At 42.2% G+C, this 72,089-nt stretch overlaps 1 protein-coding gene across 2 annotated transcripts; it reads right to left on the bottom strand.

Annotated features, from left to right (window-relative positions):
- Positions 1–42,676: 42,676 nt before the first annotated feature.
- On the bottom strand, positions 42,677–62,163 carry FGFR4 (fibroblast growth factor receptor 4). Of its 2 annotated transcripts, none has more exons than XM_073620482.1 (18): positions 61,783–62,163; positions 57,611–57,768; positions 55,539–55,790; positions 54,922–55,014; positions 54,264–54,430; positions 54,016–54,139; positions 52,198–52,388; positions 51,930–52,068; positions 50,129–50,322; positions 48,639–48,784; positions 48,432–48,553; positions 48,207–48,317; positions 47,896–48,086; positions 46,146–46,268; positions 45,943–46,013; positions 44,140–44,277; positions 43,850–43,955; positions 42,677–43,688 (listed from the first exon to the last, which is right to left on the bottom strand). In XM_073620482.1, exons 2-18 carry the CDS (start codon positions 57,705–57,707, stop codon positions 43,527–43,529), a joined length of 2,427 nt encoding a protein of 808 aa, XP_073476583.1. In that variant the 5' UTR covers positions 57,708–57,768; positions 61,783–62,163; the 3' UTR covers positions 42,677–43,526. The 2 variants fall into 2 exon arrangements, with proteins under 2 accessions (XP_073476583.1, XP_073476582.1); XM_073620481.1 differs by lacking the exon at positions 61,783–62,163 and adding an exon at positions 58,792–58,998.
- Between the last annotated feature and the right edge of the window lie 9,926 nt (positions 62,164–72,089).

The raw sequence follows: 72,089 nt of genomic DNA, 5'->3' as shown, positions 1-72,089 counted from the left end.
GAACAGGATCCAAGGGACAATTGGTTAGGTGGGCATCTGAGAAAAGTTTTGTAACCTCTTCAGTAGTAGCCAATTCAAAAGAGGAGAGTGTTGAATGTGCTGCTAGGCAAGGTATGTTGGGTGGGGAAGATGTACGCACAGTGGAGGTGTCCTCGCGAATTGCATCGATCTTGTCTTTGAAGTGATTGGCAATCTCTTGGGCAGTGAGTGAGTTAGTGGGTAGAGGGGGTGGGGGACGAAGCAGAGAGTTAAAGGCTGAGAAGAGCCGACAGGGACTGGATGACAAGGAATTAATAGGAGAGACAAAGTATGCTTGTTTGGCAGAATGGAGGCAGGAATTGTATTTTAGAAGGGCAGATTTATAAAGGGTGAAGTCTTGCAGGCATTTGGTTTTACGCCACAGTTGTTCAAGAGCACGGCAATGTCTCTTGAGATTTCTAGTGTTGTCAGTTTGCCAGGGTTGTAATGCAGAGATGGGAGAATACAAGGTCAAGGGTATTACCATTGGAGTGAGTGGAAGTATGTGTCCATTGGGTTAGGTCAAAAGATGAGGTTAAGTCAAGAAGTTTAGCTGTAGTTGGGCTGTTAAGACACAAACTAGTAAATAGAAGGCACTGAAAGACAGTAAGAACTCACAAAACACGCACTGAAGAACAGATACGAACTGAAAAGCACGAGGCTAAAAAGCGCAAATCGTCTCTCACCAAACTTCTATTAACACGAGATTAGCAGAAGGAGCCCAAAGGGTGGCGCACTGGCTATTGAAATTCCTTTTTATAGTGATGTCGTACATGTTGTACGTCACCGCGTTCTTGGTGGTCGGAATTTCCAACAACATTTGTGTGACCGTGTGTATGCCAGACAAGTTTGAGCCAACATCCGTCGGAAATAAATCCACGGTTTTGTTGTTGGAATGTCCGATCGTGTGAACGTGGCATAAGAACTGTATAGCACCAAGTAAATTCAAAGGATCAAAGGACCACAATCTAAAATTAACAATATCCCCTCTGTTTAACATTCAAGGTCGTTTAGGTGTAAAAAACCCAATTGTATGGTGTGTGTATTTATAAAACATGGTCAGAAAGAATTTAAGGATTCTAATGGAAAGTATTTTCAGATAAATTCATTTATTACATGTGGTACACAATATGTGGTTTATGGATTGAGATGTTCTTGTGGTTTATGCTATATGGGTCGCACCACAGGAGCCACTTCAGCACATACCACAATGAGAGTACCAGTGGTTTGGAGCTATTTGGAATAGAAGCCATTTCAATGCAGCTACCTGAAGGTAAGAGGTTTTCGCAATTTTGTCATAGAGAAACATTTTGGATATTCACCTTGAACTCTGAGTCCAGGGGGACTCAATGAGGAGTTGGAGGTTAGTATCATTTTCTAATTACAGTTACATCTCCCCCTTCTCCCTACCTTCTGTATTCTTTCATGCTAATGAAGTTGTAGTTTGCTCCATTCTATTGTATTGTAGGCAGATTGGTTCATTTTTGACACCAAGCATATTAGTCAGTGCAATTTTGCACTGGCACATACAATAATATCACAATATAAGATGACATCACTGACATCTATGTGTTTCTGTATATATGCATCCTATTTGAATTGTATGTGGCAAAAAAATAAATGGCCTGCAGCCTCAACATAGTTACATAGAACAGTTGCCTAAATGTATGCCCTTATTGATATCCAATGATTTATTATCGTTGGTTCATTGGGGCTCACAAGAAATTACAAGGGGTCACAGTAATGGTGGGATGCCTTAAGGATCTAGTGACACCAGGGGAGTGGCTGGTTGCCTGCACCTTATCCAAGGTCCACAAAGGAAAGGTGCGAGTGCAGCTCATCAACCTGGGGACCTCCCCGATCCCACTTTCTAATCATGCCACATAGCAGACCTCTATGTGGTGCCCTGTCAGTGTATCTTGGAGGCCCAACCAGGGGTGGAAGCCATCTGCGCCCCACTACAGGCAGCCATGACCTTGTTGAATGAATCACAAAACAAGTTACTGCTGGAACAGCTGGCCATTCCCTTAAGGGACTATCCTCTACCTCAACAGCGACTACTTCCCCAACTGCTGGAGAAGCACCTATTGGTCTTTGCTACCAGCCAGAAGACTACAGCTGCACAGAGGCCTTCGACCACCCGATTCATAAGAGGGACGCCCCACCCATCTGGGAGCGGTATCGCCATATTTCCCCAGCCCTATGCCAAGAGGTCAAGGACTTAATTTGCAACATGCTATAGAGCGGGGTATTTCAGTAAAGCTGTAGTCCATGGGCTGCCCCCGTGGTCCTGGTGCAAAAGAAGGACGAAAGTCTGCGATTCTGTGTGGACTTCCGCAAGCTAAATGCCTTTACCCACCAGGATGCCTACCCGTTACCTAGGATGGAGGAGTTGTTTATGGCCCTGGCAGAGTCTACTTAAGACCCTGGGTCCTGGGCATAGCGCACACACTTCATCTCCTGTCTGTCAAGGACAGTGCTTAGCATTAGGGAAAAGTTCCAGAGGAGTAGGGAAAGTGTAGAGAAATGCCATCCTACCTGGAAGGCTCCCCATTTAGGTATGGACCAGCCAGGCTGCATTTCACTCCTCGAGACAGATGCAGTCAGTACACCTGAGACCTTCTGTTACTGACACATTGCTGATACATCTTGTAAGTGCTCCTGGTCGGGTCACTTTCCTGTCGGGCTTGTTGTGTATTGCCGAACTTCAATTACAACATATTCCTGTTACTCTGCACCTGGACTCTGAGTGTTTTCTTCCACCGTACCATGGTGTACCTCCGCACAAATGTAACATAGGGGGAGGTGTTCTGTAAATCTCAGAGATAGCAGAGAGCCACATCATTTATAACAGTGCAACACAGGAAGTTATTGGCTTACAACATTTCTGGCAGAATTAACAGGAATTTACTTTTGCACTTATCAAACAGATATAACAACACTTTCAATGGTAATTTTGGTGGACCAAAAGAAGCAAATAAGAGAAGTTAATTTTTAGGGTTTACAAAATCTATACCTAAAGTGCAGACATGTTATATAGCATAGTCCACTGGAAAGCTCACTTTGTGTATTATTAAAGTGATTGTAAAGTCTCTTTTTTTTTCCCTATAAAAATAACAAACATGTCATACTTACCTTCTCTGATGCAGTGGATTTGCACAGAGCCTGGATCCTCCTCTTCTCGGGTCCCGCTTCTGTGATCCTGGCCCCTCCCTCTTCAGTGCCCTCATAGCAAGCAGCTTGCTATGGGGGCACTCAAGCCGACCTGCAGCTCCGTGTCGCCATTCAGAATGGCTAGCTGACTTTGATTGGCAGCAGCGGGAGCCAATGGCGCCGCTGCTGTGTCTCAGCCAATCAGGAAGTAGAATCTCGGACAGCTGAGACACTCGTGCACATCGCTGGACAGTGAGGGACCTCAGGTAAGTATTAGGGGGGCTGCTGCACGCAGAAGGCTTTTTATCTTAATGCAAAGAATTTTACCTGTGCACATCTATGAAAAGACGTATTTAAGTCTTTTCACAGATGTGCACATGGGCATACAGGAAGATTAAAGCTGTTTGAATGACCTCTTCTCTGAGCTAAAAGTTAAAAATGAAGATAAAAATAATTTTGGTTCCTAAAGGTCACTTTAGGAACACATTCTGATTCAAGGTTACCCTTTAATGTTGACTTGATAAATCCCTGCACCTATATAGAAGTATTAGACTAAAAAAAATACACAACTATTTATTTACACACAAAGGGCTAATTGATAAAGCAATTTTTATTTTATTATTATTTCTTTTATTTATTCTTCGCCGCTGGAAGTGAGGAAAATGTTAGTGTTATCAAATGTATCCCAAATGGACATCCACTATTTATACCATTCAGCCCTTTTTCCACCTACATATTAATGATCTCCCAGTGTGTTCACCTTAGCGGGCCTTCATACCATTAGCCGGGTCACAGTGAAAGTAGGAGCATTACTGGTATCAGTGTGGCCTGGCGGTCATGAAGACGCACTCAGTAAGATATGTCACCAGCCCTGGGGAATTTCTGCAAGCGGATCTGACATCTGGCATGTCCAGCATAAACAAAAACATACTACTAGGCAGATGGTGTGTGACTGACCTGTGTTTTGGGTTTGACATCAAATCAACTTTAGAAACACTTAAAAATCACATGTGGACATTTAAACACTGGGAATCAGTTAAATTAGATTCACATAAAGCATATAAATTGATAAAAAGGCAATATGATCTTCAAAGTTTACAGAAGTCATTCATTGTGTCATTTATAGGGTAACGGAAAGCATGACAAATGTCCTCCTTGTTAGATCTGGTAATGCAGAGTTACATCAACAGTAATCTTTACTTGCCCCAGAAAAGGAAACCAAGCATTTGCCATGTTTTCTAAACTATTATTGACTAATTTTCCCATAGAGTGGAAGATCAGTGGGTGGTGAGATATCCTAGAAGGGTGATCTTCTTCCCAGCATGGCCAGTGAATGGGTGGGATGTATTCTCATACCACTTTAGTTATAGAATAAAGAACAGTAGGAGGTTGTTTGGAAAATGTATGATTTACTGAGCAGCATTTGTTACAACAATCTAGATGACCATAGATGGTGCGATTTTCTTTGCCAACAGGAAACAAAATAGCTTGATTCCCCCATCAATCCCACCCCAGAGCTATTGTGGTCTCCTGGCCAGAAGAACACTTAATGATTATTGCTAGTGGCTATAGCCGCTGGCAATGATCGCATGAAAAATCTGACAGGCTGATTTTACCCAAGTTGATCGATCGATCAACTTGGGTATAATTGGCCTGCCCATACGTGGTTTGAACCTTGCTAAACCGACCAAGATTCTAACGGTCTATGCCTGTCTTAACACCCATCACAACATTTGCAGCTTTCAGGACATGTGTATGTAGTGCTGGTAGATTTTTAATCCAGGGCTGTTTTTTCCACTGGGCACGCTGGGCAGTTGCCCGGGGGCCCCACTTGTCTGGAGGGCCCCATTCAGGGCCGATCCTCAGTGCTGCAATCTGCTGCTTTAGTTGACTGACTGCACTGGTTGCTCACTTGCTAGAATCTCCAGCCGCTCAGCATGTAGCTAGCAACCAGTGACGTCAGCTCCAGCATTCATAGCGCCCCGCGACCACCCCAGCTGCTAGTGAACAAGCTCCGCCCACCTCTGCCATGTTCTTCAGACAGCGTGGAGAGGGAGTGGAGCAGAAAGATGGCCCTTGATAGCTGGCGCTGCCTTGCTGCTGTGAGTGACACACTGTACTGCACCAGGCCGGCGGCCTCAAGTAAGTCGACTTAAGTAAGTTCAAGTTGTGCATCAAACACAGCCACTGTCTGTGCCCCTCAACAGCTGCCACTGTGCCCATCAAACACAGCCACTATGCCCATCAAACACAGCCACTGTGCCCATCAAAGCTGCCACTGTGCCCATTAAACGCAGCCACTGTGCCTATTAAATGCAGCCACTGTGCCCATTAAACGCAGCCACTTTTTTGACAGACGTTGAGGACAACATCTATTGTAGTGGGGGGAGTATGTAGCGCTGGTAGATTTTTAATCTACCGCTGATAGGTAAAGCTTGTGGGTTACTTGTTAGAGGAAGTTAGATATGCCTCTGTTACAGCTTGGCTGAGTTGCGTGTAGCTGCACACTGTGCCGGTGGGTGTCGTTGTCACCATGGGCTGGTGTTGGAAAGGCAACGTGTTGAAGCGTATGAGTGCTCCTCTGTCCCGGAGACAACTCGGTGGAGGTGGTCCTCCGAGTTGAATTCTGGGAGAGGGTATTTATGGGACAGACGCCATGTTTAGGGGTTCGTTTTCAGCCACCTGCTGGCCCTCCTGGCCGACAGGTATGCGTTAAGAGTACCACCTCATGGTCCTTCGTTCCGGAGGCCCACATCGCTGAGGCATGTGGGTGGGCCCAGAAGCCTGTCTTGGGCCTACCACAGCAGCAGAGGAATGGTCCTGAGCTGTCTATCCTGAGTGAAGAAGCTGGACAACCGAGGAGATCCCAGGGGAGGACCCGTCATGGAAGGATCACGCAGAGTGCTGGTCTGGAGAGGGGCCTGGTGACTCGGTTGGAGGAAGTATCCTGAAGTAATCTTGCTGCATAGTACTGCTGGGTTGGCTTAAAGGTTCAAGTGCTGTGTCTGACATTCATCGCAAACCAATACATACTGTGGCAGAGGATCGTACGGGTTTTATTCCAAACAAGTCTGTGGCAGAGACTTTTGTTCGTGCTACGTACTGGCTACTAGGCAAGTGAGAGAGGCCTATCCAGGCGGGCAAAGATTGAATTCCACAAGGGGGGTGCATTCAACTACAAGTGTTCAATTCCAAAGAATGTTCTAAAGAATACTAAGGAAAGGTATTTGAGCTTCCCTGCAACTTTCCTTCTGCCTCTTTCCTGCTACTTCCTTTATTACTTGTTCATTAAAGCATTGAAAAATATACTCAAGTGTTTGGTGCCTACATCGTCCAGAGGTAAACTCAACAGGATCCTAGACCCGGTGTCGGTGAAACAGAGGTATCGAGAGTGAAGGTAACAGCCCGCTTTAAACCAGCAGCTCCACCGTGAGTTAGTGCTACATGTAATAGAAATGTAGAACAAAGCTATAGCTAAACTCCTGTGGGTCTTGATGTAAACGTACACAAATGTAATAATAATAGAATAATAATAGAAATACAGAATGATGAAATACAGCCTGGTAGACTGTGACTGAGAAACATAAAAACTTCTACTAATTAACACACAATGTTAATGACCGCTCCAATAATGCGATGAAAGAAAAATATTTCTGAAAAAAAATAATCATAGATTTCCTATCAGGCACCCCTAATCATGGGTCCAGTAGCACTTAATACTCTTGCTACCCTTGTATGTAATGTGCACATGAAATGTGTTCTCTGCTTCTCTAGTTGCAGTGGCTGAGTGTGCCAGAGCAGCCACTGGGGGGCACACTTGTAGTGCCCAGCCCGTGCTGCAAATGGCAGGAATGGAGGGACAGCGGTTTCTGCTGAGGCCCCCCTCCCAATTGCTGCATATGCAATGGCAAGCAGCAGTGGCATTTGAAAATAAGGAGAGCTCTGGTGTGTATTATTCAAGGGATCTGGAATTGCAAAGTTTTTTTTTTTGTTTGTGAAATATTGCTAAAGGTGAACTTACACTTTAAATTGTACTTTTAAAGCAACCCATTCACTTTAAAATAGAGATGAAAGGCAAAACATTTGTGTATAACTATATATATATATATATATATATATATATATATATATATATATATATATATATATATATATATATAAAAAACTGTTTTTATAATAGTTAAATAGTTTTTCAGCCTTTTTATAAGTGATCACATTCCCTCTGTTTTCAGCTGCATAAGAGCAGCTGGGGGGAGGAGAAGCAGCCCAGTGAATGGCTGTTTGGGGGGGAGAGTGTCAGGACAAGTCTGTTAATTGAAGAAGAGCAGGCTCAATTCTCAGCATAGCTGAAGAACTGACCATGGTGTGTACTCCTGCTTAGTGTGGTCAGTTTTTTTTAGGAAGCAGAGGGTCTGGTAGGAACATCAGGGATATCACACAAGGGAAGCAATACCTTTTTCATAGAAATACATGATACAGCAGTCGCATATCTGGAATTTTAAATGTTGGGTTTACATACAGTTGTGCTCATAAGTTTACAGAATTTATGATTTCTTGGCCATTTTTCAGAGAATATGAATGATGACACAAATATTTTTTTCACTCATGGTTAGTGTTTGGCTGAAGCCATTTATTATCAATCAACTGTGTTTACTCTTTTTAAATCATAATGACAACAGAAACTACCAAAATGACCCTGATCAAAAGTTTACATACCCTGGTGATTTTGGCCTGATAACATGCACACAAGTTGACACAAAGGGGTTTGAATGGCTATTAAAGATAACCATCCTCACCAGTGATCTGTTTGCTTGTAAAAGGTCAGTGAATTTCTGGACTCCTGACAGACCCTTGCATCTTCCACCAGTGCTGCACAGACGTTTCTGGATTCTGGGTCATGGGGAAAACAAAAGAATTGTCAAAGGAAAAGGTAGTTGAACTGTATAAAACATGAAAGGGATATAAAAAGATATCGGAATTGAGAATGCCAATCAGCAGTGTTCAAACTCTTGTAAACTCTTGGAGGGGATGATAAGGGACTATATACAAGATTTTAGTAATAAGAATGATATCATTAGCAGTAATCAGCATGGATTCATGAAGAATCGTTCTTGCCAAACCAATCTATTAACCTTCTATGAGGAGGTGAGTTGCCATCTAGATAAAGGAAGGCCCGTAGACGTGGTGTATCTGGATTTTGCAAAAGCATTTGACACAGTTCCCCATAAACGTTTACTGTACAAAATAAGGTGCGTTGGCATGGACCATAGGGTGAGTACATGGATTGAAAACTGGCTACAAGGGCGAGTTCAGAGGGTGGTGATAAATGGGGAGTACTCAGAATGGTCAGGGGTGGGTAGTGGGGTCCCCCAGGGTTCTGTGCTGGGACCAATCCTATTTAATTTGTTCATAAATGACCTGGAGGATGGGATAAACAGTTCCATCTCTGTATTTGCAGACGATACTAAGCTAAGCAGGGCAATAACTTCTCCGCAGGATGTGGAAATCTTGCAAAAAGACCTGAACAAATTAATGGGGTGGGCGACTACATGGCAAATGAGGTTCAATGTAGAAAAATGTAAAATAATGCATTTGGGTGTCAAAAATATGAATGCAATCTATACACTGGGGGGAGAACCTCTGGGGGAATCTAGGATGGAAAAGGACTTGGGGGTCCTAGTGGATGATAGGCTCAGCAACGGCATGCAATGCCAAGCTGCTGCTAATAAAGCAAACAGAATATTGGCATGCATTAAAAGGGGGATCAACTGCAGAGATAAAACGATAATTCTCCCGCTCTACAAGACTCTGGTCCGCCCGCACCTGGAGTATGCTGTCCAGTTCTGGGCACCAGTCCTCAGGAGGGACGTACTGGAAATGGAGCGAGTACAAAGAAGGGCAACAAAGCTAATAAAGGGTCTGGAGGATCTTAGTTATGAGGAAAGGTTGCGAGCACTGAACTTATTCTCTCTGGAGAAGAGACGCTTGAGAGGGGATATGATTTCAATTTACAAATACTGTACTGGTGACCCCACAATAGGGATAAAACTTTTTCGCAGAAGAGAGTTTAATAAGACTCGTGGCCACTCATTGCAATTAGAGGAAAAGAGGTTTAACCTTAAACTACGTAGAGGGTTCTTTACTGTAAGAGCGGCAAGGATGTGGAATTCCCTTCCACAGGCGGTGGTCTCAGCGGGGAGCATTGATAGCTTCAAGAAACTATTAGATAATCACCTGAATGACCGCAATATACAGGGATATGTAATGTAATACTGACACATAATCACACACATAGGTTGGACTTGATGGACTTGTGTCTTTTTTCAACCTCACCTACTATGTAACTATGTAACTATGTAACTCTAATCAAAAAGTGGAAAATTAGGGGTTCTGTCATAACCAAACCACAGTCAGGTAGACCAACTAAAATTTCAGCCACAACTGCCAGGAAAATTGTTCAGGATGCAAAGAAAAACCCACAAATAACTTCAGGTGAAATACAGGACTCTCTGAAAACATGTGGTGTGGCTGTTTCAAGATGCACAATAAGCAGGCACTTGAAGAAGGATGGGCTGCATGGTCAAGTCACCAGATGAAAAAGCCATTACTACGCAAATGCCACAAAGTATCCCGCTTACAATACACCAAACAGCACAGAGACAAGCCTCAAACCTGGCACAAAGTCATTTGGAGTGATGAGACCAAAATTGAGCTTTTAGGTCTCATCACTCTCAGAAGAGCCTCATCCACAGATACCACAAAAGACTTTAAGCTGTCATTGATGTTAAAGGGGTCAATACAAGGAGAACTGGGGTATGTAAACTTTTGATCAGGGTCATTTTGGTAGTTTCTGTTGTCATTATGATTTAAAAAGAGTAAACACAGTTGATTGATAATAAATGGCTTCAGCTAAACACTAACCATGAGTGAAAGAAAAGTTTTTGTGTTATCATTCATATTCTCTGAAAAATGGCCAAAAAATGTTTAAATTCTACCAGGGTATGTAAACTTAATGAGTACAACTGTATTCTTTAAAGTTTGAAAATGAAAGATATATGCAGACTAGTTGCCATGCACAGCTTCTCCAGATTCTGGGTGCACCAGTTTTGAAAAAAAAATCCCCTTATTGTATTTAACATTGTTGTTTGCCTTTTGTCCTAAATTAAGCTTATCAGCTATATAAGCCAAAGAGGTTTATCAGTGACAGTGGTTGTATTCTTCTGGGGGATTACTGGGCAGGAAGTCATGTGTTGTCATTGTAATACATCCCCTTCGCTCACACACACAAACACACATGCCATGCTTTCATATATTACAAAAATATATTTTGATGAAACACACAATTTTAATCCAAAAAGGCATAATGGCAGAAATGGAGGAAGTCTAAGCAGGTAAACAGTATAGCATTGCATTTCACAGAAGTAAGAAAAAAAACAGATACAGAATGGACATGGTGCATGTGAATCTATAGTGATGTGCCATTTTTTGAAGACCTGTGTAAATATTTTTAAATCCACTTCAAATAAGCAAAATCTCTGGTGATTATGTAAATTTTAATTATACCAATGAAAGTATTTTCCTATTTTGATTACAAACCCACTTTAACTACTTCCAGTCCGGGCCTTTTCTGGGACTTTTTGTTTACATGTAACAATCAGTATTTTTTGCTAGAAAATTACTTAGAATCCCCAAACATTATATGTCTTTAAAGCAGAGGCCCTAGAGAATAAATAGGTGTTTTTTGCAATTTTTTATGTCACACGGTATTTGTGCAGCGGTTTTTCAAATGCAATTTTTTTGGGGGGGAAAATGCACTTTTTTGAATTTTGATGCAATAAAACACAAAACATAAGCCAATTCTTTTAGTAAAATATAGAAGATGACGATACACCGAGTAAAAAGATACCAAACACGTCACGCTTTAATATTGCCCCTGCCCGTGCAACAGTGACAAGCAACGTAAATTTTACTATCCATAGGCAACGTTTTAAAAACCTTTACTAGAATCACTGCTCATGATCTGATGTTCGCAGTGATAACTCACATGTGTGGGACGATCGCTGTTTGCGTGCGTGCAGGACCAAAGTGTAGGTTCGTCTTTGCGTGCAAGCATGGGAGGACGGAGGCACTTTACAGTTTTTTGCTTTAATTATTAATTTTATTTTTACACTGTTGATTTAATCTAATTTCTTTTTTTTTAACGCTTTATTGATTTCACAAGGAATGTAAACATCCTTGTGATAGCAATAAGCATATGACAGGTCCTCTTTATGGAGAGATCTGGGGTCTATGAGACCCCTCCTCTGCATTTAAAAGCATTCAAAACACCAACATCTGTGTTTCTGAATGTTTCCGAGTAAACCTAAAGTAATGTAATTTCATCGCTTCCGGGTTACTATTACGAGTAGTACAACTATTATGATCCTGGCTCTGCTCAGTTGTCTGGCTGGTTGCTTGGGTCTCCTGGTAGGATAGGAAAGCCCAAGAAAGCCATGGAAGGCAGCAGGAGTAGGCGGGGAGATTTTTCTTTGGCAGAGACCCTAGAGAATAAAATCGCTATTGTTGCAATTCTTTTATGTCACACAGTATTTGTGCAGCAGTTTTGCAATTTTTTGGGGAAAAAATACACTTTAATGAATGGGGGTTATTTACGAAAGGCAAATCCACTTTGCACTGCAAGTACACTTGGAAGTGCAGTCGCTCTAAATCTAAGGGGTAGATCTGAAATGAGGGGAAGCTCTGCTGATTTTATCATCCAATCATGTGCAAGCTAAAATGCAGTTTTTTATCTTCCTTGTATGTCTCCCTCGGATCTACAGCGACTTTACTTCCAAGTGCACTTTCAAGTGCACTTGCAGTGCAAAGTGGATTTTCCTTTAGTAAATATACCCTATTTTTTTTTTGTAAAATGTGACAGATGATGTTACACCGAGTAAGCAAATACCTAACATGTCACACTTTAAAGTTGCGCACACTTGTGGAATAGTGACAAGCTACGGAATTTAAAAATCTCCATAGGCGACACTTTTAAACACCTTTTTACAGGTTACCTGTTTACAGTTACAGAGGAGGTCTAGTGCTAGAATTATTCCTCTCACGCTAACATTTGTGGTGATACCTCACATGTGTGGTGCGAATACTGTTTACTTCTGCACGCGAGCGCGGAGGGATAGGGGTGCTGTAAAAAAAAAAAAAAAAAGTAATATTATTTATTTTACTTTTTATTTTTACACTGTCCCTTTTCATTTTCTTTTTTATTTATCATTATTATTCCTTTTACAAGGAATGTAAACATCCCTTGTAATAGAAATAAGGATGACAGGCCCTCTTTATGGGGACCCCAGATCTCTCCTTTACCTTTTAAAAGCAAAAGATAAAAAAAAACAAAACGTTTTTGATCTTTTGCATGACGTCAATCCGATCCTCCAAGGCCGTAGCGGCGATCAAAGAGGATCTACTCTTTGATTGTCTCTGTGACTAGCCGGTCGCACCGTCGGATCTTTTCTTGGGCAAACCAGAGGAAACTGTTAGCCTGAAAAACACCATCGAGCGGCGGAAGGGGGAGGCTCATGAGCCGCTCGGAACGCTTTCATGAGAAAGCCAGCAGTGGTACATAATTGTGAAGTAGAAGGAAGGAAAATGATAAATGGTTTTCAACATTTTTTAACAATAAATATCTGAAAAGTGTGGTGTGCATTTGTATTCAGCCCCCCTAAGTCAATACATTGTATAACCACCTTTAGCTGCAATTACAGCTGCAAGTCTTTTTGGGGATGTCTCTACCAACTTTGCACATCTAGAGGGTGAATTTTTTTGCCCATTCTTCTTTGCAAAATAGCTCAAGCTCTGTCAGATTGGACAAATGAATATGCTTTGATCTAAACCATTCCATTGTAGCTCTGGTTGTATGTTTAGGGTCGTTGTCCTGCTGGAAGGTGAACCTCAGCCCCAGTCCCAAGACATTTGCAGACTCTAATGCCGCGTACACACGAGCGGACTTTCCGTCAGAGTAAACTCTGACGGTCATTCCAACGGAGTTCCGCTGAAACGGACATGCCTACACACGATCACACCAAAGTCCGATCGTTTAGAACACGATGACGTATGATGGGACTAGAAAAAGGAAGTTCAATAGCCAGTAGCCAATAGCTGCCCTTGCGTCGTTTTTGGTCCGTCGAACTAGCATACAGACGTACGGTTTTCTCGATAGAAATTGAGTCCATCGGAAAGATCGGAAAGATTTGAAACATGTTCTATTTCTAGGTCCGTCAGAATTTTTGAAAGAAAAGGTCCAAAGAAGCCCACACACGATCGGAATGTCCGACGGAATGATTCCGTCGGACCTTTTCTGCCGGAAAGTCCGGTCGTGTGTACGCGGCATTACAGGTTTTCTTCTAAGATTGCCCTGTCTTTGGCTCCATCCATCTTCCCATCAACTGTGACCAGCTTTCCTGTCCCTGCTGAAAAGAAGCATCCCCACAACATGATGCTCCCACTACCATGTTTCACAATGGGGATGGTGAGTTCAGGGTAATGTGCAGTGTTAGTTTTCTGCCACACATAGCGTTTTGCTTTTAGGCCAAAAGTTCAATTTTGGTCTCATCCGATCAGAGCACCTTCTTCCACAAGTTTGCTGTGTTCCTCACATGGCTTCTCGCAAACTGAAAACGGGAATTCTTATGGCTTTCTTTCACCAATGACTTTCTTCTTACCACTCTTCCATAAAGGCCAGATTTGTGGAGTGCACTAATAGTTGTCCTGTGAACAGATTCTATCACCTGAGTTATGGATCTCTGCAGCGCCTCCAGAGTTGCCATGGGCCTCTTGGCTGCTTTTCTGATTTAATGATCTCATTGCCTGGCCTGTCAGTTTAGGTAGACCACCATGTCTTGGTAGGTTTGCAGCTGTTCCATACTCTTTTCATTTTTGGATGATGGATTGAACAGTGCTCCGTGAGATGTTCAAAGCTTGGGATATTTTTTTATAACCTAACCCTGCTTTAAACTTCTCCACAACTTTATCCCTGACCTCTTTGGCCTTCATGATGCTGTTTGTTCACTAAGGCCCCTTTCACACTGGGACGGTTTGCAGGCGTTATTGTGCTAAAAATAGCGCCTGCAAACCAACCTAAAACTGCCGCCCCCCGAGGGCTTTCACACTGAAGCGGTGCGCTAGCAGGAGAGAAAAAAAACTCCTGCAAACAGCATCTTTGGAACGGTGAAGGAGCGGTGTATTCACCGCTCCTTCACCGCTCCTGCCCATTGAAATCAATGGGGCAACGCGGCGATACCGCCGCTGCAGCGGCACTATGCGAGCGGTTTTAACCCTTTTTCGGCCGCCAGCGGGGGTTAAAACCGCACCACTAGCGGCCGAATACCGCCGCAAAAACGACGGTAAAGCGGCGCTAAAATTATCGCCGTTTTACCGCCGACGCCCCCACCGCCCCAGTGTGAAAGGGGCCTTAGGTTCTGTAACAAACCTCTGAGGGCTTCACAGAACAGATGTATTTATACTGAGATTAAATTACACACAGGTGAACTTTATTTACTAATTAGGTGACTTCTGAAGGCAATTGATTCCACTAGATTTTAGTTAGGGGTATCAGAGTAAAGGGGCTAAATACAAATGCATGCCACACTTTTCAAATTTTGAAAAACATTCATAATTTTTCCTCCACTTCACAATTACAGTGTCTAACAAAAAGTGTCTAACAAAAGTGAATATATTTATTATATCTTTTCATGTGACAACGCTGAAGAAATGACACTTTGCTACAATGTAAAGTAGTGAGTGTACAGCTTGTATAACAATGTCAATTTTCTGTCCCCTCAAAATAACTCAACACACAGCCATTAATGTCTAAACTACTGTCAACAAAAGTGAGTACACCCTTAACTGAAAATGTCCAAATTGGGCCCAATTAGCTATTTTCCCACCCCGGTGCCATGTGACTCATTTGTGCTACAAGGTCTCAGGTGTGAATGGGTAGCAGGTGTGTTAAATATGGTGTTATCGCTCTCACTCTCTCATACTGGTCACTGGAAGTTCAACCTTATGGCAAAGAACTCTTTGAGGGTCTGAAAAAAAGAATTGTTGCTCTACATAAAGATGGCCTAGGCTATAAGAAGATTGCCAAGGCCCTGAAACTGAGCTGCAGCACAGTGGCCAAGACCATACAGTGGTTTAACAGGACAGGTTACACTCAGAACAGGCCTTGCCATGGTCAATCAAAGAAGTTGAGTGCATGTGCTCAAAATCATATCCAGAGGTTATCTTTGGGAAATGGACCTATGAGTGTTGCCAGCATTGCTGCAGAGGTTGAAGGGGTGGGGGGTCAGCCTGTCAGTGCTCAGACCATACGCCGCATGCTGCATCAAGTTGGTCTGCATGGCTTTCATCCCAGAAGGAAGCCTCTTCTAAAGATGATGCACAAGAAAGCCCCACAAACAGTTTTCTGAAGACAAGCAGACTAAGGACACAGATTACTGGAACCATGTCCTGTGGTCTGATGAGACCAAGATAAACGTATTTGGTTCAGATGGTGTCAAGCGTGTGTGGCGGCAACCAGGTGAGGAGTACAAAGACAAGTGTGTCTTGCCTACAGTCAAGCATGGTGGTGGGAGTGTCATGGTCTGGGGCTGCATGAGTGCTGCCGGCGCTGGGGAGCTACAGTTCATTGAGGGAACCATGAATGCCAACATGTACTGTGACATACTGAAGCAGAGCATGATCCCCTCCCTTCGGAGACTGGGCCGCAGGGCAGTATTCTAACAAAACAAACCCAAACACACCTCCAAGACGACCACTGTCTTGCTGAAGAACCTGAGGGTAAAGGTGATGGACTGGCCAAGCATGTCTCCAGACCTAAACCCTATTGAGCATCTGTGAGGCATCCTCAAACGGATGGTGGAGGAGTGCAAGGTCTCTAACATCCACTAGCTCTGTGATGTCGTCATGGAAGAGTGGAAGAGGACTCGAGTGGCAACCTGTGAGCTCCATGCCCAAGAGGGTTAAGGCAGTCCTTGAAAATAATGGTGGCCACGCAAAGTATTGAAACTTTGGGCCTAATTTGGACATTTTCACTTGGGGGTGTACTCACTTCTGTTTGCAGCGGTTTAGACATTAATGGCTGTGTGTTGAGTTATTTTGAGGGGACAGCAAATTTACACTGTTATACAAGCTGTACACTCACTACTTTACATTGTAGCAAAGTGTAATTTCTTTAGTGTTGTCACATGAAAAGATATAATAAAATATTTACAAAAATGTGAGGGGTATACTCATTTTGGTGAGATACTGCATGTGCCACTTTGTGTTGGTCTATCAGATACAACCAAAAAAGTAAATGTATTTTATTGGGATGTTAACAAGAGGTATGAATACTTTTTCAAGGCACAGTAGCACTAGCATGATTGCTGGAGTGACTGAGGAGTAACACTTGGAGTAACAGGCCCAGTAAACTGGTAGTAATGTCTGGAGCATTCTAGCGGGGTGCTGTCCCCCTGTCAGAACACAAAAGAACAGCTGGTGAGATCGATGTACTAACACCGGATAGTTAATACAGCGGCTCTTCCTGAGCTGTCAGTTTTTTTTTACGTTCAGCCCTGCTGGATTGAACTAAAATAAACTACTAGTGTGTACAAGGCTTTAAACACAGGCAAGGCCTATATTACTGGGGTGGCATCTGCAGGAGGGGTGGCTGACTGGCAACATGGCAGTTAAGAAGGCTGAGCAGGTCCTATAGAGTAGATTTTGAGACCGATAGAAGATGAAGCATACAGGGGTTATAACCATCCCTTACTCTATCCAAAATGAAAAAAAGTTTTGCCCATAGTTCTACTTTAAGTCTCCACTCCATCCCTGAGCAGCAAGGGACCACCTGCTGGGTGGAGTAGAACTACTGCCAAGGTGTTCCAACATGTATTGAATAAGTATGGAATCTGCCATTGCCGACTCTTTCCAAAAATTATAGTTTCCTGGTTGTCTTGCTAAATCAATAGTTTGAGTATTTTCTCGGTTGGTGACCTGCTGGCTGTTCTGACTTTACTCTGACTCTCCTGATTTGTGTCTTTATTTCAGGTTCGCAACCATAGGACTTATGCCGCGTACACACGGTCGGACTTTTCGACCGGACTTGTCCGACGGACGCCGATGAACCAAATCCGGCGGACAATTCGATTGTGTGTGGGCTTCACCGGACCTTCAGTGGACTTTTCCAGTCACAAATCTGACGGACATTAGATTTGGAACATGCTTCAAATCTTTACGTCGTAACTCCGCCGGACCCAGAAATCCGCTCGTCTGTATGCTAGTCCGACGGACAAAAACCCACGCTAGGGCAGCTATTGGCTACTGGCTATCAACTTCCTTATTTTAGTCCGGTGTACGTCATCACGTACGAATCCGTCGGACTTTGGTGTGATCGTGTGTAGGCAAGTACGGTCGTTAGAAAGTCTGTTGAAAGTCCGTTGGAAGTCTGTCGAAAGTCTGTCGGACGGGCTTTCGGACTTTTGTAGCTGAAAAGTACGACCGTGTGTACGCGGCATTAGAGACAACGACAACTTTTCAGGAGACCAGGAATGACAGTCTCTGTATTTCTCCCAGGTACAGGAACTTCGGTATAACAGGAAAAATATTTTCAGACTACCAGCATATGCATTGATCTCCCCCTGCTCTGCTTTAAAAGCAGTTGTATGACCTGTACAGTGCACTCATGTCCCCTTTTTCATGTAGGATGAGACGCAGAGAATCATGGTGACTCCTCATCTTCTTTCAGGGTCAAACACTGCCGGTTGGCTATTCTACAGTCCATGAAAATGATGGCAGAGTTTGACCACCAGACTGCAGACAAACTTGCTGCAGAGAAGACAAATCTGGTAAAAAGGAGAAATGGTGTTGGGCATATATTACATGGATGCAGTGGTGGCCCCTCAGTTAGGGGCCCCCCTATCCATGTGCTCGGCCCCCTGATCTACACACAGGGCTCCGGACTATGGATTCCAATGGGGGGGGGGGTTGAAGCACGGGATTAGAGCCAGAGGCTCTAAGAGGCTTCAAAAAAGGGTGGGCTCAGGGCGCAGAGCACTGTGCCCGATCCCACCCAGTTGTGTGACGATAGCGAATATTCGCTATTTTCACACTAAATCTCCTCCCCGCCAATCAGGAAGCGGGTTGTGAGACCCGTTTCCCAATTGGCCAAAATGTCAGGCAATCCTATTGGATGCCTAGCGTCTAGGAGGAGAGAGGAGATGCATGGCAGCTTGCACAGCGGAAGCCGCTATGCTCAAGGAGAGCACAGCGGAGCCACAGCCCGGCGCCCTCCACCTAGATGGGGTCCGCCGTGCTCAAGGACACCGGAGCCACTACCCGGAACCCTCCACCTAGATGGGGTAAGAGCCGGACTGACTGGCAGACAGTGGGCGGGGGGGGTTGTGCCGCCGCTGCCAACTGCCCGGGGGTTGGTTGTTTTCCGCCCCTCCCAAAAAGAAAACACCAGCTGCCAGTGCACTGATGTGATAGAGGCTGAATTGTGGTAGGGGTGTGAATGAATTGTGACACTATGCTATGTTACTGAGAATGCAGAGCTCTATCCACAAGATGGCAGCATCCAACACCTTCACTTTGCCATAGCCCTAATATAAGTACTCAGAGCATTCTGGGCATTATAGGCTGGAAGCAAGACTTTCCACACAGTAGAGCAGTGTTTCTCAACCTTTTTTCTGTCAGGGCACCCTTTAAAATGATGTACAATCTCGAGCCACCTCATTCTAAAATGTTAAAAACTAAACTAATAGTTTTACATAAGGCATCAATATTCACAGATGTAGGGCACCCAACGTTAGAGGTAATTTATTCTTCCAAAGCAGATACAGCTTTGCCTTCTGGTACTGACTAGTGTTCCAGTGTTTCTCTTCTTTTTCACTCAGCTAATGTGTGACCCCAGTGCTAAAGGAAAGGGGAATGTTGTTCAAGTGCCCGACATCCACCTTATCAACCAATGACGTCATTGGTTGTTAGGACTCCGTTGGCTGGAAGGTTGTAATGATGCACAATGAAAGCCTGTGTGTGGCTTTGTGTAATTAAAAGGCACACTTGATCCATCTATTGGCTTGTATACAATTTTTGGGCAATTTTTAGGCATTTTGCCAAGGCACCCCTGAAGAAACCTGAAGGAACTCCAGGGTGCCTGGGCACCCTGATTGAAAAAGGCTGCAGTAGAGGTGAAGTCAAACTACAAAACCCAGAAGCAACCACCAAGCAGGACACTATAAAAAAAAAAAAGCCCAGGAAGACACGAGAGGAGTTGAAGAAAGACATTTCTCAGCAGGAAAGAGTGTGTATGTGACTGTGCTGACCCGTGCTTTTGCAGACCAGGCCAGGTTAAGCAGAGTTGACAAAGTTGCTGGGAGAACTGAAGAGGAGACCATTGGGCTGAACGTTAAGATGTGAGGACTGTTATGAGGAGGCCCTTCAGCTGCATTAGTACATGTGTTCAACCCGCCATAGCCGCAAATCTAGTTAAGGGGGGGCCCCCTCAACCTATGACAGCTAACACTTCTCTGGATCACCGCAGTGGAACTGAGTGAGAGGGACATTGACTCATACGTTATTGCTACAAGTTACAGCTAATTCTTGTTGCCATTCAAGCCTGCCGGCACTTTAAACACTTCTTGACACTGACCTTTATCAGAGATAAACACTGCTGCCATCTATTGCCACAAGCTGCAGCCCTTTTGCTGCTGCGGTCACTGCTTTCAGGTTGTTGAACTGTATCACCACTTTGCTCTCTGCTTGGCAGATTTTTCTCTTCAGCTGCATTTATTTTGGCCTAGGCACCTTAAAGGGGGCGCTTCTACTGACTAAGTTCAACTTTTATTTATGGAACTTTCTCATCGCCTTTATATCTTAAAGTAAACTGTCCCAATATTTTCACTTCATAAAGTGAACAGCCTTGGTTGGCTCCACACCTTAAAGTGACGACACACTGTCTTGCTTGCCAACATAAAGGGCCCCAACTAGGCCGGCAGAAGTCTGAATCATAGGACTATTTTGTCACCAAGGATAGGTATGTTTGCAGCACTGGTGTGCAGTGTTCCACATTAACAGATTCTCAGGCTTAAACCTAGACTCTCTCGACTAGCTAGTGAGCTAGCCTTCTCGTCAGAGAGCTATTGTTTACGCTTTCGGTCCTGCAGGACATAATATGCCACACTTTAAAGGGTATCTGAGCTAACTGCACTGTATTGTCATTGTGTTGGCTCATGGAGGGAGATTTACTGAAGCTGGTGCGCTCAGAATCTGGTGCAGCTGTGCATGGTAGCCAATCAGCTTCTAATTGTAGCTTGTTCAATTAAGCTTTGGCAATAAAACCTGGAAACTGATTGGAGTTGCACCAGATTGTGTGTTCAACTGTTAACCTCTAAACTACTTTATTGCCTTACCATTTTGTTTCTATCAATAAAACCTGTTCATTTTATTACAGCTGGTGTGTATCGTTCTTGTGTGACTGCTGGGAGGCCCCGGTGAAGATATTCTGGTGGTTTCAGCAGGGTTGAGACTCCGTCTATGGCCAGGAAAAAAGTGGAGGACCCAAGTCTATCAGCGGCTCCTTTGGGAGTAGTGCTACAGAATCATTAAATTGCACAGCAAGATCCTGTGGTTTCCATTATGACTGGAATATAGCTTTGAAAACAGCGCTGGCAACTACAACCATTTCAGAAAGCTTGCTTTCTTTTTTATGGTCATCTTGAGAACAATCCCCTGGAAATTTCTAGTACCTTTTCCTAGAACGTAAAACAGCTAATGCCTATGACAAGAGAAATGTTTTTCACTCACTTTGTAGGTGCCCATATTTGGACCCATCGCTGGGCACAACAGCCTGTTTACAGGTAATTTCTGACAAGCAAAGTATGAAAATGGTTTATGCATATTTGTGTTTATAAAAATGTATTTTTGTCCTATACAGCATTCCCAGAGTGCCCCCCCCCCCTTCCCTTTTTTCCAATAAAGGACATATTGGTAGTTTCACATGTTTAAAATGCAACATGATGCTCCTACAGGAACTGTGTGGTTACTGGCTCATAATATTGCTGCATCTCCTTAACCCTGTAAGTCCTGCTTCTGCTACATGGAGCTTTTGCAATATAGGCTACCAAAGCTGCATACTGTTTCAATTTTCAGGGATCGTTTTCACTTTTCAGTTTTCATTCTTAGAATTTTTTTGTCCCTTGAAATATCCGGGTATTTTAATTTTAGACCAGCTTTATCATAAAAACAGTCAGTCAGCGCTAGGTTCATGGTGCTGGGAGTGAGGTAGCGGTGATATGCTGGACAGGTGGAGAGGGCAAGGGCTCTGCTTATCCCTCCTAAATGCACAAGAACAGTGGGGGTGTATAATACATTGAGAGAGTTTATTAAAGTTCAGTCGTCTGTTCAAGTGCGCTTCTGGAAGAATGGTCAAACATTCCCATAGACACACTCCTAAACCTTGTGGACAGTCTTACCAGAAGAGTTGAAGCTGTTATAGCTGCAAAGGGTGGGCCAACTCAATATTGAACCCTACGGACTAAGACTGGGATGTCATTAAAGTTCATGTGCGTGTATAGGCAGGCATCCCAATACTTCTGGTAATATAGTGTATGTAATGGAAGTGTTTTTTTTTTTTTCATTGAATTATTGCTCTGAGGGTAATATGAGTGTATGAGACTCTTACAATTTGACACAGCAATCAAAGCATATTTTATAGGTACAGTGAGGCTCAGGTTTTGTTTAACCATGCCCCTCCAGCCCCTCTCTCATTGTGATGTGCACAGCAAACCACATTATTGCTCTCCTTGGGTGCCCAATGTCTTTTAGAATTCTAGCAACACCCCTGAGGCTGGGGGCAGGTGACCAGGCTGTAATTCTTAAAACAACACTAAACGAGATCCTTATTCTCCAAAAATAATCTATACACATCCACTATCTAATGACCCTGAATCTGCTTCCTTGTAACGTTCTCCATGGGTTCCCCGAAACTCACCTTTTCCCCCTCACTTCTATTTATTTGGAAAGTACAGTGCATGTTAGTTGTGGTCATGTGTACTGCTCTATGCACTCTACAGATGCTATAGCCCTTAGTCCATCTTGGGTGTGCGCAGGAGAGCGTGGCTACGTTCCTACATAAAGTGTATTCACCCTCTAACAGGAAGTTGGAACACAGTAGTAAGAAAATTGAGATTTGAAGGAGGCGGAGAGCAATAGAAAGTACTTTTTTTTTTTTTTTTTTTAGCTAAGAATACATACATAGGATTGCTTTTCATTTTATTATTGTCATGTTAACTGTAGTATATAAAAATTGAGTAACTAACGCAATTGTACACCCTGGCAGATTTGTGTAAATATCATATCTGGACTGACAAAACTACAAATTCTTTGGCAGGTAAAATCCCTCCCATAACTTTATATTTAAACTGTGGCTTTAGTTTGCTGGAGATCAGTTGTTTTTTTTTTTAAATTACTTATTTAGAATTTAGTGAGCATGCATTAATTGGGTCTCTAGTGTTCTGTAAATGACAAATTTAAATATTCTCATTGAATATTGAAGTGTCCCTAGGAATAATTTTCAAATAGTTACAGCTAGTGATGGGGTTAGCATAAACAATGAAAATAATAATGTTGCGCTTTGAGGCTTTGGCTCTGTAAAGACAGCAAAAGTCTCCTCTTCAGATGTGTCAGTCATTCCTTGTGCTAGGACCATAATAGGTATCGTAAACTCATGGCTAAATAAGACCATGAAAACTGAGCTTACCAGAATGATAGTTAGCTCTGCTCTTTCTTAATCCCTGTTTTAAAACAAGTGTCTGATTAGGGTATAGTCAGGGAGTTGTTGTATCTTAGTGTCTCCCGCTTGTTATGACAACTGATTGCAGGCCAGGACTCCATTACTGCAGCTTGTCATGCAATGGGTAGTTTGTGCCTGGTAAAGAAGTATAGAAATCCAGTCTTTCAGTTATTCCTATACTCTTTAAAATGAACATGAATTGGGATAAGAAAATTAAAAATGTATGTAGTATCAGAATGTGAATTTGGTGTTTTATTTTCTTGTTGCGAGGTGGTCAACTGACTGGACACAGGGGGGCACATAATGGTCAGTTTATGTATTGCTATAGGAAACAGTTAAGCCCACCAAAAATTATCTTTTTTTTTATCACAAATAAAAACAGATTCCTCCATACACACAATTGACATGTAGGTTACATAGTAGGTGAGGTTGAAAAAAGACAAAAGTCCATCAAGTCCAGACTATGTGTGTGATTATATGTCAGTATTACATTGTATATCCCTGTATGTTGCGGTCGTTCAGGTGCTTATCTAATAGTTTTTTTTAAATATTGATGCCCCCCGCTGAGACCACAGCCTGTGGAAGAGAATTCCACATCCTTGCTGCTCTTACAGTAAAGAACCCTCTACGTAGTTTAAGGTTAATCTTCTTTTCTTCTAATTTTAATGAGTGGCCGTGTTTCTTGTTAAACTCCCTTCCACAAAAACGTTTTATCTATCTAATGTCCTCCAGACCCTTTAGTAACTTTCTTGTCCTTCTCTGTACTCACTCCATTTCCAGTACATCCTTCCTGAGAACTGGTGCCCAGAACTGGACAGCATACTCCTAGGTGCGGCCGGACCAGAGTCTTGTAGAGTGGGAGAATTATCGCTTTATCCCTGGAGTTAATCCCTTTTTAAATACATGCGAATATTCTGTTTGCTTTGTTAGCAGCAGCTTGGCATTGCATGCCATTGCTGAGCCTATCATCTACTAGGACCCCCAGGTTCTTTTCAATCCTAGATTCCCCCAGAGGTTCTCCCCCCAGTGTATAGATTGCATTCATATTTTTGCCACCCAAATGCATTATTTTACATTTTTCTACATTAAACCTCATTTGCCATGTAGTTGCCCACTCCATTAATTTGTTCAGATCTTCTTGCAAGGTTTCAACATCCTGCAGAGAAGTTATTGCCCTGCTTAGCTTAGTATCATCTGCAAAGACAGAGATTTAACTGTTTACCCCATCCTCCAGGTCGTTTATGAACAAATTAAATAGGATTGGTCCCAGCACAGAACCTTGTGGGACCCCACTACCCACCCCTGACCATTCTGAGTATTTCCCATTTATCACTACCCTCTGAACTTGCCCTTGTAGCCAGTTTTCAATCCATGTATTCACCCTATGGTCCATGCCAGCGCACCTTATTCTGTACAGTAAAAGTGTAAGGAAGTGCAGTTAGCTAGTCTGCCACTAGGTGGCTCTGTCCCAAAACAGTGTGTGAGCGGGGATTACTGTGCCCAAGTCCGAGTCCTGGATTGAGCTCTTGCTAGTGCCCCCAGAGATGGCTGAGGCCAACTTTCACACTGATACAGAGTTAAGGCAGTACTCTAATTTAAAAGTGAGGTTTCTCTGCGAGAACACAGTTAACTCTTGGTAATCTATGGATGCACGAGTTTTACCCGGGTATGGAGACCCTAAAACGCTGCCCAGGCTGTCCAAGTTACAGCGTATAGTCATCAAGAAAGTGGCTGAAGATTATGGCTACTTGTATCCGTATGTAGAGGCTCAATTAGAGGAAGAGATTCAGGAAAAGAAAGCACAGTGGGTGGATGTGGCTGTGCGGAGCTTTCTCAGAATCCCTCTGCATTTGGATTTCAAAAAGTTGTCACCAAGATGTGCTGAAAGGTATACTTTGGTTCTACAAACATGGGACTATGGTCATTAAATCAATCCAGATTGTGTAATTACCCGTAGGCCTGAAAAGAAAGACATTCGGCATTATATCACCACTGTTAATGCGAGAGGGGAAACCCTACGGTTACCGGATCCCAGGTATTACTGGTGTAGCGCTGACATTTTTGCTATGTAATGTTAACTAATAGACAGTGTTATAAATGGGTATTTGGCACCATCTAGTGGCCAAAACGTGAAATGGACTTCATTTGATTTTTATTTCAAGGACATGGAGAAATGTTACAGGAAGTGACTGCTTGTTGACGTTATATAAGAACTGACCTACCCACAATGCCAAGTGACCTACCCAGGAGCACCCAAGGACTAAACTGCATGCTGGGTAGGTTATAAAAGGGCCCGTGCGACCATCTTCTGGACACATGGCCTGCCTTCAAGGATCTGTGAGGAGGTGTTCCCCAGAGTTGCGGCCTACATTGTGCGGGTTGGAACAGCAGCCTTTTTTCCTGCCTTACATCATAGCATTCTGGAGCAGCAGTGTGATCATTCCAGAGACCCTTGAAGGAGGTAACCGAGGACTCCCGGTCGTCTGTGAAACGGAGCAGCGTGACGGCGTGGCCGTAGCAAATAGATTGAGATCTGGTAGAGCGGAGGCATCCACCTGTCTGGACCCAGTGTGGTGAGAGGGCTGTTGCCCATAGTTTCTTAACGCACTTTTATACACCTAGACTTTTAACACAGTGTTGCTGCGACCTGTAGTTCCACAGAGAAGATCTTATTCAAAAGGAATGAGTTTAAACAGGCCTCAAGCCTACCCTTCACTGCACTACTAACACTGTGTTACTAAAAGCCAAATTGCATCGGAGGCAGTTGGTACAACACAAATAGGTAGCAGAAGACCGAAAAGACTGCATCTCTAATTGCAAGGCCTTGCATCCTATTAATGATAAAAGGGACTGCATTATAAAAGTAGGGGGAGCTCCCTAGGAATTGTGTTGTGCTTTATTGAATAACATTGTCTTCTTCTGGTTACCAGAGCATGCTGGAAGTGGGAAGGTGCCCAGAGTTAAGGTGTTTTCACTCTGGGCATTAGTCCCACTTGGAGATGCACTTCCAGGGGTCATCTAGGACAACCCTATGATTGTTGTGAATACCTATTGGGCTGTTGCATTACGTTTGTGTGACAGTGCAAATACTGTAGATACTATTTTATACCAGTTCCAGCAAAAATACGTTCCTGGTTAAGTAAAATTGGTGTGGAGTGTTGTTCCTTTTTTAGCAGGTGGAACTTTGGATACCCAGGTAATAACAAAGGTATACTTTTGTTATATTGCACATTGTGGGGTTATCCTGTACTATTAGCTTCACACTAATGCCCCATACACAGGGTCGGATTTTCCGACGGAAAATGTGTGATAGGACCTTGTTGTCGGAAATTCCGACTGTGTGTAGGCTCCATCACACATTTTCCATCGGATTTTCCGACACACAAAGTTTGAGAGCAGGATATAAAATTTTCTGACAACAAAATCCGTTGTCAGAAATTCCGATCGTGTGTACACAAATCCGACGGACAAAGTGCCACGCATGCTCAGAATAAATAAAGAGATGAAAGCTATTGGCCACTGCCCCGTTTATAGTCCCGACGTACGTGTTTTACGTCACCGCGTTTAGAACGATCGGATTTTCCGACAGCTTTGTGTGACCGTGTGTATGCAAGACAAGTTTGAGCCAACATCCGTCGGAAAAAATCCTAGGATTTTGTTGTCGGAATGTCCGAACAAAGTCCGACCGTGTGTACGGGGCATAACACTGCACCACAGCTGTGTCAAGGAGACTGAGCCAAGTTATAGGGGGTGTGAGAGCAGAGCACAGGCCCAAACAAAACCAGCAGCTCCTTCGGGGGTAAGTGGTACACTGTTAAATACTATTGAACTGTGTCAATTTACCAAAATCACTGTGGATTACAAATGTGTGCTTTGTGGAGTCAGGATGCTTTAATGAAAGCTACTCCGCCTTCAAGAGAAAGTTGCCGTGGGGACAATCCTGTTTGGCTGTACTGCTGGACTGTGTTCTGCTGGCAGTAGCCAGGATTGCCCACTTGAGTCATACTGGCCTGTGTTCTGCAATCGCCAGTGTGCCTCCCTCTGAAAAGTGACACGCTGATTTGCAGCTGAGAGACTTCAACATGTCCTGCTCTTCATTAATGAGAAACTATTCTCAGCCCCGGCTGTGTGTGGACAGACTGACATTTCAAACACAACGGAGACTATTGAGGGATATTGCCTTCGGGAAGTACAGTCCCTTGCACCATGGCATGGCCTATTGCTATTTGATTACAGCCATGCCTTTTGTCCCCGGTGTTATCCCTGCGAAGAAGGGAAACTGCTGGAAATGTTATTGACACGTGATTGCACCCTGAGTGAAAGCTTGATGGACTTTGGGGCTCCAAGGACACTGGGGTATTAGTTAGATCGGTAGGATAAGCTGTGGCAAAAAGGGCAAGTTCTCACCTTAAACTGGATAATAGACTAAACGAACAAAAAAAATACTATACACACAAGGACTGTTCGCTGGATATATTGGCCACCAGATGGCGTTAGTGCCAGCCTGAGTGAGCTCTTGTTCACATTATGCAAATATTTTGATAGGAATTGCTAGAGTAAGTTTATTTCTAGGATTGTTATGGAAAAGGGGTGGCACCCATTTTCATCAGTACAGATGTTTAGAGATAGTCACTGTTATTATACATGTAAAGTAAGATATGCTATATTGTGCATTTGCACTGTTTTGCTGCTCTCGACTGAGAGTAATTAACATTTAATCAACAGTCACTCATGTATATATTGCACTGTGTTTATTGTAGGAATAGGATGGGTGGGGAAACAGGAAAGGATTAGTGATAACAACAATACACGTGGCGTACCACATGAAATAATCATGCATAACATTTACATGAGCAAGTGGCAGTTCACACAGGGACAAATAAATAACAGACATTATATACAGTTTTACATATGGCGTACTACCCGAACAGTTAAAGGAAAAGTATGCAAACATTAACCCAATATCCTAACTATCTATCCCTCTAATATATATACACAAAGAATATGAACAAAAGGTTAGTGTGGTTATCCAAGTGGAAGTCACTGTCTCTCCTTGTCCAAGGAAGACGCAATGGGTGCAGGAACACCTGAAAGAAAGAAACACAGACAGCAAAGAAATGCATCCTTTTCCTCTGATAACAGTACAATATTTACATAGGTGAATTTTGAGTGAACATTAGTTACCCTCAGCCAAAAGCAGCATAATAGTGTAAATATACCCTATAATATGTCTAAATTACACACATATGAGTGAAAGTGGGCCCCATTCCAGTCCAGGACAAAGTGTTTGAAAACAGTTCAGAGATCCCGTCAGAGGGGATGTTTGAAGCAGAAATGGTGGAGCATTCTTCAGCCGGGAGATAGATGCGCGTGGAGCTGGCTTTAACTGGCACAGCCGTGTTGTCTCCCTTAATGGCCACAGGTATCACCTCCCCCCCTAGCACACCGCTTTCACCCCTCACAGGCTTACCCGACTCTGGTACCCTTTTCCTCTGTGACTCCGACATCAAAGCGAGCAGGTGGGCCCGACCACGGCCTCGAGGAGCGACTGAAGAGCTGGGTCCTGGGGCAGCCATTGAGACAGGAATAGTAGCTTCCCGCACGACTCGGGTGATGGTAGGTGGGCTCTTGATATCACTCCCAGCCAGTATAGCGACATGCTTGTCCTACTCCGCTTGCACTATCTGCGGAGGTTGGGCTGGTGAGACTACCTCGAGCAGGGGTTCCCCGCAGTGTCCACAGACGATCCAAGGCCTCAGATGTGTGGCCAAACTAGAACACTTCATGCAGATCAGTCCCAAAGCCTCGTAGCCTCCAGCCGTGTAAAGGACAAGACTACCCTTCGGACTCCGGGGTCAGTCAGAACTGTTTTTGACTCGCTCAGACCAAAATCATCACCCGGAGCATACATCTTCCAATCCACCATCGCACTTCCAAACTGCGCCATCTTCTCCAACCCACAACCAGGCACACATGGCAGCACATCCTTATCCTCTGCAGAGAGTGGGGGCTCCTCCCCCTGCAGACAGATTGGTGTAGATACTTTCTAGAAACTCTAGTGCCCACCCTTTTCCTTCTGGGGCACAGCAAATCTGTAATGGAGTCCATTTTAACCCTAGAAGCGCTGGTCGGGAAGTGCCAAATAACCAGGCTGGTACTCTCCCATGAGCAATGAGACTTGCTGGTTCTTCCCCACATTGTCGGAATGCATAATAACACAGTCTATAAGAAGTAAAGATGTTACTTGCCACTTTCCCACAGAGCCAGACAAAATCCCGATGTAGCTGTAGCCGGTTGCTATGGGCGACTTCTGCAAAGATAAAGCCTTGGCCCCGAGTTGGGTGCCAAATGTAGAAAAGTCCCGGGGCCCCTGAAGCCCAATGGTGACCTCCAGAGTTAGAGACAGCTGACATGCTTCTGTGTAGAGTGGGTAACAAGGCATAGTGGGTCTAATTCAAGGTAGATTGATGGTCGTCAGACACTTCTTGAATGCAAAGAGATTTATTGTTTCTTAAACAGAATTGGGGCAGAGAGGGTTAGGGCCAGGACACCCTTTAGTAGATACAATGTTAATTGGCAGACTCTGAGATTTCTATAGGCAGACGGCCATGCATGGAAAGGTAGCCAGATGTCCCCGGGATAGGCCCAAGGCTTATGGCCTAGCAACCCAGGCATTACAAAACACGTCCACCCAGACAGCCGTCCAGGTGGCACAGAACCCCCGATCACCTGACTCCACCCAAATAAATAGGCTCTCCCAGCAGGCCAAGGGACCCAAGAAAATCCCTGCCCATTGGCTGAGACACCCTATTCATTCCTAATCTGTCCTTGCAATGCCCTTGTCTTATTTAATGCCACCAGATACCTGGCCATCTAGTGGCAGAAGAGAGAAATGCAGCAATTCCAGAATTAGGGTGAAATCAATTGACCTCCTATAAATTGGCCAAGGCAACTATCACTGGGCAAATAAATTTAATAGCAACCCTGCCTAAACATCAGGGTTCTACATGCAATGAACACAGCAGAAAACACACTTAACCCAGAAAGATAACTAACACAGGCTATTTGACACCAACAGTCAGCTAATCAGAAGCCCCCTTACATAGGTGAATAGAGGAATCCTCCCCAGACATTGTATTCTGACAGCAGGGACTCTCCACTGTCAGAATACACTGACCGGTGTCTGCATTTCATTGGCTGTAGCCGCTGATCGAGAAAAATTTTCTAACAAGCCCATTCAACAGAAGTCAATTGTTAGATCAACATCTTCTTGCTGAACTGACCGAATTTTGATCTATCTATGGCCAGCTTTAGAGGCTGTGGACATATTACAGTAGAAAGTCAGAGACTGTGGACATGTCACCTGGGAATGCCATCAACAACCGTGATCACAATCCCTTTACAGATCAATGTTTTAACAATTGTTTTTCCAACAGCCCCCTTAAAATGACTTTTACTACATTTGACATTTAAAGCGGAGTTCCACCCACATTTCCATCTTTGCACTATGCGCTTCATAGCAGCAAGTTAAACATCATAGGCCATTATGGGTTAATAGTTTTTTTTCCTCTTTACCCCGCCACGGCGAGGTACGTCCAGGGCTGGACTGGGACAAAAATTTGGCCCTGGACTTCACCCAGACTGGCCCACTTTGACAGGTCTCTCCCATGCCGGCTTGCCACCCAAGCCCCCCCCCCCCCCCCCACTAGCTATTAGCCATTCTACATTATTTCTCTTATAGGCAGTATCAGTGGGGAAGCTAGACATTATTTCACCTGGGGCAAAGAATCAGTTTGGCGCCCCCCCCCCCATGGAACAAGATTAGGCAGGAAAGTGAGGCCGCCCTCCTTCCAGATCGTATGATGAGCTTCTAAGTGTTGACTCCTGAGCATCATGTCTGTATTCAGGCGCGCTGCATAACTAGCCAGGGAGAGGAGGTGAGCACTGCGGCGGGGGGACAGAGGACTGGAGGGAGGCAGCGGTCCACTGTCACTGAAATCGGCCCACTGAGCCATCGGCCCACCGGGAAACTCCCTGTAGTCCCAATGGCCAGTACATGCCTGGGTACGTCATTTCCGCATCTGAATCGGCCCATCCTCCATCTCCCCCGTCTGCCTTCTGGGAGCTGTGTGTGTCTCCAGAAGACGACGGGGCCATTCAGAAAGTCCAGCACGACTGAAGGCTTCACTGCCGGTTTCCCTTAGTTGCAATAGCAGCGCCTGCACCCAAGTCAATGGCCCAATCGGCTTCGGGGAGGCCGACATCGCGGGATACCTGGACAGGTAAGTGTCCTTATATTAAAAGTCAGCAGCTACATTATTTGTAGCTGCTGACTTTTCCATTTTTTTTTTTTAGAGGCAGGAACTCCGCTACATTTAAAAATGCATAGAAGAAAAAGACGGGAATAGAAATTATGAAAAAGCATAAAAAAATTTTTAAAATATCAATAGACAGTTTAGTATAATGAAAACATTTTGTTCACTGGTCTGGAAAGCTTTGCAGCTGCCAGATCACTTGTACATTTAGCAGGGAACCAAGGATTAGTATAAAAACAAACTCTCAATGTCACCCTGTGATTGCTTTGACGTACAGTATATATGTCATTGGCCAAGAGTGCGTACAGTCATGACGTATGAATGCATGAAGCCAGGGAAGGACAAGTTGTATAGAGTATCAAGACTTTAGAAAACAAAGTAGCATTGGAGTCTAGTGAATTACACATTGTGCCTAAAACTCTTAACAAAACAAGCAAAGTAACTTTCTTACTGGAGCTAGTTTCAAGCTCTATACTTAGACCCCTTTCAAACTGAGGCGCTTTACAGGCACTATAGCATGAAAAATAGCGCCTGCTAAGCACCTCTCCTCTCACTCCAGTGTGAAAGCCCGAGTGCTTTCACACTGGAGCGGTGCGCTGGCAGGATGCTCAAAAAAGTCCTGCAAGCAGCATCTTTGAGGCGCTTTGGGAAGAGTGTATACACCGCTCCTATAGCGCCTCTGCCCATTGAAATCAATGGGCAGCGCGGCTTTGCAGGCACTTTTAACCCTTTTTCGGCCGCTAGCGGGGGTTAAAGCGACCCACTAGTGGCCGAAAAGCGCTGCTAAAATGACGGTAAAGCGCCACTAAAAATAGCGGCGCTTTACCGCTGACGCCCCGGGCGGCTCACTGTGAAAGTGCCCATATATGTACAATGTTTAAGATCAATTTTTTTTTTCCTTAATCATTTTTGTTGACCCAAATATAAAAAAATTCCAACATATCCAATCAGTTTTCACACATGATCCTCACATTTCTATAAATACATTTAATTTTATGTCAGTCCACACACATTTAAGAATTCAATACAATGTTGCATATATTGTACAGTAAAATTGCTTGCTACCACCTATAGACTGATTACTATCCATATTTATTGAGCATTAGGTGCTGGTAATGTAAGGTCATTACAGAATACCGTATATTTTTTGCATTATTTCTAAAATTGTGTTTAATCTCAGCTCTCCTGCCCTTGTATTTATTTTGCAATTTTCCATTTAGTATGGAGCCTTAACAACCAACAGACCAGTCAGACCAAATGAGTTTTAAAGTACTTTCAAGTATCTTCTAGATGTAATTGTACAATATACAGTGGGTATAGAAAAGAATCACCTTCCTTTTAAAATAATCACATGTTGTTGCTTTGCAGCCTGAAATGAAGACAGACACAGTTTTTGTTTTATCCAGCTGAATTTACTCAGTTACAACTTATAACATCCAAGTGAAAGATATAACACCAACATTTCAGAAAAAAAAACAAAAAAATAAAAAAAACAGAATCACCCCCTTGTCAGTATTTTGTTGAAACACTTTTTGCTTTAATTACGGCCTTTAGTCTGTTGGGATATGTCTCTACTAATGTTGCACAACGGCGTGTCTCCCAATACATACCAGGACCTTTGGGTCTGGTGTGGATTTTGAGGGGAAACCCACACCAATTTTTTCTTTTTTTTAAATGCTGTGGGTCCCCCCAAAATCCATACCAGACCCTTACCTGTGCTTGCAGGCCAGCAGGTCAGGAAAGGGAGGGGACATGATTTAGGACAAGGGCCTCTTCCCAACATCCCTGGCTGGGGGGTAGTGGGTAGTGTTTTTACTACATTTTTACACATTTCTGATGAATGGGTAGGGGTACTACCCCATACTCATTCACATGTGGGGGCAGGATCTGGGGGCTTCCAGATTACGAATAAGCCCCCCCCCCCCCGCAGAACACCAGCCAGAGTTGATGGAGAAAAGGGTCTCTTCCCCACAACATGGGAACAAGGTGCTTTTGTGGGGGGGGGGGGGGACGTGGCCTGGCATGGTTCAGGAGGGGGGGGGGGGCTCACTCTTCTCCTCCCTTTCCTGACCTGCATGATCGGATAAGGGTCTGGCATGAATTTTGGGACCCCACACCAAAAAAAAAATAATAATAAATTGGCGTGGGTTTCCCCTCAAAATCCATACCAGACCTGAAGGACCTGATAAGGATTGGGGGGGAGCATACATTTTTTTGCTGATTTTTTTATTGCTGGCAATTCTTGTTTTTACATTCATCTGTCAGCGGGGAAGCCCGCTGATAGCTGATGACTAATCGGTTAAGGGCACGACGGCCGGCTTCCCGGTCCGCTTCTTAACAACCAGCTATACACAGTTTGTTAAAGGGAAAAAAAAAAACAAAATGCAAAACGTATGTTTAAAAATGCAATACATGCCTGAAAATCGCAATCTCATATATACTTTTTTTAGGAGAGCCCAGTTTGTTTTTCCACTAGTAAGATGTACCTATTTTTTTTTCATCAATGATTTAACTAAAAACACTGATTACTGTTATATATATATATATGATTTATTAAAATGTATCAGTCGCATCTTCTCCCAGGTGTCCACATAACACTGTGTAAAAAGGTGTATTTACAGGCCCAAAAACACACCACTCAGCGCCAGGGATCTTAGCAGCTCAAAAGCAGTAATCCATAAATAGCATATAATAAAGCATATATGGGTATAGTAAAACACTGATATGTTTAAAAGAGTCCCAAATAGGACTGTCAAGAAAAGCAGCCGTTTAAAAAAACAGAAAAATTATCATAAATAGTGGTATAACATAATCAACAAAATGATCACTATATCACACTAAAACAGCGCTAATGTTGAGCTAAACGGATAATGTGGCCAACTTCACATGCAAAAAAAGTCATTAAAGAGAGAAGAGCAGTAAGCAAAATGGTTCAGAAAGTGTCCATAGGTGATCAGAGTATAGAGGTTCAGCGTGCACCTTCCACCGATCCTTCCACTTCCACCCTGTGCGAACACATTCCCCTCAGGGGGTTAAACTCACCAAAAGCTTAATAAATATAAGCATCCAAGAGAGTAGACATCCAAGCCACCAGCCACTGTCAGCAACGCTCCAGAGAGATCCAAGATGGTCAAGGCTCATAAATCACCAAACAACAAAAGAGAAGCGCACATAGCGTAATCCCGTTTATTAAGATAAAAAGCCCTTCACATCACACAAAGACCCCCCTTCAAACATTATACGTACATTGTAAAGCAGTCAAAAAAGCACATCAGAGGAAGCATTTAGACACAGCACTTCACCATCATCAGCTCCAGCCGGTTCCGCTTTCCAAGCAGCAATCACTCACTTCCTGGTTGTGGCACAGACTGTGGTGGAGCGCAAACGTCACTTCCGGCGTCGTGTAGGCCACGCCCTGACGCGTTTCGTCATATCCTGACTTCAACAGAGGGCGTGCCTACACGACTGACGGACCTGACTATAATGTCCCGCCCCAACCACCCCGTACAATCAGGCAGTCGTTCGGCGTGACGACAGGTGCAAGTCGTCCGCCGAAAACCACACTGACGGCTTCTCTACAGGGGAGGGGGAAGGCATATAGTCGCTCTGCACATCAGCTCGCATAAGCGAGTCTGCACACTCACAGGCTAAACAGCGCAAGTCAGTGAATATCCAACATATAAAATCAGCCATTATACATTACAGTATTAATTTTAAAAAAAGAAACACAGAGGGGAAGTAAATAAGATACTAGCACATGCAGTCAGCATATACACTGAACCCATCATCTTTAACCCGCCGACATTCATAAACATGCAGCAACAGTCACTCACATAAGCGCTGCACGTTACCACAGCAGGTCAGGCGGTCAGTGTAGAGTGCTCACTGCATGTCAGCTCAGCAGAATAAAAATAGAAATAGAACAATTGGCAGATGCAAAACATATGCCTAATATAGTCCAATGAATCATTACATATAACATTAAATGTAAATGATGGATGATCAAAAACATATAATAAAAACAATCAATTATTATAGTGGGTTAAAAAGACCAAGACTGGGTAGTTCATATGTAAAAAAAGGGGGGACCCCTTTAGATAAATTAAAACCTACGATGTCTAAAACGACATAAACTAATGAAGATACTAAATGAGATATATATAATAAAAAGTAGGGCTAAAAGTTTACATTATATAGAATACAGAGCAAGGCTGTGAGCCTCAACTATGCGCTATCCTCAATTATATATAACATAGGATAGAGGATCAAAATCGATATTCCCCAAGCACTATACATTGTGCACAAGTGACAACTGTATAAAACATAGGATATAGAGGCAAAAAAAAAAAAAAAGGCTGTCATCGACTATATATAGCATAGGGTATAACAGCAAAATCAATATTCACCAAACACTATATAATGTGCGCAAGTGACAGCTGTATGCATCTTAGGATATAGAGGCACAAATAAGGCTATCCACAACACCTGACCACCTCTACACCAAAATAAACAGTCAGGAATCGCTTATAAAACAGTTAATATCCAACTCCACGTTCAACCCTTTTGGCGATAATGTGTCCGCCAAGAAGATCCACTGGGTCTCTCTCTTAGACAATTCGCGGACCAAATTTGAACCCCTCCAGTTTGGTTTTAAATGGTCAATGCCCCAGAATCTGAGGCCAAAGGGGTCTTGGTTATGTTTCAATTTGAAATGGAGCGAGACACTATGGTCTTTAAAACCAATTTTTATGTTGGTTATGTGCTCTGCGATCCTGATTCTTAAAAGCCTCTTAGTGCGGCCTATATACATGAGCCCACATGGACATTGGAGGGCATAGACAACATGGGAGGTGTTGCACGTAATGAGCTCTTTGATGGTAAACTCCTTATTATTAGAGGTGGATGTGAAACTCTCCAATGCTCTTAGTGGTCTTTCAACATCCTTACAAGCCCGACACCTCCTACAACTATAAAAACCATTCTTATTCCAAAAAGACAGGGGCCTGGCCGGAGGGTCCAGTACCTTTCGTACTATTTTGTCTGAGAAACTCTGGGCTCTCCTATATATAAACTGAGGCCTAGAGGGCAGGACTGATTGTAGCGCCCTGTCCATGCACAGCACATGCCAGTGGGCGGAAAAAATGCGTCCACATAACACTGCCTGCCCTTTTTTTATTAGCCTCGGTTCACACCAGAGGCGGCACGACTTGCAGGTCGCCTCACCGAGGCGACCTGCACACGACTGCCCGGGCGACTTGCAAAATGACTTCTGTATAGAAGTCTATGCAAGTCGCCCCAAGTCGCCCCCAAAGTGGTACAGGAACCTTTTTCTAAGTCGGAGCGACTTGCGTCGCTCCCCTTAGAACGGTTCCATAGCACAGAATGGGAGGCAACTTGTCAGGCGACTAGGTCGCCTGACAAGTTGTCCCTGTGTGAACCGAGCCTTAGAGGTATTTATACAATACTAGCAATTTATGTAGCAGTTTTCTCCCAAGGAACTTAAAATTTAAAGGTTCAGTTTGGAAAGGAGCCATTCAACCTACAAGCATATCTATGGTGTTTAGGAGGAGTACCCAAAGGAAGCCCGCACAAGTGCAGGGAGAATATACAAACCCCATGCAAATAGTGGCCTGATTGAGACTCAGACTAGGGACCCCAGTGCTTCAAGATAGAAGTGTTAAATGCTAAGCCACAGTGATCTACATTATACCGTTCCCTGCATTGTTTGATTTGGCTAAAAAAAACATGTGATGCCACCCAGTTGTCCTAAGAATACATCAATACATCATGCCAAGCTGTGGCAAATGGAACTTCTTATATAGTGGGGGTTGCGCATCTAATTAAACTTCTGTTTAGGGTTAATTTAGATAGGCTTGTGTTTTCTTAGTCCAATTGTATTGTCACTCAAATAAAAGGTGCCACAGACTAATAGAGAGCTCCCTGCTGAAAATAAAAAGGTCAAAAGGTGGAACATTTGCATCAGTGTGGTGGTATTGTAATTCAATAAAAACTAGTTTTGAGAGAAAAAAAAAAAAAAAACTCTGACTTTACATAGATCAAATCTAGATTAGTGCTAAGGACAATTCAGACGTTAGGGTCATAATCCTCCCATAGTTTTCTGTAATTAAGGAAAGTACAGTCTTAATGGTTGTTCTGTAATTAAGCAAACAGTAATGAATTAGGGTTTAGGTCGTAGAAATAAGACAATTGTCTACTTTTTGGTCTTATTGGGCTATAACCATTATGACAATTTTATTGCTACCGTCTGCCCAAGATTTAGCTTTGAACAGTTTCAGATCGTATTCATTCAATGAGGTTTCAAAAAGTGACCGATGGGCACATTTTGACTGCACACCCATACACAATTTTACATCTATGGCTAGCCTCAGCCTATCCAAGCACTTTATGCAACATACAAGGCAGGTCCATCTTCCTGAGGAATGCATTTTAACCACTTCAATACCAGGTACTTATACACCTTCCTGCCCAGGCCAATTTTCAGCTTTCAGCGCTGTTGCAATTTGGATGACAATTGCGCGGTCATGCTATGCTGTACCCAAACTAATTTTTTATCATCGTGTTCCCACAAATAGAGCTTTCTTTTGGTGGCATTTGATCACCTCTGCGATTTTTATTTTTTGCACAACAAATAAAAAACAACTGAAAATTTTGAAAAAAATAAAGTTTTTCTTCGTTTCTGTTAAAAAATGTGTAAATAAGTACGTTTTCTCCTTCAATGACGGGCACTGATATGGCTGCACTGACAGGCACTGATAAAGTGGCACCGATGGGCACCGATGAGGTGGCATCGATAGACGGCACTGATGGGCACTGATAGGTGGCACTGGTATGCGGAACTGATGAGCACTCATAGACGGCACTGACGGGCACTCATAAGCAGCACTGATGGGTGCTTATGGGTGGCACTGATGGGTGGGCACTGATGGGTGGCACTGATGACACTGATGGGTGGCATTGCTGGGCATCACTTCATCAGTCTGATCTGCTGCATAATGTTGCCAGTCAGTGCCCATTTGTGGGCACTGATTGGCATATTTTTGTATATGTGGATGGCAATGGGGTACATACCTTGCCTTCCACATGTTGGGGCCTTCCCTGGTGGTCCAATGTGGGCATCCAAGGGGGGGCTGCGCTGATAAACAATCAGCACAGACCCCCCCTGTCAGGAGAGCCGCCGATCGGCTTTCCTCTACTAGCGTCTGTCAGACGCGAGTGAGGAAAAGCCGATCAACGGCTCTTCCTGTTTACATCGTGATTGGACACGGCTGATCACATGGTAAAGGGCCTCCATCAGAGACTCTTTACCGAGATCGGTGTATCGTTGTGTCAGACTGACACACCGCACCACCGATCCCCGCGATGCGAGCGGCGGCTGTTATCCTGCAGGACATCATATGACGCCCAGTCAGGATAACTGAACCACCGCCCGGCCGTCATTCTGCTATAGGCCGGGCAGGAAGTGGTTAAAAGACGATCAACAATCAGTGAATGTCACATTCACTGTTGGGTTTTTTTTTTTTTTTTTTTATGCCTATGCAAGCAATATTTGAAAACCTGCAAATCTCTTGAGCTTCTTCCTTTCCCTGCACCCATGTTAGCAGCAGCGGTACCTGGTGTTCACACTAAAAACAGGAAAGTATTGTACAGTAAAACCTTGGTTTGAGAGTGTTTTGCGAGACCAGCAACATTTTTTGATAAATTTTGACTTGATATAACAGTCTCTCTTCTCTTTTATACTCTGTAGCTCCTTCTGGATTTTGCTTCTAATCCTCTTGTGGAGGCTTCCATTTGTAAATGGACATGTTACGGTTACACAACCTGGTCACATTGCTATAATCTTTTTATATGGACTACAAACGGAAGGATCTATGAATAAATGGTTGTGGAAGGAATCATTTGAGTTTGTTATTTCTTATGGGGAAATTTGCTTTGATATACAAGTGCTTTGGATTACAAACATGTTTCTGGAACAAATTATGCTTTATATATTATGTTATGAATTATAACAAATTACTCAAGGTTTTACTGTAATTGTCTGGTCCCATATCCTCATCTATGTGTAATTGTCAGATCAGACAGAAACATCTCTAATCTAGGATATAGAGATTATATATAATTACATATATATACACACACACACTAATACAATGTCAACTGTACAATATTTCAATGCTTCCTAGGGCAGAACTAACAGAAGTGCAGAGGGAATTCGGGAAGGTACAGAAAAAAAAAAAAAAAATCATCATTTTTCCATCTTTCCCATCTCCTTTCGCTCTCTCATTTTTTTGTTTGAGCCACTTAAAGGTTTGTAATGCCCCGTACACACGGTCGGACATTGATCGGACATTCCGACAACATAATCCATGGATTTTTTCAGACGGATGTTGGCTCAAATTTGTCTTGCATACACAGGGTCACACAAAGTTGTCGGAAAATCCAATCGTTCTGAACGCGGTGACGTAAAACACATACGTCGGGACTATAAATGGGGCAGTAGCCAATAGCTTTCGTCTCTTAATTTATTCTGAGCATGCGTGGCACTTTGTGCGTCGGATTTGTGTACACACGATCTGAATTTCCGACAACGGATTTTGTTGTTGGAAAATTTTATAGCCTGCTCTCAAACTTTGCGTGTCGGAAATTCCGATGGAAAATGTGTGATGGAGCCTACACACGGTCGGAATTTCGACAACAAGGTCCTATCACACATTTTCCGTCGGAAAATCCGACCGTGTGTACGGGGCATTAGACTTACTGGGAAAAAAAAAATGCTAATTTAATTTCCCTATAGGTGCCCGTGGACAGAAAAATTAATATCACTGCTTGCTCTGGCTAATTATGGCCGCTTTGGGAAATGATGACACATGTGTGGGCACGCTGCAGCCTTTTGCACATGCCCCATGGTGCTGGGTGAAGGAATCAATCAAGCCAAGTTAGAACCTCCCAGGCAGTCCCCATTGTTCTCCTGAGATAAAGCTGATCCCTAGATAGTCTGCACAGTGAATGAAAATGCATGCTCCTATCATTCTAAAGAACGTTCATATTGATCCCAAAGTAATATACAAACAGATGCCATTCATTTTTACTGACTTTTGAAATTACATTAGCATGTTAAAGATTCGATTGAGATTTTTATTTTTTAACAGTAAAATATTATTAGATTTAAATGATATGAATGATTTTAAACATTCTGGACTGTAATCCAAAAGCAAATACATGGTAAGGAAAGTAATTAGGTTTTTGTTAATTGAGCCTTTTTTCACCAAAAGCCAATTTATTATTGCGGACTCACACTGTAAGGGAAATCTTTATAGGACTGGGCTTAAAAATAGGCTTTGGCCGAGTAGCTGAAATCCTTGTGAGAGCAGACATTGCACACAAAGATCTCAAAATCTGTCCCAAATTGGAGGCAAAGCTCAGCTGTGTTTTAGTTAAATATTCACAGTATTGTTGTTTGGTAAATCTGTAATCCCCCCGCAGTGTAATTGCATGTGTGCTTGAGAGGGGGAGCAGGTGTGTGTGTATATGGAAGACTCCTTTCATTAGGATGCATGGGAGGGGCAGCATTAGATAATGTGTAGCAAGTCACCCCAGGCTACTGAGCCTGTCCTGCTGGACACAGAACAATATACTTGCTGGAGAAAACAGTTGCTTCAGGACACTGGCTGCTCTGCCAGGTAGTTTCACGGGGTTAGAATTGTAAATGGCTAAAAGGGGCCTGCAGCAAGCAACTAGCCCCCCCATCTACACATGGCTGACAATACATCAATCACCAAGCCTGGCTTTTTGAAAACAGGTCTTCAGCGTTCCATCTCCTTCTGTTGACCTCTAAGCCAAAACATTCTGATCAATCTTAACCCAACTCTTTACTCTTTTTCTTTTTTACTATGCATATTGAAGCAGACATTTACTACCCCCACCTCCAAGAGAAAAAAAAAAAAAAAAAAATTGGGAGCAGGCAGGATTTACACTACCGCGTGGGGGAGGATTTACTAAAACTGGTGCAGCTGTGCATAGTAACCAATCATCTACTAGGTTTACTGTCAAAGCTTAATTAAACAAGGTGGTTCTTGATAAACTGGTTTAAAACCCCTCTCTGGGTGGCCATGCCACCACCCTCTTGCCTGGTATCCATCAAAATAAATAAAATAAAATAGAAATCACTGCACAGCACAGATGGAGGTATCTGTGTGTGGTCAGCTTTATGTCATCACAGCCTACCCAATCAAGATGGCCACAGATGCCGAACATGGAAGAAAACTGGGCAAAGATCGCTGGGAAGCAGCAAAGATGTAGCATTTCAACAAACAGGCCATTGGAAATAGAAGTTGTTAAAAAGATGCCCTTACAAACAAAAATAACTCTGCACAGGCAGGTTCTATTTAAAAAAGCAACAGCAGCCAATCAGAATGACATCTTCAGTAAACTGAAATCTGATTGTTTATTCATACATGAAAACATTGCAACCAATGTTTTAATGCCGTTTGTACATCATTGCTTTTTTGCATGGCATTGCTGAATAAGCCCAAACTCTATGGATACTGTAAGTGAATTTGCCACAGGCTGACTATATAGGGTTTGATTTAGGGGCACGGTTGTTGCCATAGCAAACAGACTCTCTTCCACTCTCAAATCTGAATTTGGGAATGAAGCAATGAATTTGACTGGTAGCTGTGGATAAAAATGCCAATGCCCATTATGAAGGTTCGCAAACTAGTAACCTTTTGAAAGTCGCCTACCTAGCTACAATGGAAAGTGCTTACATTCATGTTGGAAGTGCAAAAAACGTTAAAGTGTCACTTTTCTTAATTTTGGATACAGTATGGGAGGGAAGGGTTAGAATCTGCCAGTGGGTTTTTTTTTTTCCCCATTGGGGACATTTCCCTTCACTTCCTGTCCCACAGCCAAAACAGGAAGTGAAAGGAAATCCCTCCAAAGTGAGGGAATCCTGGGATGTCACCTGAACTAGTGTCCCCATTGGAAGGTTTCCCTTCCATTACCGTTCTTGTGTCCCCCCAAAATTTGAGATTTTTTTTCTTGTGATATTAGGACAAATAGAGAGGGCTAATCTCCCTAACGAGGGTAGACAGCAATGGAAGCAAAATCGCTTTCCACACCATCCAAAACTAAAAAGCGAGGTTGGTTCTGCATTTAGTGACACTTTATGGATTTTTATTTGGTATGGTCTGTTTTCATGTTTGAGCCCCAAGCATGCATTTTTCATACTTGCCAATTAGTAAACTTGTAAATCTAACGTTGTCACAAGCAGTGAACACGCTACACCCATCCTTTTGTGCATCCATACAGCCTTCCATGGAATGTAAAAATAAAAAGTACTCAAATAAAATTCCAATAAGAACATTTTTTTTTATATAATTTAGATCTTTATATTAAAAGTAACTTTTTAACAATATATAAAATAAAATTGACACAAAAATGTGAAACTTTTGGTAAATTGCAAAAGAGCATATTCTGTTTTAAATATATCTATAATGTATAAAAGCATTTATGAAATCAACAGATTGTAGGGATTTTGAGTCCAAAAAGTATCATATATTAAAAAAAAAAAAAAAAATGATGATAAATTATATGGCTGCTAAGAGAGACTGTGTAAAACATTTTGAAAGACGTCTTCTCCTTTATATAACATTTAGAATGACCTACAATATGCGTCGGAGCAAACAGGACATAAATAGTTCTATTAGAAAATATTTACAGGCTTTATATAATAACAGAATTTTAGGCACTTTAAGGCCACTTGTAAGACCAGATTGCAGCTTGGCTTTACAAATGCAAAAAGTCTAAGAAGTAGGTAAACTCCGTTCCTCTTCGTACAGGGATTCCAGCATCACAGTGCTACCCTGTCTGATTTTTAGATTTCTTGGAACCGACCTGGGAAGTCCATCCCTGCTAGCTATAGTCCTTCACATCCACAACATGGGAATATAGAAAATATCCCTGACATGGCTTGACAGAACCAGTCAGGGGCTCACAGTGCTTTATATCCTGCAGACTGGTAGCTTGACTCCAGCACCATTTTCTTTTTTTTTTCCTCCCAAGCAGAAAAGAAAAGCAGCACAGTGTTTTCACCAGTCTATAGAACTAGACATTGGCAGTGTCTCTTAATAAATTAAGTTGCTGATACAGGGGGAGATGCTGTTTTGTGAAGTCCATACTCCCCCTTTGCAGTCCTTTTTTCAGGTCCCCATGTGACTATGAACATTGTGATAACTGAAGAGACAGGACGGTTCTGCTACAGGGTCATTTGTAAAGACAGAGTCATCAGAGGAGGAACATGTGCTTGCGGTATCTTCACAGGAAGGTGAATACTGTTCAAATGGCATAGATAGGTCCAGATACTGAAAAGTTAAAAAAAGAAAAAAAAAAAAAAAAAAAAAGGGTCATTAGTGGATGATCTAGCCAGATCCTAGATACAGAGAAAAACACACACACACACACACACACACACACACACACACACACACACACTAGGAACAATGATAATAAACAAAATGGTTACCTCCTCTGATACAGCAGTAAGGATCCTGTCTAGGTGTTCCACCAATTGTTTGAATGTCGGTCTCTGGGACGGTACAGCGTGCCAGCATTCCCTCATCAGCATGTACCTATAATAAATTGCATTGTTTTATTATGATGTAATTCGGTCTACCGCCATCATTCATTCACCCTACTCTCCACACCCACATCAGATGGTATTGTATGGGTCGTGCTTAAAGCTGCACAATTAATCGTATATAAATTAATATACAATATTAATAGCCATTTTTCCAACACTGGGCAAATACTTACAGTTCATGAGTACAATTTGATGGCTTGTCCATTCGGTGTCCTTCTCGAAGCAATTTAAATAATTCTTCCACTGGAATGCCAGGATAGGGAGATCCGCCGAGGGTAAATATCTCCCAGGTCAATACACCAAAGGACCAACTGCGGAAAGAAAATATATTATTACACTTATAATGCCACAACAATATATATAAAGCCTTATAGTGGCACACTTTTAAAAGTAGAACTTGGTAAAATGCTAAAGCAAGAATAATAATAATAATAATAATATTATTATTATTATTAATATTGCTGGGACACAGATATAGAAAAGAAAGGCAACCTGCTTTATAACCTTGCTAGAGTTTTCTTGCAGTGCAAGCCACATGTCAAAGTGGCCAGCATCACATGACCTTCAAGTATATTGTCAGCGCAGAAGTGAACTTGGAGCAACTTTTTCTCCAGTATAGGTTATCGTTTTTATGCCTTATACTTTTTTTTTTTACCATCATAAAGCGGAGTGTCACCCAAAAGTGGAACTTCTGCTTATCAGATGCCCCCCCCCCACCCCATCCCACCCCTCCTCCGGTGCCACATTTGGCACCTTTCGGGGGGGGAGTTGGTACGTCGAAAGCGGAGACAGGGTACCTGTCAAAAACAGGGGGGTACATCAGAAGTCCGGCCCCCTCCTCCTCCTTCCCCAGCTGCTGGGCCAGTAAGAGAGTGCAGTGCCGCGCTTCGTGCATGCGCAGTAGGGACCCGGCGGGCTCCCTTACCGGCAATGGCAGCAGCAGCACCCGACAGCCGATGGAAGCATCAGCTGGATTCCAGGAAAAGCAAGTGTGCTAATATGAAAAGTCAGCAGCTACAAGACTATTAAAAACACAGGAGGGAGAGAGATATGTATGTATTATATACACAGATACACGCAAGTAAAAAACGTATGTAAATCAGAAGAAAGGCTCATACTAATGTTAATGGTTACTCTCCAGGCACAAATAAATTTGTCACCTTCCCCAGTACCGAGTGATCTTCTTGGCTGTGTAGTGGGGCCGTTTTTTTTTTTTTTTTTTTTTTTTTTACAATGGCTATGCAAGATTACAAATTTGGTCAATTTAACAGTAAACATAATACCAAACTGTGCATTTCAACCCCCAACTGCAGTGGGGGTAACAGACAATCTATGTTACAAGAAAGCTTGAGAAAATGTACAAGTGAGAGCAGGCAGAAAAAAAAAAAAAAAAAAAAAATTTAGGTAGGGAGCAAGCAAGAGAGGGATTGTTTAACAAATCAATATTTTAGAATTGTAAACGATTATATATAAAAAAAAAAAAAAAAGTAAACAAAATGTATCATGTACAGTAAATTGTATTAATGGAAAGGATCCACATCACCGGTTTATACTTTTAAATGTGACTGGAGTGTAGCTGAAAATATCAGTTACCCAAAGAGGCATTCCAACAGCCAAAAATATCTCCGGTGTTCAGAATATCTCATATTAAGAGATCAAGGAGTAAAGAACAGCCTTGTTGCCATAATCCTGGATCAACCTTTAATCCCTATATTTGTAGTAAATAGTTTCATGAACCTAAGTGTTCTGTGATGTCACAAAGTTCAAATTATGCTGTAGTGTCAATTATGGGCATGATCTGAATACAGGCAGTGTAGCAAAGGTACCTGTCCTGAAACCTTTTCTGCTTATTTTAGCAGAAAGACCAGGCACTGGAAGGGGGATTCCCATTAAAGTATTGGATTGCTTTGACCAACTGATGTATATTGGTATCATCTTTAAAATAGTCCTTCCTTTAGTAAAAACATAATACTTACATGTCACTTTGGTGTGTATACACCCTGTCGAACAATGCTTCTGGTGCCATCCACTTCACAGGCAGCCGACCCTGTTGGGGGAAAAAAAAAAAAAAAAAAGGAAAGAAAAAAAATAAGATTTGTTTACCGTGCAGAATTGACAGCCTCCTACAAAAGTAGACCAAGGAAATAGTTTTTCCTCCATGGCAGCTTTAATAACTCACATTGCTGGTTTTCTTGTAGTAGTCAATGTCATGCACCCCTCGAGCAAGGCCAAAGTCAGCGATCTTCACAACGTTATCTTCAGCTACAAGGACATTTCTGGCTGCCAAATCCCTGTGTATCCACTGTAGAACAAAGTCAAGAGTCGTAAAATACTATCAGTACAATCATTTATTGCACTTATTGGGTATTTTCCATGATAGACTATTTCAGGAAACCTAGGGTGAATATTGATAGTTTTAAGTGGTGTAGAAAAAAAAAAAAAATTAAATATATATATTATATACACACACACACACACACACACACACAATACTTCTTCAAAAAGAGTAGGCAGCATAGCTAACCAAACATAATAATTATCAAAAAAAAAAAAAAAACAAAAAAAAAAAAAAAAAAAAAAACATACACGCACCCAAAATACGACAAGGCTGCTGCCTACAGCTCCGAAAGTACATATGCAAAACCTGTTATGAGAGTCATCCAATGCAGACTTCCTTCTGAAAATGCTAGTTGCCTGGTTGTTAAAGTGATTGTAAAGTCTCGTTTTTTTTTTTTCCCCCCTTTAAAAAATAACAAACATGTTATACTTACCTGCTCTGTGCAGTAGTTTTGCATAGAGCAGCCTTAATCCTCTTCTCGAGTCCCTTTTCTGTGATCCTGGCCCCTCCCTCCTGTCGAGTGCCCCCACAGCAAGCAGGTTGCTATGGGGGCACCCGAGCCAAGTCACAGCTCCCTGTGTCCATTCAGACTCGGAGCCTCAACCCGGCCTCTCCACTTCTCGGCTAGCTGAACTTGATTGACACCAGCAGCAGCCAATGGCGCCGCTGCTGTGTCTCAGCCAATCAGGAGAGAGAATCTCGAATGCCTGAGACACCTGTGGACATCACTGGACAGAGAGGGACAATAGAATGCATTAAGATAAAAAAACTTTCTGCCTTTACAACTCCTTTAAGTCCTGAAGACAGAAGAATAGCGTATGTCACCAAGCAAGGAGCAGGAAGTAACTCATGGTGAAATCAGAGCTCCTGAGGTGTAGAATCGACCCACGCCAGTGACCCCAATGCAGATAATCAGCATGACAGCCAGGCAAAAGGCACATTCAGAAGAAAATTTGCAATGCTGGTTTCCTCTGGTTTCTTCCCACACTCCAAAGACATGCTGGTAGGCCAATTGTCTCCGGTCTAAATTGGCCAAGTATATATGAATGTGTTTGGGACCTCAGATTCTAAGCTCCTTGAGAGGCAGGGACTGATGTGAATGTATAAGGCTTGGTTCACATATATAAGAATCGGACGTGTTTTGAACTGCATTCGATTTCCATAACATGTGAACCAGACCGGCTTTCAGTGGAGGTGGTTCAAATTAAAAAATGGTCCTGTACATTTTTCAGTCCAGTTCAGGTGCGATTTTAGTGTCGAATTCACACCTGAACCGCTGAATGGAAACCGCACCAAACTCTGCACAGAAACTAGCCCTGCATATATGCGAACCCAGCCTAATATATACGTAAAGCACTGCGTAAGTTGACAGCCCTATACAAGTACCTGCAATAAATAAATGACAGGCATTATATTTTGCTCATGATGGGTTTCTTTAAAACTGAGTGTTATTTATTATCTGGTTAAGTTGGCTGTGTTTAGATCTAAAACTATCCCATAAGAAGGCAGTTGCTAGGAGGGGGTTATAAACATTCCCAAGGATGCATGGATGTAACAGTTCACAAACATAAGCATTTAGCCTCCTTCTTACCTTTCTGGACTCCAGGTATTCCATACCACGAGCGACCTGGTAGGCACAGGACACAAGATCCTTGAAAGACAGCAGTTCTTCAGGCACCTTGGTAATGTCAAAACCATCTTCTGGCGTTGGAGGGCGACGAGCACGGAGGAATTCTCGCAAGTTTCCCTTTGAAGCGTATTCCACAACGACGAAGAGGGGACCTGTATAAAAGAGCAGTTATTTTAAGGTTTTCTTTAAAATACCTGCATGGCCTAAAGCACCCAATCACTACAGGTCCCCAGATACCCAAAGTCAAGGTTTCAGTTTTATTCACAGCTTACCCTCTTGAGTGCAGACGCCCAGCAGGTTGATTATGTTCTTGTGTTTTCCAATCAATTTCATCAGTTCCATTTCTGATACGAGATCAGACAAGTCTTTGTCGCTGCCATTATCTAAAGAAAGTAGGGGAATACATACTTGTTTAGGATGTCAATTTTGCTTCATTTGTCTTCTAGTTACTTTTTCAGAGCAGCCAGTTAATTAGAAGTACGGTTTCTTGATCTCACCTTTAAGCATCTTTACTGCAACTGTTACAGGCTTTTCAGGGTGGTCCTTATCAATGCCATAAGCATCAGCTCTTACAACTTGACCAAAGCAGCCTTCGCCTAGAGGTTTCCCCAATACAAGCCTGATGGGGTAAAAGCCAGTATTTAAAAATAAGATTGTGGTAAACACACATATTTTACAAAGGGTCTACACATGACAGTTCTAACCTGTCCCTGGGGAATTCCCACTTGGCATCCAAAGGTAACTCAACTTCCATGACACCAGGAAGCATGGGAGCACAACTAGAAGAAAGCCGGGTGATACGAATCAAAGGGGCACTGGACTTTCCAGAGGAACTAGACTCTAAGGAAAACTAAAAAAAAGGAAAAAAAAAAAAAAAAATGGATCTTATTAGTAATGTACTTTGCATAAATCTATACAATACTATCATATTTTTTTTTTTTTTAAACACAATGTACAAGTAGGTAGAGGTAGAGTTTAGGAAATATTTCCTGGGATAGATTTGAAAACAATATTGGAAATACATACAGGACACAGTAAGGTAGACAAATGATTCCAATGGTTGAGGCCTTCACTTACAGACCTTCCAGGTAACAATAAGATTATCTAAGGCAGTGGTTCTCAACCCTGTCCTCAAGTACCCCCAACAGGCCATGTTTTGGGAATTTCTCTTGGATAAAATATCAGTCCAAAATACCAAGCTATTGACTCTGATTTAAAGCACCCGTGCAAGATAAAGGAAAACCTGCAAACATGGCCTGTCGGGGGTACTTGAGGACAGGCTTGAGAACCACTAATCTAAGGTACAGCAACACCTCTGTGTGCGTTTTACATAAATTACCATTTATCCCCATCGAAGGTGCGTGTTCATAACTGCAGCAATGCCACAAGAAAGTTGTTTTTTTTTTTTTAACACACCAAAAGACATTAGACTTAATGCACTTAAATGTCTTAAGGGATATTTTCACCAATAGACAAATAAATACAATTACAAGATCATGTATTACATAGCTGTTACTTTGTTATAAAACTGTAGTGGAAATGTGTAAGTTCTGTATACAATTGTATTCTATTTTGTATGTTCTGCACACTGCCCTCACTGTGCACATGGCACTAATAATGTTTTCAGTACAGTTCGAGTCCTGATTAGAATTAGCCTGCCTATGTAACGCCCCTTGTTACCATAAACGTACAATTGTAATATTAATGTGATACCTACGTAATCATGTGTATAAAAACCTTCAATTGCGTCATAATAAAGCAGAACAGTTATTTGGAAAGATGCTGAGCGTATCTTTTGTGTCTGTTCCCTACTGCAGTAGTTATTAATTTGGAACCACTAATCAATGAGGATAGGAGTTGCCTATCATCAAAATGTCCAACTCAAAACTGATTTGGAGGACAATTTGGTGCTATGAATATACCAGAGGACAAATTAAAAAAATGCACAAAAACAGCTGGTAAAAATACATAAATAATAATAAAAAGGAGAAAAAAAAAAAACACCCCCACACACATTTATATGCCTTTAGCACAGCATATTTCTTATGTTGTGTATGTATATTCATTTGTTTTTGTTTAACATTTTGATTGAAAATGTCAACATAACCTAAAATAACCCATTAGCCATATGCGGTTTCTGAATAGCCCAGCAAATACAATTTAAATCAGACAATTGTTATAAACCATTACTTACCTGTCGTATAAGAGGGAACCTTGCAAGTTTGTGAACAGGTGGTGGCTGAAGGGTCTGCTTGCTGTGTGTCGTTTGCATACGGCATAGAATTACAATGACAACTGCCATGGCCACGGCCAGAAATCCTGAAGTGTAGATAATTATATCCACATATCTGGACTCTGCTGGCTCTGCCTCCTCTATAAAGTCTTCATCTGGTGAGGAAAGGAAGTAGAGACAGAGGGTCAGTGCTACATCTGTGACCTTGACCTTCTTTATGGACCTTGCATCCCCTCTCACCCCAACCAATCTGTTATCCCAAATCCATCCACACGATAGTAAAAACTTTAACAGATGTGACTTCTGCTTCTTACAAAAGCATGTATATCAGCGACAGTGTTAAATTAAAAATATTCACCACTGAAGTCATACATTCCCTGCATATGCCCTAAATCTCTATCATACTTAATACACATTTTTTGTTTAGAATTTGTATCTTGCTGTAAAGAGCCTCTAACAAACAATTCATACCTTAAAAGAGAACCAGTCAATATGGGACATATGCATGATCTGAATATTCAGTTTTAAAGCAATACAATTTCAGATATTGATAAAAACAAAAGACATGTGCGTTCTCATTTAACTTCACTCATTCTGTATGAAGCAGTCTCTTATACCTAAGAGTCAGAGGGGTCCCTAAACCATGACAAAATGCCTACATTTATGGTCTTTCAAATTATGTGAGTTGGAAGCAGTGTTAATTTCAATTTAGTTTTAGTCATAATCTTTTGACTAAAAAACGCCATTTAGTTTTAGTCGTAACTTAGTCATCTCAATTGTTTTATTTGACTAAAATCTCCAGTACTCTTTAGTTGATTAAAATCTAATGGGTTTTAGTTTAATTGTAATGAATGATTTATAGGGGTTGTAAACCTTCGTATTTTTTCACCTTAATGCATCCTATGCATTAAGGTGAAACACCTGGCAGTGACTGGCCCCCCAGTTTTACTTACCTGAGCCCCGGAACTTGACCCGCCGGGGACACGCTGTCTCACTGCCCGGGGTTCTCGGCTCTTGATTGGATAGATTGATAGCAGCACAGCCATTGGCTCCTGTCAATCAAATCCAATGACGCGGGCGCCGGGCCCGAGTCATACATTCGGGGGCTATGGATGCAGAATGCTGGACTCAGGAGCGTGCCCGCAAAGTAACCCCCTTGGGGAAGCACTTCTCCTAGGGGGTTATCTGATGTGGGGAGGAGCCACGAGAGCCGCCGGGGGACCCACAGAAGAGCAAGTTCGGGGCCACACTGTGCAAAATGAGCTGCACAGTGGAGGCAAGTATGATACGTTTATTTTATTTTTTTTAAGTAACAAACAACCCTTACAATCACTTTAAGCAGTTCTTTAGAATTTCCAAACGTATTACTCCTGGAGTAAAAATCGAATGTTATTATTTATGGTATTAAGGTTTGAACATGCACTACAGACACAGAGTACAGACACAGAGTTAGCCATTGTGATATAGAACTAGTGTTCATTTTGACGTCAGATTTAGGGTTAGTCATAGCCTTTTGACTAAAATGCCATTTTAGTCGTATTTAAGTTGACTAAAATAGTGTTCATTTTGTCAGCGAAATTAACACTGGTTGGAAGTGAGAGATGGAATAATAAAGTAGTATGAGAGTTAGTATATTTTAAAGGATTTATATATTGCATTTATTGCATCTCCCCTCTGATAGTCAATCCCCTTTCCCCATCCCTAACACGCACACACAATCTAAAGGTTTGTAATGTATTGGTTCTTTAGCTATTCCACTTACTAGGTAACACAGTGAGCCAGGCTGATTGATAAGAGATACCAATGGAATTTCCAGCAAGGCATGTATATTCCCCAGCATCCTCCATTGAGACGTTTCGCAGATGGAGAACCTCTATTTCTGATGTGTTAATATCTGCAGTCTGCAAGGGAAAAAAAAAAAAAAAAAAAAAAAGTAAGAACTTACGTTACAAGAAGTACTACAACAATATAAAATAGCCAGCAGCGCTTCTTGATGTGCCATAATACTAAACAGTAGTTATGAAAATTACCTTAAGCACTTGTACATATGGCGCATCATCAGGTCCAAACCGGCTCCCATTCAGTTCGATGTGTTTAAGCCACTGAATGTGTGGCTGTGCATCACTGTACACCTTGCACAAGAACTCCACGTCGCTGCCCACACGTGCAGTGGTATTTGCCGGAAGACCAGCTTGCAGGATTGGTCGGTGAGGAGATCGTTCTTTAGAAACAAAGAAGATATAACAATACTTAAAAAAAAAAAAAAAAGGAAAGAAGACTACATCTGATTTTACCTATGTTGTTTTGCAATCGTTTAGGCTGTTACACATTTTAAAACAACATGAAGCCCAGGTTGACATATGTGCCATGCAGGAACCAGCGCGATTACAGCGCCAGTTCCCGCATCGCATCTCTCCCGCAGGCATTTCACACTGCCCTCTGCGAACCGCTGCAGGTGTCAATACATTGTTAATGACACACCAAGATCGGTTCACAGATCGCAGTGCAAACCATGAACTTGCACATAAATCAGATCGCATGGGAGAGAACACCCATGCGATCCGATTCTAGTATGGGAAAAAAAAAAAAAAAGCCCCTGCACTATTTTTGTGCAAATCCAATGCAAGTTTAGCCATACAACTGTATGGCTGAACTCGCACTGCACAGACATCGCATGTGATCGGCACCTGCGGTGTGGGTGCAAATCACATGTGATGTCTGAGATCGCACATATGTGACCCTAGGCTAAGTGTTGTGAAATGGATATGAAAATTGTACACTTTCTAAAAAGAGCTTGTAATGTAACACGATTCTTGTTCTGAAATGTCCTACAAAATCTAATGTTAGCACTAAGAGCTGCACACTACAGGATGGAATAAAATGACAAACAGCCATAAAAGATGTACTCAGTGGAGACAGCATCTCAATTACCCCAGGAAGATAGTTTGCAGACAGTTGTGGTAGCTAAACAGAGAGAGGGCAAGTCTGGCTACAGGGCACATAATGACCCTCATTATTAGGTTTATGACAGAAATGCTGTCCTATAGACTTTGAAGTTGCAGAGTGTCTGAGTTACAATTTTTTATGCATTACCGCAAAGGTTTCAGGAGAAGAGAAAAAAAAACCCACAACCCCCACACTAAAGTGAACTTTAGGGCAAACAAAACGCAATACATTACCCAATTTTTGGTAAAATATAATAGTCATAAATAGATACCCAACATGGCAACAAACTTCAGTACCCTATACTTTCTATAGTCATCACTTCAAAAGCCCCCTATAGGTCACCAGTTTAGTGTTACGGAAATGATTGTGCTTACTTAGACGTGTGCGGCAATATATAACATGTGTATTGCAATCAACATTTTCAATGGAATTCATGTGCTTGGGTGTAACAATTTTTTTTGCAATTAAAAATATATATTTTTTTAAATTTAACTTAGTTTTTTTACATCATATAGGGGACAAGAGTCCCCTATGTGATGATCCTTTGACAGGTTCTCAAGACCCTGCACGTCTCCTCCGGCCTCCGCTAGATGCATTACAATGCAAATCACACTGCAATACATTCCTTCCCGGCTACGCTAGCCGGGGAAAGTAACAGGGTAACCTGGGGGGTGCGGATGTGTGTACGCTCTCCTCCAACCGTGTCGGTACTGGGTACACAGATGGGCAAACCGAGCCCGGAATACATGGCAGGGGCACTCACTAGGGATTGTGTGTGAAACCCCCCGCTGCCAGATCCTTACAATTTACAGATCTGGCTGTGACAGGGTTAAAAGATTTTAAAAGTATAGATTTTACATACATACACACACTGTGTGGAACCAAAATACATATATGCTCACCAAGCACATCCAGTATATAGGTGTAGCTAATGCTGCCCATCTTGTTCTCCACTACACAGGTGTAGTTGCCACGATCAGAGGGAACCACGCTCTCCATGACAAGACTCCAGTGCTGATGTCGTAGCTATAAGAGAATTCAAAAATTATTAAAACACCACCTAGAAGGCCTACAGCAAACTGACCACTAATAAACAGGTTATTTTGAAATAAAACATCATTAACCAAAGTGTCATGTACTAATGACTTACCTGAATACCTCCTATCCGATGCTCTCCACGAAATTCTCTCCCATTTTTAAGCCATCGTAGGGTTGGAAGTGGGCTGCCACCAGCGGCACAGCGAAACTTCACAGTGTTTCCAGCAGGCAGGGCATATAGCTTCTTTTCCATTTTCCGAGAATGGGTCCAGTATGGAGCTAAAAAGACAAAAGCACAGTTCTTATAGACCCAGTTTTGGCATAATGAATTACTGCAGGTCAATGAGAAGTAAACTAAGTCTTTTTACTGCAGTATTTCAGAATTAAACAAAAGTTTTCACAATACATAGTTTATTGCAATTTCCAGAATATTTGACAAGTCTAGCAAAACATGTAATCTAAAATATCAAGTGCAAGAGAATAGCATTAGTTGCTGTGAAAGAATATTTGGCTAAAGACCATCTTTTGATGGACACTAAAATATGATTATGTTGGAAAGACAGGCTGTGGCAGCTTATCTTCTAACCCCAGGGCATAGGTCAGCAGCATGTATTCATCTATCTGGCCATCACAGACAGTCTGGTCTTTGGTATGTGGAGAACGCTAGGACCAGACTACTCTGTACTGGGATTACAGTTTATGGCCTTGCTGGGTGAGGAACACGAGTTATTATAACCTCTAATTAGTCATCTGAACAAGAGAGCACTCACCTTGGTAGATATACACAGGATCCTCACTTAGATCACCTTGGAAATCTTCCCTACGGCCATCTTCATCATCATCATCTCCAGATGCCATTGAATCTAAAAAGACAAGCTATAGATGTGAGAAGGCCTCACATCCCCAAAAGGCAATGTACTTTTGATTCAAATATTAGCATTCCCCATGCAGGTCATGAGCACAATGCTAGTACAAAATTAGAGCTGCTCCAATATTGATTGTGTAAGTCTAGCTTGTTTGCTGGTAGTAAGCACCACAAAGAAAAATCAAGAGTCACTGCTGATAAGGCAATGATTAATATTTTAATGGTTGAGTGTTTTTGGTATACACAAAACACAGATTTAGAACAAGTAAGGGAAAACCTATTTAAAATGTACAGCAGACTCCCTGCAAGGAGTAGGTCATATTATACATGATGCTACACAATGTTATATTTGTATGTCTGTGGAACACACATGGTTTGCATTAGCTTTTACATTTAAAATGACAAGCATGTTGGTCCATGGAGAACATTAAAAATTGTTACTGTAGAGCAACAATTAGGTTATGTTCAGAGTCCTATAAAGAAGGTAAATACAGCGCTATGGCCTCTCATATAGAAACTCACCAACTACAGATATAGTGAACCTTCGAAGGATTTGACCAGTACCACGGACCACACAAAGATATAGGCCAGAGTCTTCATAGGTTACATCTGTAAGCTCCAAGATGTAGCCCTGTATGTGAATCTTTTCTCCTGCCAGCAAGCGCTCCTGCTCTCTGTACCAGTTAATGTTGCTGCTATAGTTGGTGTCACAAGCGAGTCGCAAAGAGTTTCCAGGGTCAAGCAGGAGATGTTCTTCAGTCCCAGGATGTGACTCTGCAGGAGGGGAGCAGAGTACACACAGGGGGTCAATACTTTAATTCAGCGATACACGGTCCTTATCAGCATGCAAAGAAAACACACTGACAAATGTTTAGCTGACCTATCTTGAACTCTAGAAGAACAGTCTCCTAGTCATGTTATTCATTTAAAACTTTCTGCAAAATTAGATACTCTCTGAATTTTATTACATTCAAAGGCCTAGTTTCTCCAGTCCAAAACACAATACTGTTAGTGATTCAAAATGCCAACATAGTCACTTGAAACCTGTGGTCAGTGTAAAAATGCTTGTATCCAATAACCATGAGAATATTTTTTTGTTAGATTTAGTTAATGAAATTAAAGTGGTTTGGGACAGTTATGCAATTTATCTTGAAGCATTTAAATATTCAGCATCAGACTAATATGCCAGGACAATGGAGAAGATCTGCAATGGTTCCTATGAGTTGCAAAGAGTACCCTTCACCTTGGTAAAGGAAGATGAAAACTTTTATAACCTAAAACCCACAACCAAACCACACATTAGATAACCACTAAACTTAGACAAATGAGATACTGCCACTGTAAAAGGTTAGAAAAACATATGTACTATACATCAAATGAAAGGTGTTAATGGAACACCTCAACCTCCCAGATACATACACACAATTCCGCTTAAGACACCGTGTTTGTTTAACCATTAGATGAACTTTAAAGCTTTTTTTGAGGGGTGAGAAAGACACACTCCAGAAGGGTGAGAATTTTCTCACCTCAACAAAATTGAGAACTTTGTGAACTTGTAGTATGACCTGGCTGTCAACTTTTGACCTTATAGGAGACCCTCCATGGCATGCATCCTTAGCCAGATCACCCACTGCCACTTTTGCCAGGTTACCTGGGCACACAAAAAAATGGGGAAAAAAAAAAAAATGGGGTTGATTTATTAAAACTGGAGTGTGCTAAATCTGGTGCAGCTCTGCATACAAACCTATCAGCTTTCAAGTTTTTGTCAAAGCTTAATTAAACAAGTTGAAGTTAGAAGCCGATTGGCCGCTGTGCACAAATGTACCAGATTTTGCACTCTCCAGTTTTAGTAAATAAATCCCAAAGACTTCTTTGATATTCCATCAGACCCAAAAATTATTTTTAATAGTGGGGTGCATTCATCAGCCTACTGTTACTCATCCCAACAACATAGGGCTTTAATGACAGCAATTTTCCAGTCTGCAGTGCACCAAACCTTTACTTTAGAAATGTATGAACATTTCATTTTATGCCTGTGTATTACACAGTGTGCAGAAAACAAATCACACCACTACCTACCTCAAGGGATCATAGGCATAAACACAGACACACACCCAAATGGCCAAACTAGTTAGAAGCCAAAATAACCTACCAGTAGGTTTTTTTGCATTGTGGGAAAAAAAAAAAAAAAAAAAATACAGGAAAGTGCAATAGGTAAAGTGTTGCCCAAGCTTCTCATTGGCCCTAGTGTGCATCTATACTTTACACAACAGTTCACTAAGGGCCCATTCAGACCTCGGTGACCTGGCGTGTTGACTTGATGCAGCCCATTCAAATGGATGAGTGTGCAACACCCAAAAAAATAAATAAATGTGCAACATTTTTGGCAAAACAGTACATTAGAATTCAAGGTAGTGCATTAGTGTGCGTTTTGGCATGTTGCAGTTGCGTTGTCAAATGAATGGCACTGCAACACGCTAATGCACATCATTTTAACACTTATCGGAAAGCACTGCATCTGAAATCATGTTTCAGCCCTAAAACATATAACTAACACATCAGCTGTATTAAAGACTGGCCATTCCTATAATTACCTTTCTGACTGGTCTGGTCTTCTGAAATTGTTGGTTTGCATGATGTCAACATGACAAGAGCCAGAAAGCAGAGCAGGAGCCTTGCAAAGCTGAGCATGGTGTCTTGGCTTCTTACAGGTTTAGAAAGGCAGGAATGGGCCCACTGAAGTACTGATAAACTGGAGAAGAAAACACATTCTTATGAATATAGATACACACACTAAATCATAAACATATATACACAAATGCCAATACAGTCATCCATAGACCAATTTCACATTTGATAAATGTGGCGATTTGTACAGCAGGGAATGATTTCTAATTTACACCAATTTTGATAACCTCTTGATTGATAAAATGATATCTGAAGCTATGCATTTATAAATAAAAGACCTCAGAAACGTGCGTCATCAAAATGATGTCCAATGAAGAACATTTACACTTTATGTCATGTATTCTGAAAAAAAAAAAAAAAAAAAAAATTCAAGGGGCAACAAACCACAAACAAGACTGTATTACCATACTGTTAAAAGCTGTTCTGATTGGCTGCTATGGGTCAATCAAAACACTACTGTACACACCATGGTATCAAAATGAGTCCTATGGTTTGTATCAATATGACCATGTTCTACACTTTGGGGGTTGATTTACTAAAACTTGAGTTTGCAAAATCTGGTGCAGCTCTGCACAGAAAACCAATCAGCTTCCAGATTTTATTGTCAAAGCTCAATTAAACAAGCTGAAGTTGGAAGCCGATTGGCTACCATGCACAACAGCACCAGATTTTACACACTCTCCTATTTTAGTAAATCCCCTCCATGCATAGGCAAATCTGGTTGCTTAACCAGACTCAAGCAGTCTTTTCTCTAAATTATGGTCATGTCAAATCTGGGTTCTAGGCACGCTTACTAAAAACACATGGACCAATAGACAACAGTGTGTATATTATATATATATATATATATATATATATATATATATATATATATATATATATATATATATATATATATATATATATATATATATACATATATACATACACACACACACACACAAATCTGCCTGTATTTGACACCCATTATTTTAACTTTGTAGTGCATTCCTTTGACATCTACCAAAAAAACAAAACAAAAACATAAATTTTAAAACCAACACATTATCACACCAAGTAAAAAGTTTTGGGACTTCATTGTACTTACGTAAGGTTTGATGTCACTTCTATAAACATAGACCATGCTTTAGTACCATACTAGAACTGGACACCAATACATTGGGTCCAGCTGCTAGCAGATCAGATCTCATTAATCAAAAAAAAAAGGAAGGGATAAAGAAATACACATGGTACTATCTCCACCCATCAGTGCATTCCAAGGGATATCAATGTGTAACTAGCTGCAGGGACCTGGGGCTCCAGCTTAATCTTTGAACACAAATTGACAAAGGCCTTTGTGTGCCAAGGCTACCCTAGTTACAGATTTACAGAATACTTATGGTACCAGAGTGAGAGTTTACACAGATCCTCTCTGCAATCACACAAGATAAACAATGAGTAAATATTAGGGGGGAAAAAAAAAAAAAAAAAAAAAAGAACACAGCACAGAGATCATCATATGCAACCTTCCCCGATACATAACTGAACCATTCCTAAAACAACACAGCATTCAGTTCATAGCACTGGCATGCAAGAGCAGCGCACACAGCCAATCATACAAAGCCCTGGATGTTTAACAGCAGTCCCCGCACTTACAAGCATGCCATTCCTGCTATTACTGCTGACCATTGATTAGCACTACACAGTCACCAAGCCTGGGCAGAAGCATAAAACTTTATATTTAGCACCTCCACAAGGTCAGATTGGAAAATGTTTACTACAGACCACACCAGGGTATTTATAAACAGAGGAAAAAAATGTAAAACCATTAGCCCTTGTTCACACTGCCACAGCTTGAAAGTCACACGACTTTAAATCCAACATCGCTGTGTGACTTCCGTCGCAGCTTGCATACGACTTCTTTAACAGAATGCAATGCAAGTTGTGTTGAAGCCGCACCAAAAGTAGTGCAGGAGCCTTTTTCCAAGTCAAAGCGACCAATTAGAACGGTTCGATTGCCATTAATGGGGCGCAACTTGTCATGCAACTTTGAACTCTCAAGTCGCATGGCAAGTCAACTGGGGTTAATACCACAAAATTACCATAAATCCAGGGTATTTATAAACAGAAAGCACTAATGGAAAACCCAGAAAAAACATTTGCACAACCTTACCATAAAACCAATTCAGTCTCTAAACTCCAGTTTAAATATTTCAAAACATTAACCAGAAGAGCATTAAGCATTAACACTGTCCAAACCATGAGGACCAATGGCTGATCCACTCCTGAACTAGTATAATATCGAAGCATTAGCACTGTTTATACCATGAAGATCAGTGGCTGATCCACTCTAGAACTTGTGTAGTATCTCTCAAACAGGGTTTTGTGGAACCCTTGAGTTCCATCTAGGGGTTCCTTGAGCTGTGGCGGATTGACCACCTATCTAGATCAAGAGTACATTAAGCATTTACGCTGTCCAAAACATGGATACAATTTGCCGATCCACTCTACAACAACTGTAGAACTTAATACAGCCATTCTCAATCAGGATTCTTTGGAACCTTACTTCCACCCAGGGGTTCCTTGAGCTGTGGCTGATTGACCTACAACTTGATAGTGCCCGTCTAGATCCAGGGCAGATTGAGCAATTACACTGTCCAAACCATGAAGAGCAATTGCTGTTCTACTCTAGAGCTTGTGTAGTGCCTTAAGTAGCCATTGCCAACTAAAGTTCTGTAGCACCCTAGGGATCCTTGAGTTGCGGCTGATTGACCTCCAAATTTGATGGTGCCTGTCTAGATGCAGGGAACATTAAGCACTGTCCAAACCAAGACCAATTGCCAATCCACTCTAGAAATAGTGTAGTACCTAAAACAACCAACCATTCTCAACCATGGTTCTGTGGAACCCTACAGTTCCATTCAGGGGTTTCTTGAGCTGTGGCTGATTGACCTCCAAATTTGATGTTGTCTGTCTTGATCCAGGGAACATTAAGCAATTACCCTGCCTAAACCACAGAGACCAAAAAAGCTGCTCCACTCTAGAACTAGAGTAGTATCTAAGACAGCCATTCCCAACCAAAAGTCTGTAGCACCCTAGGGGTCCATGAGCTGTGGCTGATTGACCTCCAATTTGATGGTGCCTAATTTACACCGATTATGATAACCTCTTGATTGATAAAATGATATCTGAAGCTATGCATTTATAAATAAAAGACTTCAGAACTGTGTCTCATCAAAATGATGTCCAACGATGAACATTTACGCTTTGTCATATATTCTGTTGATAAATGTAAGACACGCAATGAGAAAAAAGAAAAAAAAAATCCAAGGCACAACAAACCACAAACAAGACTGCATTACCATACTCTAGAACTAGTGTAGTCCCTAAGACAGCCATTCTCAACCATGGTTCTGTGGAACTCTACAGTTCCATTCAGGGGTTTCTTGAGCTGTGGCTGATAGACCTCCAATTTGATGGTGCCTGTCTTGATCCAGGGAACATTAAGCATTTACACTGTCCAAACCATGAAGCCCAAATACTGATCTACCCTAGAACTAGTGTAGTGCCCAAGGTTGCCATTCTCAACCAGACTGTGGAACCCTAGGGTGTTCCTTGAGTGGAGGCTGATTTACCTTGCATCGGATGGTGCCTGCCTAGTGCCACTTGGCACCATCAGTGACATGACACCAACTTTTTTCTAGGGTGGTTGATCTGCTTACCAATGACCACTGCTGAGTTGGTATAAGCATGGGTTCCGCAGGACCTGAAAACGAGTACAAGGTTTGAGAAAGGCTGATCTATAAAATAAAGGAGATCATCTCCATACAACAGTCCCCTTGGCTTCAGAGTATGTGTCTAGGGGAGACTATGCACGAGAGTGATTTGTTTTTAGGGTAAACATGGACCTCCCCAGGACCTGATGACATCAAAGGAGCAGTGTGCCTATGGGCACCCATTGATCACACCGAGCCGGAGACTGATCTATAGAAGATAGTGAGAAGACTGACGCCGGACAAGTGTGAAGTTTATCTATCTCCGAGCATTAGTAATCATTCCCAGCAATACAAGGGGGATGGGGGGCACAATGTGATCTCACCTGATCGGCCTTATTGGGGTGCTGCTCTCTCCTCCATCTACAACCAGTCCGGGTACATACTTCCCAGGAGGGATAAATCCAATGTGTTATGTCCAAAGAAAAGCAAGCTCCAGACTGCCAAGTCCTCTTCATACAACAAACATCCCGCACATGTCAGCTCAGCAATCCAGGCACAGTATAGGACTTAGTATAATAGTGAGGGGCACACACACGATCCGATGTACGGGGGACTCATCCGATGTACGGGGGACTCATCCGATGTACGGGGGGCTCATCCCTCTCTGCGATCTCCTCTCCGGATCATCACACCCCCTGGCTGTCCACTCTCTCCTTCCCCTATGGCAGCAACAATGGACTATAAGGGTGCAAGGCTACAGGGAATCCCACCACTAACACCGCCCCCAGGCTCCCCTCCCCCTGGGTTCATTCACCAACCCCCCCTCCCCCTTCCCAATTCACCCTTTTCACACTCAAATTAGCTAACTTCTCCCCCAGCTTTGTGCGGGAGGATTAAACTGCTTCCCTCGGCTGCTATCCTGAATGCCAGCATGGCTCCGGGCTCTCTATACAACGGCCTGCAGCTAATGATGACATTCCTGCCTGCCTGCCTGGGCTGGGGGAGCACCCTGTCCTATTGTCAGCATGGCTTCACTTCACCAACACCCTGCTAATATATATACATGTATACACCCTGATAATATATATATATATGTATAGGACATCCCCAACTCTGCTCATATATATATATATATATATATATATATATATATATATATATATATAAACACACATGTATACCCTGCATAGGACATCCCCAACTCTGCATATATATATATATATATATATATATATATATAGATATATATCTATATATATATATATACACACACACACACACATGTATACACTACATAGGGCATCCCCCACTCTGTATATATAATTTTATATATATATATATATATATATATATATATATATATTTATACACACACATGTATACACTGCATAGGACATCCCCAACTCTGCTCATATATCTGTATACACTGCATAGGACATCCCCAACTCTGCTCATATATATATATATATATATATATATATATATATATATATATATATATATATATACACACACACACACACACATGTATACACTGCATAGGACATCCCCAACTCTGCTCATATATATATATATATATATATATATATATATACATATACACACACACATGCACACACACTGCATAGAACATCCCCAGCTCTACTCATATATACAGTATCTCACAAAAGTGAGTACACGCCTCACATTTATTACAAGTATTTTATTATATCTTTTCATGTGACAACACTGAAGAAATGACACTTTGCTACAATGTAAAATAGTAAGTGTACAGCTTGTAGAACAGTGTAAATTTGCTGTCCCCTCAAAATAACTCAACACAGCCATTAATGTCTAAACCGCTGGCAACTAAAGTGAGTACACCCCTAAGTGAAAATGTCCAAATTGGGCCCAATTAGCCATTTTCCCTCCCTGGCATCATGTGACTCGTTAGTGTTACAAGGTCTCAGGTGTGAATGGGGACAAGCAGACTAAGGACATGGATTACTGGAACCAAGTCCTGTGGTCTGATGAGACCAAGATAAACTTATTTGGTTCAGATGGTGTCAAGCGTGTGTGGCAGCAACCAGGTGAGGAGTACAAAGGTGAGGAGTACAAAGACAAGTGTGTCTTGTCTACAGTCAAGCATGGTGGTGGGAGTGTCATGGTCTGAGGCTGCATGAGTGTTGCCAGCACTGGGGATCTACAGTTCATTGAGGTAATTATAAATACCAACATGTACTTTGACATACTGAAGTAGAGCATGATTCCCTCCCTTCGAAAACTGGGCTGCAGGGCAGTATTCCAACATGATAACGACCCGAAACACACTTCCAAGACAACCACTGCCTTGCTAAAGAAGCTGAGGGTAAAGGTTAAGGACTGACCAAGTATGTCTCCCGACCTAAAGCCTATTGAGCATCTGTGGGTCGTCCTCAAACAGAAGGTGGAGGAACACAAGGTCTCTAAGATCCATCAGCTCTGTGATGTCGTCATGAAGGAGTGGAAGAGGACTCCAGTGGTAACCTGTGAAGCTCTGGTGAACTCCATGCCCAAGAAGGTTAAGGCAGTGCTGGAAAATAATGGTGGCCACACAAAATGTATTGACACTTTGGGCCCAATTTGGGGTGTACTCACTTTTGTTGCCAGCGGTTTAGACATTAATGGCTGTGTGTTGAGTTATTTTGAGGGGACAGCAAATTTACACTGTTATACAAGCTGTACACGCACTACTTTACATTGTAACAAAGTGTCATTTCTTCAGTGTAGTCACATGAAAAGATATAATAAAATATTTACAAAAATTTTAGGGGTGTACTCACTTTTGTGAGATACTGTATATATACGTATATATTAGGGATGAGCCGAACACTCCCCTGTTCGGTTCGCACCAGAACATGCGAACAGGAAAAAAGTTCGTTCGAACACGCGAACACCGTTAAAGTCTATGGGACCCGAACATGAATAATCAAAAGTGCTAATTTTAAAGGCTAATATGCAAGTTATTGTCATAAAAAGTGTTTGGGGACCTGGGTCCTGCCCCAGGGGACATGGATCAATGCAAAAAAAAGTTTTAAAAACGGCCGTTTTTTCAGGAGCAGTGATTTTAATAATGCTTAAAGTCAAACAATAAAAGTGTAATATCCCTTTAAATTTCGTACCTGGGGGGTGTCTATAGTATGCCTGTAAAGGGGCGCATGTTTCCTGTGTTTAGAACAGTCTGACAGCAAAATGACATTTTGAAGGAAAAAACTCATTTAAAACTACCCGCGGCTATTGCATTGCCGACAATACACATAGAAGTTCATTGATAAAAACGGCATGGGAATTCCCCAAAGGGGAACCCCGAACCAAAATTTAAAAAAAAAAATGACGTGGGAGTCCCCCTAAATTCCATACCAGGCCCTTCAGGTGTGGTATGGATATTAAGGGGAACCCCGGCCAAAATAAAAAAAAAAAAATGACGTGGGGTTCCCCCTAAATTCCATACCAGACCCTTCAGGTCTGGTATGGATTTTAAGGGGAACCCTGCGCCAAAAAAAAAAACGGCGTGGGGTCCCCCCAAAAATCCATACCAGACCCTTATCCGAGCACGCAACCTGGCAGGCCGCAGGAAAAGAGGGGGGGATGAGAGTGCGGCCCCCCCCTCCTGAATCGTACCAGGCCACATGCCCTCAACATTGGGAGGGTGCTTTGGGGTAGCCCCCCAAAACACCTTGTCCCCATGTTGATGAGGACAAGGGCCTCATCCCCACAACCCTGGCCGGTGGTTGTGGGGGTCTGCGGGCGGGGGGGCTTATCGGAATCTGGAAGCCCCCTTTAACAAGGGGACCCCCAGATCCCGGCCCCCCCTGTGTGAAATGGTAAGGGGGTACAAAAGTACCCCTACCATTTCACAAAAAAACTGTCAAAAATGTTAAAAATGACAAGAGACAGTTTTTGACAATTCCTTTATTTAAATACTTCTTCTTTCTTCTATCTTCCTTCATCTTCTGGTTCTTCTGGTTCTTCTGGCTCTTCTGGCTCTTCCTCCGGCGTTCTCGTCCAGCATCTCCTCCGCGGCGTCTTCTATCTTCTTCTCCTCGGGCCGCTCCGCACCCATGGCATGGGGGGGAGGCTCCCGCTCTTCTCTTCATCTTCTTCATCTTCTTCTCTTCTTCTCTTCTTCATTTTCTTCTCCGGGCTGCTCCGCACCCATGCTGGCATGGAGGGAGGCTCCCGCTGTGTGTCGGCGCTCCTCGTCTGACAGTTCTTAAATAACGGGGGGCGGGGCCACCCGGTGACCCCGCCCCCCTCTGACGCACGGGACATGACGGGACTTCCCTGTGGCATTCCCCGTGACGTCACAGGGAAGTCCCGTCAAGTCACCGTGCGTCAGAGGGTGGCCCCGCCCCCCGTTATTTAAGAACTGTCAGACGAGGAGCGCCGTCACACAGCGGGAGCCTCCCTCCATGCCAGCATGGGTGCGGAGCGGCCCGGAGAAGAAAATGAAGAAGAGAAGAAAAGAAGAAGAGAAGAAGATGAAGAAGAAGAGAAGAGCGGGAGCCTCCCCCCATGCCATGGGTGCGGAGCGGCTCGAGGAGAAGAAGATAGAAGATGCCGCGGAGGAGATGCTGGATGAGAACGCCGGAGGAAGAAACAGAAGAGCCAGAAGAACCAGAAGAACCAGAAGATGAAGGAAGATAGAAGAAAGAAGAAGTATTTAAATAAAGGAATTGTCAAAAACTGTCTCTTGTCATTTTTAACATTTTTGACAGTTTTTTAGTGAAATGGTAGGGGTACTTTTGTACCCCCTTACCATTTCACACAGGGGGGGGCCGGGATCTGGGGGTCCCCTTGTTAAATGGGGCTTCCAGATTCCGATAAGCCCTCCGCCCGCAGACCCCCACAACCACCGGCCAGGGTTGTGGGGATGAGGCCCTTGTCCTCATCAACATGGGGACAAGGTGTTTTGGGGGGCTACCCCAAAGCACCCTCCCAATGTTGAGGGCATGTGGCCTGGTACGGTTCAGGAGGGGGGGGCCGCACTCTCGTCCCCCCCTCTTTTCCTGTGGCCTGCCAGGTTGCGTGCTCGGATAAGGGTCTGGTATGGATCTTTGGGGGGACCCCACGCCGTTTTTTTTTTTTTTTTGGCACGGGGTTCCCCTTAAAATCCATACCAGACCTGAAGGGTCTGGTATGGAATTTAGGGGGAACCCCACGTCATTTTTTTTTTTTAATTTTGGCCGGGGTTCCCTTAATATCCATATCAGACCTGAAGGGCCTGGTATGGAATTTAGGGGGACTCCCACGTCATTTTTTTTTTATAATTTTGGTTCGGGGTTCCCCTTTGGGGAATTCCCATGCCGTTTTTATCAATGAACTTCTATGTGTATTGTCGGCAATGCAATAGCCGCGGGTAGTTTTAAATGAGTTTTTTCCTTCAAAATGTCATTTTGCTGTCAGACTGTTCTAAACACAGGAAACATGCGCCCCTTTACAGGCATACTATAGACACCCCCCAGGTATGAAATTTAAAGGGATATTACACTTTTATTGTTTGACTTATTATTGCATTATTAAAATCACTGCTCCTGAAAAAACGGCCGTTTTTAAAACTTTTTTTTGCATTGATCCATGTCCCCTGGGGCAGGACCCAGGTCCCCAAACACTTTTTATGACAATAACTTGCATATTAGCCTGTAAAATTAGCACTTTTGATTTCTCCCATAGACTTTTAAAGGGTGATCCGCGGCATTTGAATTTGCCGCGAACACCCCAAATTGTTCGCTGTTCGGCGAACTTGCGAACAGCCAATGTTCGAGTCGAACATGAGTTCGACTCGAACTCGAAGCTCATCCCTAGTATATATATATATATATATATATATATATATTTCTATACACTGAATAGAACAACCCCAACTCTGCATAACCCTTATACAGAGCTACTAGTTAGTGCAATTAGTAGACTTCTACTAATAACTCTAATATCTAACATAGCTACTATTTAATGCAAATGGCACCACTCTACTACTGGATCTAACTGTATATAGAGCTACTAGTTAATGCAATTAGCAGGATTCAGCTGCTGAATCTATTCTTATATAATCAATCAAACCTTATGCATAGCTACAAGTTAGTGAAATAACAGCCTTCTACTAATAAATCTATCCATATACAGTACAGAGCTATGCAGATAATATATCATAGCTACTAGTTATAGAAAATAACACAGTTCTACTATTAAATTGAATCTTTTACAGATCTACTATTTGGTGCAATTAGCAGACTTCTACTAATAGAGCTAACCTTATACAGAGCTACTAATTAGGGCAGAAAGCACAGTTCTACAATTATATTTAACCTTTAGGATAGCTATTCTCGCTAGTAAAATTGCCAGGCTTCTGCTAATGAATTTAATTTCTAATAAAGCTACTAGTTAAAGTGGAACTGAAGGCATTTTCCTAAAACTTGCAAACAGGCAGGCTATTTATTGCAGAAGAGATATCTCTTCTGAAATAAAATACGTACACCTACCTGCCTGTTTGCAGCATTCTGTGGAATTTAAACTGCGCTTACATTTCCAGCACATGGTCCCTGTGTGCCTTGGGATGACTGACTCCTGTGCATGCGCAACTGACGTCATCCTGCACCAGCCAATGAGGATGCCCGGAAACTTGGGGAGAAAAAGCCAGCGCAGGCAAGGGATGCCCTTATGGGCTTAGAGAGGAGGTAAGTATAGTGACTTTGGTTCTGCTTCAAGCAAACTGCACAGTACTATTTTTATTATACTGGATTTATAGAGTACCAATAGTTTGTGCTTTAAAGAATAAAGGAAGACAGTACAGATATAATAAAAATAGCACACTTCTACTACTGAATCTAACCCTATACAGAGCTACTAGTTAGGGAAAATAGCACAGTTCTACTACTAAATCTAACCTTTACCATGGCTACTAGTTGGTGCAATTAGCAGACTTCTACCAATTGTAATTTCTAACCTTAGCTACTAGCTAGTACAAATCGCATCGTCCTATTATTATTATTATTACACAGGGTTTATATAGCACCATATTGCACATTGCTTTACAATAAATAAATAAAAGTTAGAAGTACTGTTACAATTTAACATAAGACATAAGGGTTAGGAGGGCCCTGTTTTGGGGAGCTTACAATCTAAATCTATTATCTAACTTAGCTAATAGTTAGTGCAAATGCGAGGAGAGGGGGAGATTAAACAACAAGATTGGGGGGGTGCCGGACGGGGCAAACCCCCCATGCTATCGGCAGGTTTATATAAGATACGATTACTTATTTTATAAATATTTATTTTTTCTTTTTGTTGTCTACTTCTATGTTTCTATATAAAATATGGAATGTAGATATTGTTTGTAATAAATGAAGATGTTTAAATAAAGATGAATTAATGAAAAAAAAATAGTGCAAATACCACAGTTCTACTACAAAATCGAACTTTTACCATGGCTACTAGCTAGTGCTATTAGCAGGCTTCTGCCACTAAATCGAATTTCTAACACAGCTACTAGTTGTAATTTGCAGGCTTCTGCTACAGAACCTTTTAACATAGTATCCAGTATAGTTTCATTTCCATTGATCTTGCTCTAGTGTATCATAGCACTTCACATACAAAACTGTCTTCGAGGACTATTATACAGGATTTATATAATGCCAACAGATTGCACAGCGCTTTACAACATAAACAAAGACAGTTTAGTTACAATACAATTCAAAACTAGAGAGTTAGTAGGGACCTGTTCAAAGTTTACAATCTAAAGGACTATGGAGTAACCTAAAAAGATGCAAAATTTGGCTAAATTAGAACATAAAACTCTTCAATGTTATATGCGACTTATCAGTAAATACTACTTTAAAAGTCTAAATTTTGGATTAAAGTCATTCTGTAAAAAAGAATTTACAGGAGCAAAAATGTTTTTTAATCTGAATTACCAGTGTAGCTTGCCAATTGTAAACCATCCCCTTTCTTTGGACTGTTGGGTAAAGATAAAACAAATTTGTTGTATGCTGACACTGTCATAAGATGACACGTTCTACCACAGTATATATTTGCTCATTTCTTGGTTGTCAGTGCAGTAGTCTAGCATTTAAGGCATTGTGCCTTCCCTTATTCTATCACATTCTTTTTTTAGCCTTTTTTTTTTTTTTTTTTATGTGCATTGAAGTTAATTAGATGTTTGACTAAAACAGTCAGAATATGCCTGTGAAAAGATAACACACAATTACTTTTACCCCCTACAGTCAGGTCTTTACACCCTCACCTACCAGATTGAGTCTGACTGAATTTTAAAAGGCGTTTTGATTAGATAATGAAGCTAGAGTTGGTACTACATTTGAGAGACAAAGGAAAAGCCCTCAGTATTATGAGCTGCAATGTTAAAGTTTGTTTTTGTTGTTTTAAATGGTTCCTGTAAAACTGCAAGTAGACATGCTAGATTGAATTACCCAACAGCTAACAATTAGAAATTGTTCTTTTAATAAGCAAAGTATAGTATTTGGTTGTGTTGAGTGTGAACAACCTATATATTGGTAAGTAACAGCTATATTCCATTGTTTGCACACTTTGCAAGTTATTAAATGTAGACATGATTTTAAACATGCTTAATGTAAAGATGAAAATAAAAAACATTGCAACCTTTGTAATCCCTGTATACTTTTTTTTTTCCGTATACCTAGGTTTATAGACACTAGAGAACTTTCTAGTGTACGTGGATGTTCCAACATCAAAAAGATTCTAGATGCACACACTTATATTGTACAGGAGTAAAAGTCTATGGCCCATTTCACATGGGTGGACCGATAAGGTCCACCTGTCAGTTTTTTAGGCAAACCCCATCGGACCATCATCCATTGCCCTTTACGGAGCAACGGGGGTCAACGGACATGTGCCTGTTGACATCTGCCTACATCCGATTCTGTCTGCTAAAAACAGACGGATGGAGATCCATTCCCCATCCGTCTAGCGCAGGGGTCTCCAAACTACGGCCCTCCAGTGGTTCAGGAACTACAATTCCCATCATGCCTAGTCATGTCTGTGAATGTCAGAGTATTACAATGCCTCATGGGATGTGTAGTTCCGCAAAAGCTAGAGGGCCAAAGTTTGGAGATCTCTGGTCTAGCACAGTCAGGTTTAAACAGACAGGCGGTCCATTTATATCCGGCCCCCATAGAACAGAGCAGGCTGTGTCTGTGTCCGCTCTGCATAAGCGGAGTGGACACAGGCCAGCCATCCACCTGCTCAGCAGGGATCATATTCCCGCTGAGCAGTTGGACTTCAACGGAGCCTGTCCTATGTGTAAGGGGCCTATAAGTGGTCATTCACAGACAGATTCAGTCCATAAGGCAGGCCATAGATTATGCAATTTTCTTTCTTTCAACCACGGTTTGAAGGAAAGAAATTTGCACATTTTCCCCATCAACACAGTCAGTGTTCATGGCGGAATCCCTCCCACTGTTGAAATACAATATCACAGCTGGAGGGATTCTCCCCTGTCAGAATACAATGATTGCTGCCGGCAGTGACCCTACGATTAAAAAACAACAGGCTGGTTGTACTGAAGTCGGTCGACAGATTGACTTCAGTATTACCATCCAACCCATAGGTAGATCAACATTTGGCTGATTCTTGCTGAATTGTTAACTCTTCACTCTGTTAAAAACAAAAAATGGCTGTTATATATGTTCAGATTTTTTTTTGGATGTTAAAAAAATGGACGCTTGTTGCACAGTCCCACCCCATGCCAAGAGCTCTTCAAATGGCATACCAAGGCAAGAAGCTTGTGACCCGTTTGTGTTTACTGGGCACAGCATTATATTGTGCTGACCCAAGCTTAGCATACAATAATTGGGTTGTGCTTGGCCATTGATTTCCAGTGCCTCTCCCAGCAAGAGAGCAAAAATGTTGGTGAAAGTCCACCCTTAAAAAATAGGACACTTTTCTGTATCAAACATCCACTTGATGACTGGGGTAAGAAAAAGTAGCAAAAACACAGCACATAAATAGCCAAATCCATAATCGCGGAAAGAAAAATAGGCTTGTCCAGATATTCCAGCTGAAAAAAGCCAAGCTTTTGGTTTTAAAGCATTCTCTGTTAACACCTGGAATACAGACAGTCAGCTTGAGAGGTAAAAATAAAGTTGGGATTATTAGCATAGATAAGTAAATCTTTTTCTCTTTTCCCTCCTTCTCTCTTTCACTTTCCGTACTGGAAATATTGTGCCGCCTTCAGTAGAAAAGCTCCTTACTTGAGTCTTGGCTTCAAATGAGGTTTGGGCAGTTCAGTTATTTGGCAGCAACAGCACAACTAAAGCTAGACAAAAATAGCTCTATCCTTTGCCGGTCCAACAGCCCGATCTGATGCTTGGGTAAGGTTCAGATATATAGGGGTATCCTGAGGAGGCGATAACGAGCACTTTCAAGGTTAAAAGTGCTTGTTATTGCTTGTGGAGCTTTTTACAACTTTTGGGAAAATACCTGAGCAATCTGGCCAGTCATTCCCTCTTCTCACTAAGAAGAGGGAATGAAAGTGTAAAATGCACATATGCAAGTTGCCTCATTAAGAGAGGTGAACCCTAATACTATAGACTACAATACAAGTGCCCGTCTATGCTGAGCCTAACTCTGAAAACTTGGAGATTTATATAACAGTAGAACTACCTCCAGTGTGTTTAATTGTAAATATAAACAGCTACTG

This window comes from Aquarana catesbeiana, linkage group LG03, assembly GCF_042186555.1.
Source record: "Aquarana catesbeiana isolate 2022-GZ linkage group LG03, ASM4218655v1, whole genome shotgun sequence".
Classification (NCBI taxonomy): domain Eukaryota; kingdom Metazoa; phylum Chordata; class Amphibia; order Anura; family Ranidae; genus Aquarana; species Aquarana catesbeiana.
The sequence above is the reverse complement of the archived record's forward strand: the minus strand, read 5'-3'. Positions and strand labels throughout refer to the sequence as shown.

Coding starts and splice junctions, on each gene's coding strand:
- FGFR4 (XM_073620481.1), bottom strand. CDS start 58,820: ATGTTTATAGAAGTGACATCAAACCTTAC. Junction 57,769..58,791: donor GAAGTGACATCAAACCTTAC/GTAAGTACAATG, acceptor TTTCTTCTCCAG/TTTATCAGTACTTCAGTGGG. Junction 55,015..55,538: donor GTTCACTATATCTGTAGTTG/GTGAGTTTCTAT, acceptor TTGTCTTTTTAG/ATTCAATGGCATCTGGAGAT.